Source organism: Sinohyriopsis cumingii, chromosome 10, assembly GCF_028554795.1.
Source record: "Sinohyriopsis cumingii isolate HCF-2022 chromosome 10, ASM2855479v2, whole genome shotgun sequence".
Lineage (NCBI taxonomy): Eukaryota > Metazoa > Mollusca > Bivalvia > Unionida > Unionidae > Sinohyriopsis > Sinohyriopsis cumingii.
Window position 1 is genome coordinate 47,639,190 of NC_142970.1, and position 72,089 is coordinate 47,711,278.

General features: G+C 35.1%; 1 protein-coding gene across 3 annotated transcripts; it reads left to right on the forward strand.

Moving 5' to 3' along the window:
• Window positions 1–3,814: 3,814 nt before the first annotated feature.
• Window positions 3,815–47,789, forward strand: LOC149790003 (uncharacterized). Of its 3 annotated transcripts, none has more exons than XM_089972086.1 (3): window positions 3,815–4,443; window positions 40,969–41,082; window positions 45,932–47,789. In XM_089972086.1, the coding sequence occupies exons 2-3, from the start codon at window positions 41,054–41,056 to the stop codon at window positions 47,100–47,102; spliced, it is 1,200 nt and encodes a 399-aa protein (XP_089828212.1). In that variant the 5' UTR covers window positions 3,815–4,443; window positions 40,969–41,053; the 3' UTR covers window positions 47,103–47,789. The 3 variants fall into 3 exon arrangements, with proteins under 3 accessions (XP_089828212.1, XP_089828211.1, XP_089828213.1); XM_089972087.1 differs by lacking the exons at window positions 40,969–41,082; window positions 45,932–47,789 and adding exons at window positions 8,039–8,271; window positions 11,225–13,297 and having other exon boundaries at window positions 3,888–4,443; XM_089972085.1 differs by lacking the exons at window positions 40,969–41,082; window positions 45,932–47,789 and adding an exon at window positions 11,225–13,297 and having other exon boundaries at window positions 3,887–4,443.
• The last annotated feature ends 24,300 nt before the right edge of the window (window positions 47,790–72,089 follow it).

The window sequence follows — 72,089 nt, forward strand, 5'->3', positions numbered from 1 at the left end:
CGTATCATCTATCCAAAGATCTGAATTAGCTTACAAATAGTACTGAAAGGAATTTCTTTTTAAATAATGTCTTTTCAATTGGCTGGTTATATTTGTCATTATCAGTTTCATTATCATTTATCATTCCACTGTTTCCTGATGCTGATTATTATAAATCTTATGCTCATGACCATAATGCTTATGCTTATGCGCAACACCCTACCATGAGTGGCATTTGATGCAAGTCGTACATGAAACTAGGTTAGAAACTACTTAAATACAGGAGGCCTCGAGTGGCCGAGTGGTCTAAAGCGCTCTCCGTTACGGATCACGACCATCTCACATCTGTCTGCGTGGGTTCGAGTCTCGGATCCGGCCAATGTGGGTATGTGAGAAAGCTTGCCAGTAGCTTTTCGTGGGTCGGTGGTTCTCTCCAGGGTTTTCCCGGGTTCTTCCTCCAATGTTAATACTGGCCGCCATATATAGCCTATCGTGTGCTAAAAATGGCGTTAACCCCCACTACAACAACAATAACAACAACTTAAATACAGACTCACGGAATAATTTGTTAGAATCATGCGTATAGCAAAGGCCAGAACGAGCAAAATAACACGTTACTATTAACAATGTTTCTTGTCCATATCAGTTACAATCTTATACACCCAGCATAATATACGTGTAATTGCCTTAGTTGAAGCAAAACCATGTCCATGTTTCAAGGATATGCCGTCTGTGAGGTTTAGAGAAGGCATATGCATGGTGCACGGATTGTATGATATCGGGTTGTTTGTAAAGGAATGGTCTATGATATGTATGCATTCATCTCCGACGACAAAATACCCCAACACATTACGAGTATTCCATACTGATGAGTAATGTGATTCAGTAGACGAACTCTATAAGAACATTGTCGAACACCTCGAAGTGTGTGAGTTAAATAAGAAGTCATTGTTCATGTTAAAAATGAAAGTATATGTCACCCCTACATGGAATAATTCATCGAATACAAGTATTTGTAAATCATCGTGCAGGTGTTTGAGCTCGAACATGTAGCTGTTGCATGTGCGCGATATAACAGCATTGTTTCTACACAAGGAAAAGACTATGGTATGGGTAAGCGAAAAAATGTTGGATATGATCTGAACATATAAAAAACATAAGGAATTATGATGATTAATGCTTCATAATCATTCCAGAAACGATATGTAATGTAAAGAATACCGTATACTCTTTTGATATTTGAAAAGTATTTGCCTATATGATTTCTACTTTTTACTCCATTGAGCAGCACTGGAGTGACCTTAATGGAAATAAGTAAAGAACTTCCATCAATGGGTTTAGGAAATGCATGCATAAAAAGAAGCAACAAACACAAACAGACAAACAAACAAAAGAATAAAACAAAAAATAAACAAATGCAAGACAATCCCCCTAACAAACATGCAATAAGAAAACAATTTTTTTAAAAACAAATTTATATATAAAAAACCCACAGGAAGGTAAACTAACATGAACACATACCTTAGCGAGATGATTTAAAGGAATGAAACTAACAGAGCAGGTTAATAGGTTCATGGTTCAAAAATATTTTATGTCATTGGAAAAAGTAACCACAATTTGAATCAACTGTTGCCGAAAACGCCACTTAGGCCGCAGAAGAAGTGACCAGTATGTTTAACTTCGCAATAATATTCGTTCATTACATAAAAAGGGTCTGCTTTTAAGTGAATGGGGTCAATCTTTCTAAAGGAAGAATATTACAAACAGTTGAATCGCTTCGCGCTCAGCATTAAGAGGTTAGTGTAAGGATTGGTCGTCCTGGTGTCATGATAATGTGACTGGGTGGGACATCATGCTACATCCCTGCAGCATGATGAACCCATGTTAGACATCACTATAAACTGTCCCCCTGCATGCATCGTATCAGTGTGACTGAAGAATTGTTAATGTTACGTTAAAAATTCAAATCACACACATTGGTCCTTTGTGAGGAATAGAAACGATCAAAGAGGGACAACTCCAGCTAATTTGTAACTCAGATTATATACGAGTTATCTAGCGAAACTTTAACACACTAGACAATCAAAAGAACATGTTTCACACACACACACACACACACACACACACGCACACACATATAAAGAGATAATGAGAGAGAGAGAGAATTACAAGTAAACACCAAACAGAACGGAGAGTTCTATCCCTTCATTCGACAGGAGAATGCTAAATAATACCAGGCAGATTAATGTTCAATACAAACAACACTATCATTCAAGTTAGAAAACTTTAGTAAGTACTCTACGGAAAAATTCGAAGGCAGATCCGCTGATAAATGACACCCATCACCTAACCTGCATTTTCCATTCTGATTTGGTGTATATTTGTGATTCTCTATAAATAATCATAGATACCTTGATTTCTTTCGTATGAATCCGGAATTAATGTGTAATAGTATTATTTACATAAGATTATAACATCTTATATACAAGAGTGAGATTAAATAACAATAAGAGATCTATAACAAGCAAGAATAAACATTAATAGATAAGGACAACTCGGCAAAACGTTCGTTTTCAATAGCACGTGTTAAGCATTCCTTGGCAGAATTCAGTAATTACACATAATTACATAAAGAATGTATCATATTTCGCTCCACCTTACAATGAATGAAACAATTTGACGGCACAGATGCATTAGTTAACACATGATTATCCAACTATGGCAGCATTATAAGAAATGCCAGAGTATGTTCAAAATCAAGCAGGCAATAAAGAGTATGAACTGATTTACAATTATGACAGGTGAATCAGGGTTGTATTAAAACTCACTGTACAACAAATGTACCTTTATCATAAATATAAATATTGGTTAATACAGCCAAAATAAGTATATTTAATAAAAAGACAGTATAGTGTAGAATGGGTGGGAATGTGGGGAAAACGAAAGTTTGTACGTCTTTAAAATTTGACTCTAATTGAAGCACAAATCTCAAAAGTTCTCAACTGAGCAATGTCGCACAATGTAATAACGAAAAGGCGGGAAAGAATGGTTAGTTAATTAGTGAATCAATTAAAGAATCTTACTTGAATGGTCAGAAATCAACTCCACTCTTAGTTCCCACCTTCCATTAAAATGCAGTTTAAAAAGAGTCAGATTACAACAAGCCAGAGTATATGACAAAAAGGTACATGGAGTAATAAGTAAGTAGTGGAGATTTTGGGCAGTTGAAATATTGCATGGATTAGATTTTTTAAATCACGTTTATTTATTTGATATTTTTTTTGATATTTTATTAAAATGTATAAATTGCGGCTAAACAGCGTGAATCTGCTACCAAAATGCGAATATTTACAAAATGAATTAACTGAAACAAGAATTCTTAGTTATATATTTGATCCCTTTCTATACCACTTAAGTTTGTAAATATGTGTCCTTAATTTTAATTAATTATGTCATTCAATACTTTTCTTGCGTGTTGGAACATATCAGTTTCATACTACTTGGGCATTTTGCTTCTTTCCATGATGCACCTCGACTGCAGTGTGCATACTACATTGATAAAAATTTAGAACTTTCATATCTTTCAGTTTTCAAGAACAATCCGAGTACACATATCACTTCATTTGATATTATTTCACCTATGCTCGGTTGTTATGTGTTACGTAACCGGATGTTTGATAGGTTAAGACTGATAAGTTAATCATATGTATAAATTTAAAGTGCTTTATACTTTTAATGTAAAATGAAAGTACGCATATTTTCCGTTGGAAACAACCGGAGCCTTTAACGTTCCAGGCACTGACGTAATGAAAGTGAAAGTAACCGATGGGATGATTACAATTTATGATTGGGTACCCTCGGTCTTCGGTTAACATACATTCAATATAGTGTTTTAACCAAAGACCCAGGCGACGCAGTTGTATAATTAGAATGTTATGAGGCATTCGAAACTTCGGGATCAATCCTACGGATCAAACCTCGAATGGTTGCCTATAGCTAACATGCCAACGACCTCGCCTATTTCTAAAAAAGCGATTGACCGAGAAGTTACGAATGCATAGGACTAGTTATTTATTAGTGGCTTTTCGCTGAGTCATATAGTCAGTAAAATCTTTGAAATGGCTGAGATGATCTTTTGTTGCAGTGATGTCCGGCAAACAAAATGTATGACGTTTCTGCAAAGTACTGTGACATCTTTTTGTATTGCAGAAATATCAGAGGTTGCTGCAAATCATGCTGAAGCGCAGATTCACGTTTCGAGTAACGTGAGTATTGTATTCGGAATAATTCTGATCCTTATTCGGGGAATCCCGTGACCTGAAATTATGACATTTTTCGGAAATCCCATGTAATTGAATAGACTTGCGAGAAAACAGTGTAAGCGTGTACATATATAGCATTCTGTCTCATTCTGTTGGAAATGGCTGGCTTAGAAGGAATGCAGTCCTTACAGTTAGGTTTCAGGTAAGTTAATTGTTGTTAAATATAAATCATTATTTGATAAACCGCAGAAATGTACTCTTTATGCAGGCTGAATCCATGTACTAGTTTTAATACTAATCATACCCTAAGTCTCCTTCTCCAGTCCTGACAGAGAGCAGGAGATAATGATGTACAAAAAGAAGAAAACAATATGTCAAATACACTTCTTCGTTGATTATATTTGAATATATTAGTAGAATGTATTTATAAATGTGATTGCTATTGTAAGTTTTCATATATTTGAACTTGAACCGCCCAGAGCCAGATCAGGTCAGGTGTTGGTTGGGAGAGTGTTATAAAATTTCAAAATGGCCCTGACTTTCATCGAAAAGGCAACAAAGCAAACGGGAGCCCCGAGTGGCCGAGTGGTCTAAAGCGTTATCCGTTACGGATCACTGCCATCTCACCTCTGTCTGCGCCGGTTCGAGTCTAGGATTCAGCCAAGGTGGGTATGTGAGAAAGCTTTCCAGCAGCTTCTCGTGGGTCGGTGGTTCTTTCTGGGGTTTCCCGGGTTCTTCCTCCACCATTAATACTGGCCGCCATGTATAGCCTATCGTGTTGAAAAATTGCGTTAAACCCTAAATCAACAACAATAACAACAAAGCAAACGTCTGTCTATTTACTCAAAGGGTGCATAAAACATAATAAATGTGAACACGATGGTCATATTTCAAGTGATAAGTGACAAGTACGTTTGTGTGTGTACTTTATTTGTTTATCCTTGGGGGATCCGTAAACCCCGGACCCCTCCCCCAAAGGCCGCCAATCCCTCGTCTACATACATACCTCAGGGACTGTACAGGTGGAGCTAAGGCGACACCCTTCTTGCAGTTGGTTAATACAGGAGGCACATTGCTACTATATTTCGTGAAATTCTTCATTGTTAAGGAATAGATGGACGTACAAGTGTAGATTATCAAGATGCTTTTTAAAAAAAAATTATGTGGGTAATAATATATAATAATAATTATAATAATAATATAAATTATTATTATAATTATTAGTATTAGAAGTAGTAGTAGTATTAGTAGTAGTAAGCAGAAGTAGTAGTAGAAGAAGGAAAATTAGTAGTAGTAGTAGTCATGCAACTATTTAAGAAGGTGGTTGAGATCCGAGGTTACATGTCATTTTTGTAACAATTAGAAATCATTATAACCAGCGAAGCTAGCCCAGTCTGCACACGTTCTCTTCAAGGTAAACGTTAGTACAGTTTAGACATGCCGGCATCGCCAACATATCAGAACCGCTATTCCAGGATCGCTCAGTTGTAGAATGCTGCGTACCACATCATATTACTTTCTCTGATTTAATTTTTTCTTTTAATACAAATTGTACAAAAGTACAGTTCGTGCGGCGTGCCTTTCCAAAGAGTCTGCTGTCCTATTTAAACGACAGTTTGTCATCACACGGTAGGTTATACATAGCGGCCAGTATGTTTTGTACAGTAAGAACCCGGTATAAGCTCTGGAATAACCACCAAACCACGGGAAGCTACTGGCAAACTTTATCACATACCAACGTTAGCGAAGCCTTATACTCGAACTCAAGTCGACAATATTTTATATTTTGAAATTTAGAAGATTTACAAAATAAAAGATTTTTAAGTCGGATATTGAAGTAAATCCACGAAGTATGCATATCACACAGGTAAACGCGGAAGTGAAAGTAATTATCGAAGATCAATGCAGTATATATACAGATTTCTGTACAGTTAGAGTTGAATAGGTATGAAGTTTAAAATATTATGTACTTATATTAATAAGTGGATTTAAATCCAAAACTAGTTCGTTTATTGCATTAAATCGAGCGTAATTAAATTATGTTAATATTTGATTTAATAAATTACCTATTCAGTTAACAGCCTCCTATAAGTTAAATACATTCATTTGAGAGAGAGAGAGGTTTTTTTTATTCATTCCAGTAGCACAAACGGACTGCGAGGATGCATTGTTTAATTGAATTTAATTAATTGGTGGATAGTACAATACACCTCAAAATGACATTATCTTTAACATACAATATACAAAAAAACTGAGTAAGAAAGTAAGTTGCATACGGACTCTAATGCAAATCAGTGAAAATGACAAAAGTAGGTTAGTTTACATAATAACTCCGTAAGGGTGTCATGTTTACCCCGACCCAGAGTAGCCCAGTTTGAAACATGTATAATCAAGGTAATTCTGACGGGTCATTGTTTGATGTCGAACATTGCCGAAGGCTAGCACTAATCCGTTACGTAAGACTGTTGTGGCTAGAATCGAAAAACCGGCCATCGGAGTTGCGAGGCGCCCGATAGCCAGTTATCACCTAGGTGTCGAAATGTTTCCAAGATCAAAAAAAATTGCTTGAAGAAGTGGGAGTGTCCTAACTTCTTTCCCCTGCAAACAGACAGACAGGTTGAACTGGCCGCTAAGACGATTGGACAGGGGCACAGCGCCACCCAATCAGAATCGAGATGGGGGGGGGAGACCTTGATATGGGTAGAATGATATCCCTGCGTTTTCCGGCAAAAGTTAGTTCGCTGAGAGAAATTACCCAGAGAAGAAGTTAGCGTAACTCCGAATAGCCATTCGTTATTGGCGGGAAAATCTTAGAGCGGGAAGGTCTAAGTACAGAAAGCTTCAAAAGGAAGCTTTGAGGGACAGACCAGTTAAAGTTTGGTCCCGTTGTCTCGGATAGAGAGACGGAGGGAAGGAGAAGAAGGTGGAGTTGAAGTCTGGGAACGGAACTGGAGGAGGTGATAATAGAGAGGGAAAGGAGAAGAAAGGAGAAGTTGAAGTCTGGAGCGAAGTTGGAGGAGGAGATAGTAGAGAGAGAAACAGAGACAAAGGAGGAGTTAGAGGAACGGAAAGAAGGAAGAATCAGCGGGAAGGAATAGATGAGTAGATGCAAGGACGGGGGAAAATCGAACTCACACTGTAAATCACGGGATGAATTAGGCTGTCACTTGGTCGAGGGAAAGACTAGTGATTGGAAGTTATCGTTTTAAATTATCACATTTATTAAATTGTTATTGATTGAATTTCATCTTCGTGTTCTCTATAATTTAACCGTCGGCATTGCTGACTGGGGGCTCAGAGCTGTAAATCTACATCATCACTAATTTAATTTTTTAACCTAAAGAGCCAGGGTGGAACTTTCATCATAATTTAATTAAATTATATTGGAAGTACCCCACCCCAATACGTGCGAACGTCACAAAGGGGTAGTTTGTTATTGTGGGGTTTAATGCCATTTTTCATCACAATATAGGCTGTACATGGCGGCTAACATGATTCTTGGAGGCAGAACCCAGTGGGGTCAATAAATATCGACAATACTAAAGATACTACTATGAAGATAAAATCAGAGGTTTGGTAATTCATATTCATATTGAAAGAGATATCAGTCAAAGTAGTTACAGTTTTTTTTAAATATACAATAGTATTTCTATGATTCAAAACATTATAAATCTATTTTGCCAAATTCTTAAAAATTCGGGTATTCTGGTATTCATACGAACCTTGAATGTATAATAGAGAAAAGTGTAAAGTCTCTTTCCCGCACCCTTCCTTATTTTCTGTGCTTTCCCTTTCAGGCACTCCAGATTAATTTCCACATGTTCAACCATAGTCTACGTTTAAATTGTATTGTCCTCTATTGTCCTGTAGTGACATTTGGTTATTTCTACGTGACGTGTCATTAGGTATTGTCCTGGTTACGGATGAATGCGTGCCACATTTGCTTTTTGATGTCGGCGATCTCAACCCATGATCATGATTAGTGCAATTTTGTTGAGTGACATGATCTTTTGTGAAGACCAGTTTTCAGGTATGATTATTGATAATCTTCTCGTTGAAATTCCTGGAATATTTATATGCTTTCGAGCGACACATGTAATGAATTCCTGGCGGAGATAATCTATTATTTAGATTGATCGGTTGGTTTAGAGTTTGTGTCAGATTGAGAGGAAACAGCCACTCGTTTATCGATAGTCATATTGGCAATATGTTCCAAGCTGGGACATACGGACTATGCGGTTGTATTATGTATTTAATCCAATGGATCCGATACAAACCAAATGCATCCTGACTGACAGGCCCGACGGCCATCCTCATACGGGATGAATTAAGCCAGATGGGCGTCATAATGTTGGGGGAACACTCCCCAATGAGTTTTAAAAATGTGCAAACGTAAGAGAGGGATATCGAGGTAATATCTGCCTTGAAGTCTGTAATTGCGTCATCGTTTTCTGGATCAGGCGACGCTTCTCTTCAAAGTCGGGCGGTTGTACCAGTTCCACATAATCATCTTGGTGTTACCGTGGCTGACACCGCAAACAACGAACATTTGGTGTGGGGTCCCCAGTTTCCCCAACAAGGCTAGCAGTGCAGGTTGACTTAGGACATATATTAAGGACTTCAGCGCTATAATTCCTTGTCTTATTCCGTCTTTCCTTCCCTTTAGCTGCCTTCTGGACTACTGTAGTCCAGGCTTCCTCTCACGACATATTACATTCGCTGTATGGCATCGACGATTTACATTTAATACACACAGTACAGGAACATGGTTGTTTTCCTTTGCTTTGAACGTTTTGCATTTTATGCATTTAGATGATATTATCACTGAAACAACACAAAAAGAGAAAAATAAAACATACATTAATAATTCAGTATATTACTAACTCGCTTATATCACTAACGTTACTAATGGAAAAGGTAAAATATTGACGCGTTTTAGATGCCCTCTAGACTGTAATCTGAGCTTACGCATATCTGCATCTGGTTACATTTTATAACAAGACGACACATAAGAATGGACAAAGTATGAATTAGCAATGTAGCATATCATTAACTGATAGATGGTATATTATGTACTTGCTTATATAAAATACGGATCCCTTTGATTTAACATAGGTGTTAATTCTTTTAGTCCATTGCTACCGTATAAAAAATATGAAGTCCATCCTCTTTGTTTTTTTATCAGGCTTGAAGATTGAATTTATTTTTGCAGCAGGAATTTTTCTCCATTATTCAACAGTTCCTGCCCAGTAATGATATTTACGTTTACGTTTGTAATCATTCAACAAATCTTCCGTTGTAGGTTCTTCAAATTCCATATGTACAACTCTGTTGTTAGGCCATTCGTCAGTGAAGTATGTATGTATGTATGTATGAAAAATAAGTATTGTCGATGATGAAAAGTCTTAAAAATCTATGGCATTGTTTGTCGGATTGACCATTGGTTCATCAGGTAATATTTTACATTTTGGCAATATTAAAAATCCACCTATACTGCCCAGTTTAATGGATTTTGTCAACACTTCATATCTTACTTTTCTGTATATCTGTAGATTACATTATAAAATGTAAATGGTATTTATCAAACAGTAGTTATTTTCTCTGTCGTATATTTTGATCTCGTTAAATTTGTGTAATATTTGAACTTTTGAGATAACTGGAATAAGCAAAGTGTTTATGTTAGGTTGTGCTGCTAGTCATTAATAATTTGTTTTCTTAACGTCTTACGTCCATTATTTATTTATCTAAATGTTTGAAATTATATTTCCATTTTGCAAATGTTATAAACTGGAAAATATAAAATAATATGTGGTAGTCATTCATCGTTTGATCCATAAATTCGGTCAATACACTAAATCTACTGAATTCTATAATAAAGTGTGACGGATGCCGGCTCGTTTCGCTCGCCTTTTTAAGGGTAAGAATAAAATGGTTCAAGTATTTAATGATTCCGGTCGTATTTTATTTAATCTAACTATTGGGTCAGAACCTCAGAGGTACCTGAATAAATAAATAGCCAGGGAATCCACTTCATTGGCTTCGCTCATGACACTAGAGTTGTGTCTGAACTTTGTTTAGAAGGAAAGACACACACACGCACACATACATAGCCAAAATGTTATTTTCATTGTGTTGTCGTTTGTCCTTTTAAGACAAAGTTTGTACTGACCTGTAAACATGGTATTAGTAACTAAATTTTGTTCAGTTGGGGGTGGGGGATTGAGGGTGTTGGTTTTTGAAAAATGAAAATAAGGTAATTCATTACTGTGCTAAATATAGGTTATATTTACTAATATATTAAGCAAACATTACTTTCTAAATGCTGTTGAAATCCTTTTGCACAAATGAATATTGCCTGACATGTAATAAGTGTTCACATAATAGAAAGTTTAAGGAAAAGAAGACATACAATTATTTTAGAATCATAGAAGCAAAACGTTATAGTTAAATTTGCATTGATTTAATATTGTTATACGTTCCAGGAGTTTCTGGTTTAACCCCTGTTTATTTATTCTACGATTCTAATTGTTTTTTCAAGAAAGATCTCAAGGAGGTCAAATTTAATTGGAGGATTGTATCTGAATGTCCTTCTTGCTACTATTATTATTGATATGGTTATTATTATTATCGATATGCCTATTATTATTATTATTATTATTATTTATATGTTTATTATTATTATTGATATGCTTATCATTAGTATTGATATGCCTATTATATTATTATTATTGATATGCTTATTATTATTATTGATATGCTTATTATTATTAATGATATGCTTATTATTATTATTGATATTATTGATATGCTTATTATTATTATTATTATTATTATTATTATTATTATTATTTTATTTTTATTTTACTTATAAACTCACAGTATATTATGTAATGCTCCGAGTCTCCGACAATATTTTGGTCCACTAATATATTTTCAATATGTTTGCTCACAAATGTCTATTTCAAATTTGTGTCATTCTGCAGAACGTTCAAAAACAGAATAGAGGAAGAGATGAAGGAAATTAATACTGTGTTACTATCAGCAAAGACAGGCAAGTGGAATGATGTCTGGTGCATTTTTGGCACTCCAGATGAGCCTAAACGGGCGTACCTGATAAATTCTATTCCAGAGAATCGTCGATGGGGAGTCTTGCACCAGGCTGTCTACTGGAAGGATCCTAATATTCTACAGTATCTACTCAAGTTTCGTGCATGCGATTCTCGGATAAAGGCAAAAGAGTGCACATCGGAAGTTGGTAAGACAAGTGGTATGACTGCGCTTGCTATAGCACAAGCATATGCCTGTAAGGAGGTGGAGAAGTTACTATTAAAGCACGAGTGCAATTTTAACGAAGTGGATGAAGAGATTGACACCTTCCAACCTTGGCATACAGACATTGAACTGAAGGGACTTGGTCTGATACCTATCACTCTTGCTGCATACAAGAACACATTTCATCCCCACAAAATTGACCCACAGAAGTCTATTTTATCGGTACTTGGAGATGTTTTCAACGATTTGAACACCTCAGAAAATAGATGGAAAGAGGTTCGCGAAAAAATGTGCGACTCACTCTACGTTGTCAGTGAAGCATCGGTCGCACAACTCAAGCAATGTACGTCCAGACAGAACTTTTACGAGACAATCATAAAAGTTTACACTGAGGAATCAACATACCTTTATACATATGTGAACACAGCCCTACGAAAACAACAGGAGTCTGACTACAAACCATCAGCAGCGGATCTTGCAATGGGTCCATATGTGGTTATGTACCAGATACTTCTCGTTTTCTGGGAACAGCTGAAGCGAGAAAATGCCAAGACCTACCGAAAAATGTTGCTGACTGCAAAAGATATGGAAAAATACCAGGTAGGGGTCAAATTTACATGGCTATCCTTCGTTTCGTCCTCAGTGGAGGCTAAAAAGGCCATGCCTTTCCCTACATGCGCCGGTGTATCAGGTGAATGCAGCATAACCTTTATTATCGACAACACAACCGGTTCAATGTACCAACCAAGAGATATTGAAAAGTATGCAATGTATAGTGAAAGAGAAAGAGTGTATCCTGCCGGTGCAAAATTCGAGGTAACCAATAGGCGGATCCTAAATGAGAAGACTTACGTGACACTAAAACTTTTGAGCAGCTGAGTATAACGCAGCTTGATCGTGATGGTAAGACATGACCATCTGCGCATGCTCCTACCTGTGCAATATATATATATTTCTTTTTCTTTCCACTGTTATTTGATGATGAGAAGGCCCTGTTAGGACAAAATAATTGTCTCTTTTTAAAGTTAAAACTAAGAGATTAATAATGCTAGTTTTTAAAAACTGCATATATATTTGGTTCTTTTTAGCCAAACAACGGTTTGCACAGTAAACTAACTTAGTTCTATTACTGCCTCCTACATGTGTGATTTTCGGGACCAATATGGCAGCATTGCTTATGTTGCAGCCATATTTGTAACAAGCGAAAAGCTATAAACGACTTGTATTCCTGATATAGGAGCTTTTCTTACTTATTTATTTGCCATTTCATTCAGAATTAATAAACTATGTTCATATTGCTGTGAAAAACACTGACGAGAAAAACTGAGATATTCCGTTATGTACTTAACATGTTTTCGTTCAGTGTTATTGCAATATAACTGAGAGAGAGAGAGAGAGGGAGAGAGTAATTTTGATCAATTGAGGTAAAACTCACATGCTGAGATTATAAACTTTAAAAACGACCCATTTTAGAACGTTCTTATTGGTTGAAAAAATAATTTAAAAAATAAGAAAAATAAAAAAATAAAAATAAAGCATCAAATATAATTGTTTTTTCTAATTTCATCGTGTTTGTTTTTGTAATAATATCATTATATGTTTTTATGTTATAGTGTTGTCTAATGTTGTAAAGCGCTTAGAGCTTCTAAAGATTAGGTGCTATGCAAAGTCCTCATTATTATTGTTTTATTATTATCATTATTATTATTATTATTATTATACTCGGTATCTATGAAAAAATACAAATTTTGTCAGTGATAACAATACAGTATCTAGACCTTTAACAGTACTATGAGTTGAACATCAAGGCAGTATTTTAGGACCTATTTTTTCTGAGTTATGTGAACGATATGGTAAAGAACAAAGACGCTGATTGTAAAGCTTTATGATAGGTACGTGCCAGTGATTTCATGTTTACACATCATTATCCTTGTACATTTCGAAAAGCATGGGAAAAGTGTACAATCCTGCAACAATTGGCTGACGGCTAAACACTCTAGCATTCCATTCATGTGAGAGAGAATTCATCCTTTTTGTCTCGTAGCACAAATTAAAATAAAAAATCTAAAAATTCTAGAAAAAAATGAACTGGTCACATAATTCATTCCGAAGAGTGTATTAAACATGTATGTTTCCATATAAATAGCTTAGATTTGAGCAAAGGCATAGTCTGTGGTATAATTAAAACAGTAAATGCTAGGTTAAGTGTCTCCTTAGTCAATATTTATCATTCAAAGCCAGCAAAAACATTATGCGACATTGTACCTTCGACCACTCCTCTTCTTTATTGTATGTCTTCAAACATGTTCCAAATACCTCAGAATAAAACTGAGATTTATAAATAAGATTGAAACGAGATCAAGCATCAAACACCAAGGTCTTGAAAGAGTGGGATAAAAATATATAGTGTACAATAGAATTAAAAAGTGTTAGATTAAATCATACATTTTGTTACGAGAAATGTCTCTCTTATATGAGCTAAAGATTTGAAAAAATAGGTATCATCACCATTTTGCTACAACGAATGTTAAACTTAATTTTGTTAAACCTGACTAGCAATAATATGGAAAAATACTTGCAATTATACCTTTTTTAATGTCTAAAACGAAAATTTATTTGAAGTGCATGTACACATTATATTTACTATTTTGCCTAGATTTATTTAAAAAATGTATGGTATCAACGCAATTAAAACTTCACTGTTGAATACACGATAAGACACGTGAAATGCCAATGTATTCACATGTCGGACGCGAAGTTTTAACGGGTATGTTAACATCATGGGGGAGAAAAACTGCCAAAATTCTGATCCAGGTAGCGGAGTGAACATACATCAGTTGGATGTCACGGTAACTGTTATTACTTACGTTGATAAATACTTTTTGAAACTCAGGAGATGGTGATGATAAAGGGTGTAAGCATTGGCCTTGGTCCAGAAAAATGACGGTATCATGGATAGCAACTGGCTCGTACTTGAATAGAGTGTCAAAATACATGTCAAATTATACCACGACGAACAATGCCACATCGGAGTACATGCCCTATATAGTTTACACAACGATAACCGATTTAGCCAAGGGTCAGATCTGACGCCTCAAGTTCATAATGCCTCGGTCAATTAGTACTGACTATATCAGTACGATTAGTCCTAAGATTGGTATAGCTCATGTGATGTGATGTGATGTGATTTGGATTTTTAACGTAGCTTTAACAATTGTTCAGTCATATCGCTACGATGTCAGCAGTGTGACAATTTATAGTGATGTCTAGCAGTGGGGTATCATACCGCAGACATGTAGCATGATCTCCCACTCAGTCACATTATCCTGACACCAGTCCGACCAGTCCTAACGCTAACCTCATAATGCTGAACGTCAAGCGAGACAGCTGTTAGTACCATTTTGTAAGTCTTTGGTTTGACTCGGCCGGGGATCGAACCGACGACCTTGCGTATCCAAGGCGGACGCTCTAACAACTATGCCACCGGAGCGGTAGTTTAGCCTATGTAAGGTATATGCAGTGGTTTACAATCATACTACAATGCAATAAACTAAAGTGAAGAAAAAGCTTCTGAGCAATCTTAAGCACGCTATGATGTAATGGGTTTCTTAACGCTGCACCAGCTTTTAAAATATATACTTGTTTTCTCACAAATAACAAAGATTACCAAAAATGTGCCATAGTCAAGCGATAATTCAGTTTAGACTAATCAGAATTAGATATACAGAATATTTATTTATAAATCAATTTTTCATCTGACACCACAATGGCATCCTTCTGATGGATGCTCTGTTGATTACGGCAAAATGGAATTCGAAACGGTTTCCCAACGTTTAGGACTAAACAGGTCTTTGTCTTCGGAAAAACAACTTGCATATACAAAAGAAACACTTAGCACAAAATCCACACACAAAAAATATACAAAACTCAGACGTTCTAGAATCATTAGGGACAATTCACAACCACACAAATACACACAGGTGTGTGTGTATATATATATATATATATATATATATATATATATAAACCTGTCTGTATTTGTGTGGTTGTGTGTATGTAGGCATGTATGTATGTATATATGTGTCTGGCACTGTTTTATCCTATTGTTTGGTGGTCATCAGTGATATCTAGCAGAGAGGGCAAGTTTGTTTTGAGCTGTTTGGTGCTCATTGTGCATATTAATTGATTTTTTTGTGTGTGCAAGGTCTCCAGTAGTGAAGGAAAAATCAAGATAACGTATATCTGTAAATATCGATGCCGCACAACGTGTATAATGTTTTTATTTCCTTGCACCGGTTTATAATTTCTCATGCCTTGACCTCCTAAATTCGGATGTTATCGTTCCTCGAGGGAATATGACCTAAGCGTATCTCTGAGTATAAATAACACATTTCAGTTGTTCAGTAGTATCGCAAAAGAGATTTAAGATTCGGGTAGTGACGATGGGACAACGTCTTATATACCTAACGATTTTACTACTTTTTACTCCGATCGTCACACGCTATGCAACAGCCAAAATAGTTGTAACTCTAACGTGAGAGATGTTTGCATAACACTCATCAGCTAAGTTAAACCTATATAGGTGTTTTTAGTTTTTAGCATTGTCACATAACATTAGCATAAACGCTCACCGACCTCGAGCAAAATATGTCTTCGAAAATGTAAACTCTGCGGCAGAATATGCCAATACAAATGATATAAATCGACTTAAGTGTTGGTCTAGCTGCTCGACGAGGCCTTAAATGTGGTATCGGAGTAAATTTGCATAATCAGTTGTGCCAGCCATGCGGATCTCGTCGCGAGAATTATCGTGCCAACCGGCATGAAGTTACCGAAATATGATTGGAAAAGCATCCGAAAACGTCATCTGTGTTGTGGAAGTGATGCAGAAGATGGCCACTATCGCTTAACCGGCGTGAAGCAGCTGTTTTGTTTTTATTTTGTGTGCCGTTTTGATAACATATGTGCTTGTTACCTGTCTTCGTCTACGTTATTGCGTTCATCATGCATTGAATGTTCAGTTCTTATGTGTTTCTTCATCTCCTTGTTTTGTAAACGAGAATAATTAGACTTTTTCTCAGCCTTCTTGCTCCACTGCTACAACTTCCTTTATTGCTGAACAAACCGCCATCACGTGATACTCGCCAGTACATTGTGCTCTAGACTAAATGAACTCGAACTACATTCATCATTACTTAAATGTAAACAGAAGCGAAACAAGAAACGTTGTTTCAAAGCTGGCTGGCTTCTAACAGGACAATGAATTCCAGTTATGTCCCTTATGCTCTTTCCGGCTCAACAATTTAAAGATTCGACCGTTCATTAAGATAACCTAATTCAAATCCCTATTAAATCGTCAACCTTTGGTGTCAACTTTCCACTAGATACCTCTGCGTACTGCATTATTCAATGCCCAATCAAAAATAGTTAATTTTATCAACAATCAGAATATCGACGTCTTTTAAAACATCAGGCGATGGGCCCAAGTGCGAGGATCTAACACCCACCGGTTACTCCTTGAAGTCGTTTCCCTGCCACTCTCTCAGAGGTGGAATTGGTGGCATCACAAAAAAAATCCATGATCAAACGTTTTAACCACACCAGAACTTTCAATTTCAGTCCAAATTACAATTACATTGGCTCAAAGGTCAGTCCATTTGACTGACTCGACTCCCCTCCTCCTAGTAGAAAACAACAAGCTGACTGAATCTCTCTTTTTGGAGCAAATTCCGAATCTCCTGGAGAATGGAAATTCGATAGGTGGCATCCTGATTATTCTTGGAGATTTCAACTTTCACTTTGACTGTACGGGAAACCCAAACACATCAAATCCCGTAGATTCCATTAATGTTTTCAACCTCAAACAGTCAGTTAACCAACACGCCCATGCACATGGTCCCATTTTAGACTGGATTCTTCATATACCTGATGATAATATACTAAGTTTTCCTCCCTGGTATCGCACGAACTTTCATTATAAACCATTTTGACGTATCAGTCCCTAACCCTTCACCTTATTTGCTACCAAGTGAAAGCTCTGTATGGTAAATAGAACCAAACTAATGCATGACATCCAAGCAAATCTAACAACTTGCAGAACAACTCGATAACTGGCTGAATTCATTGCTCGACAAATATGCCCCAGCCATCAAGTGCAGAGTATCAATTTAAAAGTGTTCTTCATGGTATAGCAGTGTTAGGGACCAGCTTCGCACTGCTAAAAGAGACATCCGTATAGCTGAGAGGCTTTCACTATTCATAAGCAACTCTATGAAGCCGCTAAGAAGCACATCACAAACATAGTCCATGGAGCGAAATCGGCCCATTACAGTACTACGATCATGGAAAGCTTCAGCTGCAAAGAGCTCTTCGAGATTACTAAAAAGCTAATGTTAAGGAACAAATTTACACCACTTCCAAGTACTTTCTCTCTAGTCGACCATCCGGACCTGTTTGCAGATTTCTTCCATGACAAAGTACAAACCATTAGAGATAAGCTTGACAAAATAATTTCAATTGACTCGTCGTCACCATACATTTGGGATACAGAATTTGAGCGGCAAGCAGTAGCAGCATTTGAATCTGGATTTAGTACGTACAGACGCGATGAAGAGTGCACCAAAGTCACGTGAACTTGTTCCAATGCCAACGTCGCTGCTGCTTGAGTGCTTAGATCCAGTATTGCCTTCACTAACTGATGTTATCAATACCTCTCTCTCATCCGGGGAATTCCCATAATTTTTAAAACTACGAATGTAAAGCCACTGCTGAAGAAACCAATATTCGACCATAATGATTTAAAGATTTACCGCCCAGTTTCTAATCTCTCATTCATATAAAAAAAATCTTAGAAAAGGTTGTTCTATTCCAGCTTGTATCTCATCTGAATTCAAACAGTATTTTTAGCCATGTACAATCTGCATGTCGCCCTTCAAACAGTACTGAAACTACTCTTTTGAAAGTAGTTAAAGGCATTCTCTCTGCTTTGGATAGGAGAACGATTACAGTACTCATCGTCCTTGATTTGTCTGCAGCATTTGACACAATAGACCATGATATATTACTTCACCGTCTCCAGCATGTATTTGGCATTCATGATACATCCTTATTGTGTTTAAAGTCCTACTTGGTCAGCAGGACACACATTGTGTCTGCGAACTGAATACACTCCAGCCCAGTTAATCTATGTTGTGGTGTTCCACAGGGGTCTGTTGTTGGACCTGTTCTTCTCATCCTAGACACTCGCCCGCTCTCACTTGTTATAGATCATCATCCAGTATCTTACTAAGTGTACGCTAACGATGAATGATAATAAAACTGAGGTCATTCTGATCATAACAGAAAGACTTTCTCAGTCACATCCTTTACCTCAAACAATAAATATGAGCACCACCAACATTAAATTCACACAGTCAGTACAAGACCAAGTTGTCACTCTGAACAGTACTCTCACGCTGCACCATGTCATGAACATATGAAAAGCTGCGTATCTTGAGCTGAGACGCATCAGCTCCATTCGCATATATCTTTCAGTTGATGCCACTAAAACACTTGTGTGTTCATTAGCACTTTCAATACTGGACTAGTGTAACTAAATTATGTCTATTTCATCTTAATATCTTCCTCTGAAACTTCAAAAAGTACCATGATCAGAGCACACTTCCCCGCTGCTCTGTACCCTACACTGACTATCCATTCGATCCAGAATCAAACACAAAATGTGTTCACTGTGCTACGTTTCACTGACGGTCTCCAGTCCAACATGCGTATCCGACCTCACCCATGTGCACTCATCAGCAAGATACGTGCGCTCTTATTCTGACAACCGTATACTCATTATTCCCACTCCGCAAACGAAGTTATATGGACGACGTTCTTTTGCATACCAGGCCAACAACATAGAATGAATTGCCAACTGAGCTTAGACACAAAAACACAGTGATCCCATTCAGGAGTGCTCTTAACACTCACTTATTTTCGACTGCAAGAACATCCTTAAAGACCAAATAATGTTCCCTACCTTAAACAGTTTCAACGTGTTGCTTATGTTTTTTTTAAAGTTCATGCTGTTTGTTTTTTGTAATAATATCATTAGATGCTTTTTATGTTATAGGTGTTGTCTAATGTTATAAAGCGCTTAGACCTTCTAAGATTAGGCGCTATACAACGTCATTATTGTTATTATTATTATTATTATTATTACTATTATTATTATTATTATTATTATTATTATTATTAAGTCAATCTTATAATAGTCAGTATTCAAACTAGTGCAGTCTCTGATCCTGGTAAACTATAAACTACTTAAAGCATGTATTGACAGATTTTTCTTATATGCCAGTATGCCTACCTTTCATCAGCTGAGTGGTATACAAAAATACCAAACGTTATGCGAAAAGCCAGAATAGTTGATTTATTAAGACTTGCAAATGAATCACAACCAGTTGTCCCGGGTAAACCACAACCGGTTGTAACGGAAACATTAACAGTACAGCAACAGAAAGAATCCTCGCACGGGTGTAATATACAAATGCAAATGCAAAGAGACATAAAAAGCTGACCCAATTACCTTATTAGGACTCGTGGTTGAAGCATGCCTGGCTGTGAGGGTGCTTCATGGACCGGCAGTGCAATTAAATATCAAAATCGCTCCTCACAAGTTAGGCGGGAGGAAATAGTTGTATAATTGAGGATGACCAAAATGCCGACGCATCCGTATCCTTACAGAAGTAGTCGATTATGTTCATTAATGAGCTGAGTTACATAAATGTCAAGACGAATATCTAGATGATCATGTAGATATTCCGAACGCGCACATGCCAAGCAAAGACGCTATTCAAATTTGTCCATGTTTGCGAAGAGTATCTTTTAAAAATTTTAACGGTGAGAACACTGACACTATATATACAAAATGAGAATTTTTTTGCAGGTTGAGTGGCATTTTTTTACGGTGTTGCCGTTGTTGAAGTTATTGTAATTTTTAAATTTAATAATTATATTTAAAGAAAAATTAATAACATTAACATGGTTTTGCTCCGATTTCTCCTAGCTAGCGTTAGAACTGTTCTGGCTTCCCCAAAGCGCATACTGTCACTTATGACAATAGGGGTAAAGGGAGTGAAATCCTGGGGTAATGATATTGTCGATATCTAACCTAAAAGCTCCATTTTAATACTACTTAACGAATCAAGTAACTTTGTACCCTTAGACGTAACACGATACACGTGACTCTGAATGATAACTCTCCTCTCAATGTTTGCAAGTAAGGACAGACTCGTAACTGCAAGCAGTAAAGGACTGTATATTCTTCGGTTGCTGAGCTTTTCGTAAGGTAAGATTGGAATTGTTGTCAATAGCCTTTATTTTAAATATGGTAATACAAATGCATCAGACGTTTCTCGTCATTTTTGCACATATTTTACCAGAAAGATTGAAACTGTGGAACTGAGTGGAGTAAGTAGTTCCAGCCTATCATCATCCGATATAATTATAGAAAATGACTTGGTACATGTGCTTGACCATCTTCACCCTCCCCTCCATACATGATAGAAAAATATATGGAGGTTGTGCTCCACTCTCCCGTCCCCTCTATTTACAACAAAGCAGAATTTTGTGAGATAAATGTTAGCATATTACAACAAAAACAACTATTGAACAATGGATAAATGTACAACATAGACATCGTTATATCTAGATGTAGCGTTCCGGAATGAATTCGTAGCTGTGCCTTAGATCAACCAACCCCTTGAGATCCGCCTTTTTATCGCTATTCTTTGTTTTTGAAATAACACATTTTCTTCCCAATCATCTTCAATAATTGGGCGACATGTGTTCATGCTGGTGATGATTATACCTAATGTCCTGATAGCTACACCTGTCTTTGCTCTCCCGTCTAATAACCACAAGCTATAACATCGCTTCTTCAGAATATGCAACTTCTGGAATGTTTATGTAAACGAAACACAAAATATTACTTCATTGTAATATTACTGTAGCCAATATGCTTACATAAACGATGCAACTAAATGCAAAACACATTCAAATTCTTCCTCAAAATATTTTCCCAACATCGACTCCCATAATCAAGAAATAATCGAGAAAATCTAATAAAAACTATCAACAAAGCCGTAAACATAAATACCAACCAACAAAAGCACCCAATGATATTAAAGAACGTAAAGTTGCATGGGATCTATAAACAGACGCAGAGTTAGATTTGGCCCCATTACCACTGCACAGTTTATTTAGATGGTATCGTAGGAGAATTAAGTTAATTTCCACTGGATTGGTTTCATCACATGAATAATTATTTTGAAATATTAGATGGAACAGTAAGTTCTCTCACGCGGGGTGTATTGCGACATATAGTCGCAATTATCTCTTAAATGTGTATATAAAGAGGCAAGTGAGCAGTCAGATTCATTTCTATGTTCGAGTCCTTTTTATTTCTTGTGTTCTTATTGTAACATCAAGTCTGAAAACGTGTTTGATATTGTATTTATAAATTATCTGAAAGGAATAAAAAAGATTATTGATGGAAATAAAATATACTTATTAGATTATACTACTGTTTTAGTATTGTGAACTATTCAAAGGAGTTCTGAACAACATCATTTGCACAACGTCACGACACCTGACGGACCAATACCTTTCCGGTAATGAAATTTATATAGAACGTTTAATTCTTTTGGACGATAGTAGACTTTTTCAGGAATATTTTGGATTTATTCTTAATACTGTAATTTCTCTCACATTTACAACTTTGAAAATTAACTTATTTGTTAAGTGTTACGTGTTGAGATTGCTTTTTTTTTCTATTACTTAGATTATGATCAAAGAGCCGAAACATGACTGTTAAACTCACCAACCGCGCGTGTGTGTGAGTCTGTGCGTGTGTGTGTGTGTGTGTGTGTGTGTGTGTGTGTGTGTGTTAGAGAGAGAGAGAGAGAGAGAGAGGTAGACGGTGTGAATGTGCGCTTGGTGAGGTATAGTGCATGATGTAAAACTCACCCCCACCCTGGGTTCGTGCATCCTTACGTTATCATATGCCTAATATGGAGCGATGTAGAAATAATGGTACGCGATCAATATATCAAATTAGTGTACAATATTTTATACTATTATTAATGAATTATTCATGGGCTTATTGATGGTTACGGAAACAATTTGTAAAAAGACACCTAAATTATTTATTTAAACATAAGGAAAAGCTCTCTTACGCTAACACACACAGCATTTAAGGAATCTATATTACTATCTCAAAGTCCAGTCACATAGACAAATACATAGCAATTGGGGGCATACATTTTATGCGCCAATATTAAAATTAGCGAAGAGGAAAAATCATGTTTTGAAGTTAAATAATGCCATCTATATACACACAAGACAAGCAGTCTTGAAAAAGATTTTTCCAATAGACAATTGTCGAGATTTTGTATTCATAAAAGATTCCAAGTTCAGCTGTCCAGGTTTTTTTAAATATAAATTTGAAGACCAGTGCTAAAGATAACTTATTTTATTTAATACAGCTCTTTTGGAAGGTCAGTGGCGCAGGTCTGTGTTGTATTTAGCAACTATTTTGAGGACTAGTGGCTACGGGGTTCCATACAAATTAGGATGATAAGAAATGGGTTGACTTATCGCAAACTGTTTAGAGTGGATAACAATTGGTTCACACATTTAAAACGGAGTAAGACATAAAAAGTTGCCCATGACCCTGGTTTTATAAATTACTCAGGTTTGATATTTCCATGCAAGCTGCATTAAGTGCCGCGAAGCTGGAAAGGTTAACATTTACATACAGGCTGTGTTACATGCCGTAAAGCGGCAAAGGTTGACATTTACATAGATTAGATTCCACTTGGCAGCATTGTTTCTCATTTCAAAACAATCTGCATTTAGTAAAGCGTAGCAGTAAGTTTTGACTTGTAGGGGCAACAGTTCAGAGATAAAGGAACACTTGAAAAACAATGTAAGGTGAATAGAAAGTAAACATTATCCAGCAATGTAATACACTACAACACAGAAATATGGGAAAAGAGATAACATTTAAAATAAGCTGATTCAAACAAAATGGAAAGGGAGGAGGAAACACACACACGAAATACTAACGACAAGCGAATAGTAATACAAACCGAAGAAAACCGCAATTAGAGTAATTATGCACTGGCGTTGACTAATCAGAACAAATAACTCTATATATGAGATGATACGAATGCAAATACAATGAATCTGAAAGCATCGATTATACAAATGATAAGAATATTATTTGAATGAGCTTCGATTATTTAATATAAAATAGCAAAGAGGCAATATTAGTATGGACCTAAATTTTTTAATATATTATTAGCAAACGCATCCATATTTTGCAATGTGATCTAAAACGAAATAATTTTCATTAATACAAGTTATTTTACATTTGTATCATTCATTTGACATGATCAATTTCTACTGTAATTTTTTTCCACTGATGGCCTGGGTCTTTGATATATTTGAATATGTTATATCATAAACATTCATTACAAGACAAATACGTTTCATCCAGTTATCGTCTGGGGTTCAAATGAAGCAACACAAATAAAAGGAAAAAGATCATTAGCTCATATTTACCCTTAGAGTAACTTTGATCTTCAGACAAGACAATCGGCTATTCATGACGGATGCACCAGTAGCCACACATGGGATGCAGGTAAGGGACTTCAAATTGGAATAGTCACTGTTAGTTATAAATTTGAATTAGAATGAATTGTCATTTGCATGCAGACGTTTTCAGAGAATAACATACTTTTGGAGAAAGAAAAAAAAAACAACAAGCACAGAAAGACCTCCTTCCATATGTTTCATGCATAATACGGTTTAAATGGAACAGACTTATTGGTTAAAGCTCCATCTATATTTCATAAATGGTCAAAATGTGTTATCAAATGCATGGATTCATGTTATTGACTTAATTTTTGTCACCTTGATCGAGTGGTGTTGTATAATAGGTGAATTTAATATGCCGCATAGCACAAACACATGCATACCGACATACCTACCTACATATCTACCTACCTACCTACATACATACATACATACATACGTACGTACGTACGTACCTATGCGTGTGTGTGTGCGTGCTTGAATTATAGGCCGGTGACATTTTCATTTGTGATGAGTCCATTTTGAAACAATTAATTAGAATAACTTAAGTGGGAAAACTTACAATTCATACTATAACATCAAGGGTTTAGGAAGTTTGATTCGTAAATCCAACCCTTTTTTACAGTTAGTCAACATATATTGAAGTGCCTAAATTAGGCCAAATTGATACGGTTGTGACGGGTGGAGTCAAGTGCCCAAATTAGGCCAAAGTGGAACAGTTGTGATGGGTTGAGTCAAGTGCCCAAATTACGACAAAAGTGATACAGTTGTGACAGGTTAGTCAAGTGCCAAATTAGGCCAAAGTGATACACTTGTGATAGGTTGAGTCAAGTGCCCAAATTAGGCCAAAGTGATACACTTGTGATAGGTTGAGTCAAGTGCCCAAATTAGGCCAAAGTGATACAGTTGTGATAGGTTGAGTCAAGTGTCCAAATTAGGCCAAAGTGATACAGTTGTGATAGGTTGAGTCATGTGCCCAAATTAGGCCAAATTGATACGGTTGTGATAGCTTGAGTCAAGTGACCAAATTAGGACAAAGCGATACAGTTGTGATAGACTGAGTCAAGTGCCCAAATTAGGCCCAAATGAAACAGTATTGATAAGTTGAGTGAAGTGCCCAAAGTAGGCCAAAGTGACACAGTTGTGATAGGTTGAGTCAAGTGCCCACATTAGGCCAAAGTGATTCAGTTCTGATAGGTTGAGTCAAGTGTCCAAATTAGGCCAAAGTGATACAGTTGTGGTGTGGTTTTATTACTCTTGTCCAGATATATGTGCTTCCCAAACACATTTGTGAAGAAAAGATTGAAAATTCTTGTGGTGGCCTGAAAGTTTAATCAAACCATGCATATAACCTTACTAAAAACTTTGCAAACTTTTATACTTATATGTTGAACGGATTTTGTGTGATTAAGGTAGGGGCATACACGCATATAAACTAGCTGGATTGAAGTTTGTGTTGGCACCGATACATGTGACATGTATTCTTCTATTCTTAAGTTCTAAGTCAGATTAAATATTATGTGCAAAAAGATGAAATAAGATGACCAGATTGTTGATTTTAACTTTCTATTACATAATATACTAACTCATCTTATAAAAGGTATTGTGTTACATTTGTTTTGGAGGTGCCCAAGAAAGAAATAAAGATGTACATCTGGTACAACTTTAATCTTTCCCCGTGGTATACTGCCAAATACTTTAAAACCCAATGTCATAAACTTTACTAACCACATTCTCTATTCATTCGATTCAAAATGTAACAGGTAGCTTTTCAGACTATCCTGTCATAATTAGTTTCTGTGTCACGGTGACTTTATTGTACATCAATCAATGTTTCTGTGAACTCCAGCACCAACATCCCGATGGCGACTAATCTCAGATATATTTATCAGTTGGTAAAATAAGAGTATTTATAGAGTGATTAAAAAGATCTATTTTTTGTGGTACTTGCTACCAGTATTCATACATTGCCTGGAAATTCAAGAAAAGAAGAATGTATATTAATCGTTTCTCTTTCAACCGTGACAATAAAATGCTGATTACTGCTCGATGTCAAATGATCAGTGCACTGGAATGTGCTATTGAATGCCTTATTTCATGTAACTTTCAATCTCAGGCTCTACACATCGAATCAAAGTAAACAGGGAATGACAGTATATCAAGAAAATATTCTTGTCTGTCAACACTGTCCATAATTTAGTAAGTAGCAGAGACAAAGACTATAGCCATTAAAAACTCCTTTAAGTCTCAATTCATCCCTCAAATGTAGTCGCACATTTAAATACCGAAGTGCTTAATTAAATTTGCTCATGGTAATTACACACATGAAAATATATCCTGATTAGGCATAAGCTTTAACAATGAAATACAATAATTTATGTTTTGTAAATTTGCAATGCACAAGAAAAGTGTTATTGGGATACGCGATCACATTTTATGCTTTTTTTGTTAACTAAAAAACGCAGTTGTTTGCATTTTTGTGAACAGGGACCATTTGATACTTAAGTACAAATATTAAACCAGAGTTTAGGAACTTGAAAATTCTGAGATTTAAGCTACACACGTAATTTGGACGAAGTCGAATAAAATCTGAGACAGTTATTGTGACGATGCTATACATTGCTCGCAAACAAATTCAGACGATTACATGTGCATATACTTGTTTGAAATCCAGCAAGGGAGCTATTATGTGGAAACAAAAATGTGGGATGGATGAATGTAATGAAAGAGGCTAAGATTGTATTTAGTGTCCACCCCTCCCATTTTATGTCAATAAAGGAACAAAGAGTACTGACATACAAGGAAGAGTAAGCATGTCAAGAATTTTATCACGACAGCAAGTGTCATTACGGTGCAGATAAGCAAGAAAAAGTTTTCATAGGGCAAAATATATAATTGTACTGATGTGCAATGCAAATTATGATATCTGCACTTTAAGTGTTTGTGTAGATATTATGATACAGGCTCCAAACGATATGTTCCTTAAATGCAAATATAATATTGGACATTCTAAAGATGTTATGAAAAGACACCCATTAAACATTTAAATCTGTTATTCCCAATTGAATATGTTTTATTTCCTTTTTGATAGCCAACATTTACCCTTTATAGTTAATCCAGTGCATAAACAAACTTAATGTTCCGCTATTTATTCTTATGAACATGCACATCTTTGATTTTATTATGAACACAATTGAACTACAACACTCATCATAAGCAGATTATATCATGATAAATGACGTTTAAACAGACAACCTTTTTTTCGCCCTTACCTTTCATTTCATTTATCATCCTGAGGTAACATCAGCTATTATGATATTTTTGGATTATGAACTTTAAAGTCATTAATGCAAAGCTCAGTAACCTCTAGGTTTGAGGTAATGGGCATGCAACATTTTTTTACTGGCCGCGTAGACACGTTTTACAACAAGGTACTTTTTAATGATGGTCTACAGCACACCTATTAAAAATTAAAATGCATGGAAAAACATAACATCATGTCAGAGAAAAATATAAACACCTTTTATTGTACTCAACTTTAATAATAATACATAACTATTTTAAGTTTCGTTGTCACTCTTACGAGCAGCATATATGGATGAAAATAAACCTAAAAATGCATGTAGATAATAAGTAGAAAACAAACAATTAGTTATAAAAATAATAAATATAGATTTCATTACAATATAAAAAATTCTATGTAAAAAGTATGATACTTGCTCTATAAATTCACTTAATTTAGAAACATTTGCAAAATTATGAAAAGCATCCGTCACTTCGGTAATATATGTTGGAAATATTCACGGAGAACTGTATAAAAATATTTATCTTATTAATTATCTGACATACTCTCGTAGCATTGCATACTCTCGTATCTTGACATACTCTCGTAGCCCGAAACACAGAAACGTGCGCTCATGGTAGCATTGAAAGAAAATCAAGACCAAAATAAAAACAATATCTTAATCATGTGTTTATCCTTCATTGCAAAAGCGTTCTTTTAACATTTCGAAATGGTGTTATGTCGCCTTTTACGAAGTTGTTTAAAAGGCCAACATGTCTTGTTTATTTTTTTTTATATCGTTTCTCACACTGGGAGAGAGCCATGAACATGAATACTTGCGCATCACTTCTGTTCTTGTTCTTTTCTTGCAAGGACACGAGGAGTTTGACATTTGAGCTTAGTGATTCTAAGTTAAAATTATGGAATAACAGATACACAAATTCAGCCAACGTTTTACACCTTTATGACATCTGTAGCTGTATGATAATTAAAATGAAGTATGTGTGTGGTCTATATTTAGAGAATCAGAATTTACCGCTAAGATGAAACTATGAAATATAATAATCAGTAAAACGTTATTATCAATCAAAAGAAGTAAAAATGAAAAATTAAGGAATATAGAAATTTTCTAAATTTTCAATTCACCGACATATATTTCAATAAGAAGCAGAAGGCTGTATCTGTAAGGACTTCGTTTTCGAGGTCGTTTTCAACGACATAAATCATTATCAGTTATTAAACGGGACAATATATCATTCACAACAATATTAGGACTAATTATCAACGTTCAAGATTTGTGCTAGTAATTAATGATGAGATATACAATTATAAAAATCATATTAGTCACGGAGAAAATGAAAAAATGAGCGAGAGGGAGGAAATTTCTAATAAATAGGATTCCATGTTATTTGTTCAGCCAGTTTTAAAGCATGTATCTTGATACTTCTTTTATAATACCAGAGCTTATGACTCAAATTATTATGACTCTATGGTCTTAAACTAAGTAGTATAAAAGAGTTAAAACCACCAAGTTTTGTAAACTCAACAAAACATTTGTTACCTTAGAGTACAAAATAAACACACACTCCCGTAAAAACAACAAAAAGTTACTAATTTTCGAGTGAAATTACAGCTAGCCCTAAAAGTTCTAACACGTCCTAATGAACAATGCTCTGTATAATCTTAAGTGGCATTTCAAATAAAATCCAACGCCGAAGGTGTTGATGTGCCTGACGTGGCCAGAAGTCTTTATTGTACAAATGTACCAATGACTTGAATCGTGATGATGTGTCACAGTATTTTGTTGAACCACACTATAATTCCCAATGAACGTCTCCGTACAATAATGTTGTACTGTGCTTCGTATCTCCAGAAAAGAATAATTTGAATTAAATAATTTCAGCCCAAATCAAACACTGAACACAACAAAGAATACGCTATACGAGGGCCAAAATTCTAGATTAATTTAATTTGTTACACTCACAGATAAATGTTAACTTTGTTTGTAGTTGTTTACATATTAAAAAGTAAATGATCCTTGTATTACGTGTTTGGGATCAAATAAACAGCAACACAAGAAAGAGTGAAAACAACAAGCTTTGAAAAATATAATTTATTTCCCTGGAAAATTCTGTAAAAAATAAAAATATGAACTTACGGTTTTATAGAGTCAAATCCAAAATAATCCAAGAATAATCCACGAATAAAATTTTATAAGTCCTAACAAAAAAAATGGTTTAATGATTTCAAGTTTGAGTACCGACGAAGAATCCAAGATGGAAAACGATGACGTATAATGCAATCTGCAGCGTTGAAGGCTGCAGTTCCTTTTAGAAACAAGAGTTATCGCTCCGGTTTTGGAAATCCAATAAATGTTTATAAGATTTGTCTTTCTTCAGGAATTTATATGACACACGTATTTTCCAGGAACAAAGAATTAATCCATTTGAATCCAAATAATTTGAAATAACTCTAAACAGCACAACGTACATCTTCCAACGTAAAGAAAAAGCCCAACTACTACTGAGAATATCTCTCCAAAACAAAGATTATTTCGTATTCTAAAACACAAAAGATGGTCACGTGATCATGTTCCAGAACTTCGTCGAAATTATGTACTTGTTAAAGATTAGGCACACCCAGTGTGACCCTGACGAAATCCAATCATTTTACCCCAAGAAACAAATTTAGAAAAAATTGTTTACATCTTAAACACGTATCCCCATCATGACCTCTAAACAACCAATCATTTTAAAATATAAATATAGCTTATTTACGTGGATCTACTAATTTGAAATCATGGTCAGGATCTAGAATAACACATGGTGTTTACAAAACGAATAGTCAAGGTCAAACTATTCTCTTAAAAAAGGTATCATCTCTAGTGAATAAATTTACATTACAATATCACGTAATTAAAAAAATAAAACTAGCAAACAAACAATTTAATTGAAATAAATATATATCAGATCAAGTATAATTGAGTCAAATATACATAACACTTGTGAGGTAGACAATGAACTTGATTTCGGAAAGGTCTGCTACTAGATACAGTTTTACTAAACCCAGATCATATAATGAATTATAAAACCTACCAATAATGTTAATTACATATACATAACAATATTTATTTCACATATGTACGAACTACAATCAAGTACACTCCAGGCTGATTATCAAAATCAATGTGCAAATGATATGCCTTCTATTACATTTAGCCAGTCTCATATATCTAGTGCACATGTACTTAGGCTATCAGACCACAGCAAGTTTACCCCACCCCCATTACCACAATATGAATAATCTTTCGAGATGTGGCTACCATGTACACACAAATACGTAGAATAAGATCAGATTATAATGAGGGACGTCTGTCAGTTGTCTTTGAAAAGTATACTTTTAGATGTAGCTGGAAGAGAATAGGTCCCTTTAATTATACTTGTTTTAATGATAAGATATTTTTTATCGCGGTATTTGTATTCTAACAATACAAGAATTATCATCATAACAGATGCGCCGGAACAATAACAACAACACAACAACAACAAAAACAACAGCATCAATACTACTACTACTACTACTACTACTACTAATAATAATATAATTGCACTTGTTGTAAATTTCAATATCACTGTATGTTTACATATACATGGTACAAAACAATAGAAGAATGCATTTACAAATACCCTTATCAATATCTATAATTTAAAATGAATTTCTTTTGTATGATGCAGATATCCGTAAATCATACTAGAGACAGGGATATAAATCGAGAATTCTGTTCTTTAGGACACGTAAGAGCAATGCCATTCCAACATAAAAAATACACGATAGAATAAATTTTATTAAATGATAGTAGTCTAGAACCCCTCCCCCCCAAAAAAACCTCTAACTTTTGACAAGTTATTTTAAAGACGTACAAGGTCATTTGAACAAATTTAAACACAACATTCACACTGTGACTGATCAATTTGGCCATCCCTTTTAAAGGAAATTCTATAATATAGGCAATGAGCTTCTTCACTGATTGACATCAAGCACGTTGAAAGTAACGAGTACTGGTTGTACATAGACAAAGCAAACCTTAATTGCAAGGTACATACTTGAATAAAGTGCCGCATTCAATATTAGGAAGAAGTAACTGACCTATGCCCTCCCATTACATCTGTGTTTGTAAGACATATATGCTCCCAGTGCAGATGATATAGTAGCGGTTTAGAAAGCTATTTAAATTACTAAAAAATTTGAACAAGAGTCCCGTGAACATAAAATTGTACGCCGACCGTATTTTATTTACCTATCGATACACCCTAATAAGGCATGGTTTACCCTCTCAATTGCTGACCAGAGGGTTTCACTGGCGTCAACCTTTGGTGAGGGCATGTGATCTTGACGACATCCACACCGTTTTGCCATGGACCTTCCTCTTGAAGAAAGTTATTATGCAAAACCAATCTTTACCTGACCTGAAGACATCAATATGACCTACTTCAATATCTTTAATTTTATACAGGAAATAATCTGCATTTTAAGCAAACAAGACACGCCCTTACTTCTAACTTTTTTTTTGGGGGGGGGGGCACCAGACAGATCCCCCCCATTCATAGCCAAAGCTTAAAAGGGTTTATATGTATTTGTCACCCCCGTAGGTGTGTTGTTTGTATTATTATAGGAAAATTTTGATTAAACAAATTATAAATTTTGAGTAGGGTATTTCTAAGTTCCCTAATGTATCTATAGGGTTGTTCATCCAAGAGTGATTTCTATTATCCTCTCGGAATTCCTTCCCTAGTATTTTTTTCGACCTTGCTAGGGTCGCCTACATCCCGTGTTTGTTATGTGTGTATGCTATATGTTTGTGATTGCTATATTGTGTGTTCGTGTAGGGACAGCAGCTATATGAAATTCAATTTTCCCCAGTTATCTCCTATTCTCCCTTGTTTCTATAACCGGGAGTACTGGATTAATTTCGAATTTTGTCGACGAGTGTTATAATTTATTTATTTGAAACCCTAGTGGTTTATGTGTATGCATTTATCACTCTCTCAGATAGAGAAGGATGAGGTATGCTCGAGGTGGGGTCTCTACTTCTTTATTTTTGTATGTCTCCCATCTCGAGCATTTCACTCCTTTAATTTATATTTTGCCAAAGAGTCTTAAGTTTTCTGCTTGAAGTGCCTTCCCTTTCGGGGTAGTTGCACAGTACAGAAACTGTACTAATTGTTAGTAAAAAGATAGTTTTGACAAAAAAAAAAAAAAAAAAAAAATAAAGACCTATAAAGTGGGTTGGGGGTTAAAGTTGGTAGATAAAGTCTCAAGATGTTGCGCTGTTTTATATTTTATATTTATATTATATGTCCATATCATAATGGTTCGTTTTCCAGACTCTTCCATGGGCCTGTTCACTTCGCGTAGCGCCATGCGACATAGCCCCATGACGTCCTTATCCGTACTTTCCCTCATGATAGGCTTTATTACTTTTTGTCTATAACTATTACTTGTCCACACAATTTCATTGTTGTAACTATGTATTCAGTTTTGTATGTTGTGTTTTATTAAAGTTTCCGTCAAGATATAATATATTTTGTGGTCTGTATGTATCGTTTTTCTGTATTTCTGCCATTACTTTTTCCTTATTTTCTTTTGTTTTTGTGCACTGTATTATTGTATGTGTTTTCGTATAGGGACTTTTTTTGCACAGCAGACATTTTGGCGGTACTCTGACCATATGCCGTCTCGCTGCTGCCTCTCCCGTCAACCATGCATCATGCATGTATTTGAAGCAGAGGCTTTGTATTTTTAGGGAGCCTAGTTTGGACCAGTGCCCTCATGCTCTTTCCCAATTTACATACATTTTTTCTTTTTCTATTTTGCATGGCATTTTACTTGTTATTTCCTCCCTTACACACCCATTTATAAGTTTTTCTTCAATTTCCCATAATCCTTTGTTATACCTATTTTTAAATAATAAATCTTTAATGCTTCTAAACTTCCTAGGGCTCTCAAGCAATTTGGTTAAATTATTGTTTTTATATATTTCCCTCCTATTTCTTAAAGTAAAACCAAACCAGTATATATAAAACCTCCCATGGTAGTTTGGGGTCTGCACCTATTTTTTTAAATCTATTAAGAATATTAGTAATCTTTAAAAGTATCGGGGTGGGTATCCCTATCCCCCCTTTCGTTAGCTCTATACAAGGTTTCTTTATTGATATAATGCATTTTAAATCCCCAAATATATTTTATAATTTGATTATCTACATTATTTAGAGTTTGGTTACTTATGTCAACAGACTATAATGTAATTTATATTAGTATACATATACGTTTTTGCCACTTGGGCATGTTCCATTATACATAATGGTGTTAATGCCCAGATATCAACATTTTTTTCTTATTTCATTTTATGTTTTTACAGTTTTCTTTCCTTCATTTAGGCCAAAATATACACCTAGTGTTTTAACCGTTTTTTTCTTCAGAAAGTGTGCTGGTACACCTGAGTGTTTACCTCGCCAGTTTCCTATTTCCAGAATTTCTGTTTTTTCCTGATTTGTTTGTGATCCTGAAGCTTTTCCAAATTTTTCAAATTCCTTTGTTAAATGTTTAAAGGAATTAGGATCTTCTATAAAGTTTGTGCAATCGTCTGCATGCTGCATCATTTTTACTTCATCTTTTATATTTGGAACCTTTATACCAACTATTTCTTTATTCAGTTTTATGCTAATAGCTAGCATTTCAAATGCTATTACGTATAATAGCATAAATAGTGGGCATCCCTGCCTCACTGATCTTTGTATTTCAAATTTATCTGTCATCGCTCCGTTGACCTGCACTGTTGAGTTTATGTTGTTGTACAGTATTTTTGTCAATTTTCGGCAGTTTTCTCCGAAACCAAATTTTTTAAAAACCTTTTGTATATAGTTATGTTCTAATCTATCAAAAGCTTTTTCTTGATCAAAGAGTACCATGGCAGCTCTTTTTCCACTTTTTTCTATATAATCTATAATAGACTTTATACTGAGTATATTATTTTGTATGTCTCTTTTTTTGGCCCGCATGTATGGTTTATGCTAATCATTTTGTCCATTTCTTTTTTAATTCTATTAGCTAAAATTTTACGTAGTATTTTATAATCCATATTGAGGAGGGAGATGGGTCTCCAGTCTTTGAGTTCTTCTCTTTTCTCTTTCCCTTTGTATATTAAAATGATTATCCCCTCCCTCATGCGTTCTGACATTTCATTATTTCTTAGTAATATATTATTGTATAACCATTCAAGGATGGGCGACAACTCCCCACATAATTTCATATAGAAATCTGCGGAGAGTCCATCTCCACATGGTGCTTTCCCTTTATTGGATGTTTGAATGATTTCTATTATTTCCTCTTGCGAGATGAAATCATCACATAAGTTTTTATTTTCTAATGATATCATCTCGCATGGGATGTTACACAAGTATTCATCAATATTTTTATCTGAAATATGTTGTGTTTTATATAGTGTTGAGTAGAAGTCTTTGATGTAATTCATGATTTCTATTTTATCTGTAATTACTTTATCATTTGTTTTTAAACTATCTAGTACTTTCTCTCCCCCCTTCTTAGCCCTTCCCTTTTGTATAGCCCCTCAGCCTTTTTATATATATTTGAGAATTTTCCTGCCCGAATTTCTTTTCCCCTCATTTCTTCTTTTACTATTGCCTCCAATCTCTTTTTTAGTTTTAGTTCAAAATCTGTTCTGTTTTCCTCTTGTAGTTGGAATTTTATAGCTTCTTTTTCCATTTTTAATTTTGTGCTTCTTATTCGTGAGTGATTAATTGCTATTTCTTTAAAACTTTTGTTTTTAAAACTTCACACTCTTTAATAATGTCCATGTTTCCTTTTTCTTAAATTCCTTTATTTCCTTTTAATCTCATTTATAAAGTTTTCATCCTTTAAAAGTGCATTATTTATCATCCATTTTCCTGTTCCCCATTTTTTAAAATTTTTGAAAACCATTTTCATATAAATTAATTTATGGTCTGATATTTTTAGGTCTGTTATTCCTTCTTTTCTATATGTTTTGTAATCATAGTTGGTACAAAGAAATGTATCCAATCTTCTCCCCTTATTAAATAAACAAAAGTATATTCCTTCCTAAGCATATTCAATCTTCTGTATATGTCTACAAATTTATGTTTTGATATGAAGTTTTCCATTTCTGGTTTGATTCTTAAGTCGTTCGCTGTCAATTCACCCTCCCTGTCTATGTTTTCGCCTAACCAGTTAAAATCCCCCCACCCCATAACATCTTGTATAGTATACCTTTCCATACATTTTGTAAGTTTTTCTAAGAACACTTTTTTATGCTCTCTATTTGCCGGGATGTACAGATTTATAAAATGGGTTTTTCTATAGTTATATGTAGTAATCTCCCTTTAAAAAACTTTGCTTCATCAATTTTTTCCCATTTAATACCTCTTTTATTTTTTATTAGAGTGGCCCCCCATTTAATATCATTTCCTTTGTAGTTATTTGTCAAAATTATTCAATCTAAGTGGTTTTCACATAAAACCTTTATTTCATCACTAAAACCATTGTGAGTTTCTTGAAAAAATAGTATGTCGTACATTATATCTTTAGGAAATTTTAAAATTTTATCCTTGTTTATCCCATTTACATTAACAGATAGAATCTGAAAGTTCATTCCTTCCATTTCTATCTCTTCCCAGGTTGTCGCACTATATGATTATACTTTTCTATCTACTGTTCTCTTTATTTCGTTTTATATTTGATATACTTTTATTTAGATTATATGGCGGCACTGGTTTCTCCCCCACCCCCTTCAGAAATGTTGGGCTTAGTGTTATTTTCTGATAGTTGTGTGTAATCTGTTTCCTGCATAGTACTGCTTGTTTCGATTGTTGTTTCCATTTCTCAAGTAACTCTTGTATCTTCGGTGTTTTCATCCGTTCCTGTCTCAGTCCCTGTCTCATCTTCCTCATCCTCTGTCTCCTTTTCTATTATTTCACTTTCCATGTCCGTTTCTGTTTCACTTCCCTCTATTTCTTCTATTTCTTTTTTTTTCTTCTTATGTTGACTACTCTTTTTCTTTATTTCTTCCATCTCATTATTGCTCTTAGTCGGTGTACTCGTTTCGTGCGACGATTCCGAGTCTGCCTTCCTCGTTTTCCTATTTCTTCTTAGGAGTGGGGTCGAAGTCAACGGTGTAAAGTCCGTGACGTCACTTCCCGTTCTTTCAACTTCTTGTCTTGATTCGTCTTCTAATCCTTCAAATCTTTTTTTTAGTGGTATTTGCCTTTCTCTCGCCGGCGTGGTTAACTTCCCTGATTTATTGGGGCTTAGAATTTGCACCCATTCAGGGGTTTTCTGTTCATCCGTTATCCTTGTGATGTCTATCTCCGTGAGTGCTTGAGTTTCATCTGTTTCTTTATCTTCTGCTTGTTTTCCTTCTCTAATATCCTTTTTTAGATTTAGGATTTGTTCCTCATGCGTCTGTTGTTGTTGTTATTGTTGATGTTGTGATTCCATCCTCTATGGACCTGCTTTGCTGGCATAAGTTGTTTTTGTTGCCCCGTTTGTTGTCCCTGTCTGTGGGCAGTCTCTTGGACCGTGGCCAGTTTGCAAGCACATTGGGCAAGCTCTATCCTTTTCCGATCCTTTATACCAACTCTGTAGACGGAAGCCCATCACGTAAAAAAATATGGGGATTTTCTTGGCATCTTCCTTGCTCATGTACATTAATCGTACTGCTGACTTCATTGGGGCAAAACACCATACTGTCACCCACTTGTGTGGTATGATCTTGGCTCGAAACTTCTTTTCTATTTTTGACACAAGTTCTTCATTTCCAACTTCGTAAGGCAATCCCATTATATGAACCTCTGTTGCCCTTGGCTCAATGTCCCTTACAAAGGGTGGTGTTTTGTTTACAGATACCTTTATTCCCTTGATCTGCACCGTATCTGGCTCTATAAGGTGTTCTCTCTGTTTAGGATATTTCACCAGCTTGTTTATTCCTCCGTTTTGCAGAGCATCGACTTTTCCGATGTCTAGTCCAAGAGTATGCAAAGCTATTAAGACTTCACCCTGCCTTGGCATGGACGTTGTATTGCCAAAATCTAAAGTTTGGCATCCTTCTGGATGGTCAGCATATATTCTTGAGCCTACGACTCTTGTGTGGAAGTAGTTGCTAAGCTTAGTGCCCTGCGGCACCAATCTTGCAGCCATTGTGTCTGTGTCTGTGTCCATTGCTTTGGATTAGGTTCTTGAGCGAAACTCAGTACTGCAGGTTCCACACCACTGTTTTGTTTACACTACTTTAAAGGGCACCTATATGAAATTTAAAGGCGGACACTCCACTAATATTTCACAAGTAACCCCTTTACACACTAAATTAGAAGCAGAATTGTTTTCCCCTTGGGGTAGGTGTGTATTTAGTCAGTTAAAGACTAAATACAGGTATATATTTCTCAATCTTGTAGATTGCCTGCTAATCCCAGCCAGGATAAGCGCACACAAAATACAGAATTGGAATGTATGATTAAATAAAAAGGTATTATAGATGTTAGTACAATTACTCTTCTCACCAATAAATACCCTTACTTCTAACGTGCTATTTAAAATCAAATGGTATTCTCTTTCCAGGGACGACCATGATTCTTTCAAAACTGCATTTGCTTGTTTAAAGTTATGTTAATAATTTCTATGACATTATCTAAAATATACATGATTTGAATGGGCTAAGAAACATTGAAATAACTTAATAATATGAAATCTCACCAGGTTTGCTAAGTATGAAGAGAAACAAACTTATTTAAAAGTTAGCTTCATATATCTCTTTTATCATAACTTGTGCAAGTCCAAACAGTGAAACAGACTTTCAAAGTATGAAGTGGGCAGCAGTCTTTTCAATAAACTCTCTAATGTTGATTTCACTCAGATTACAGACAACTGTTAAACATACAATTTAAAAATATTCTCCTGTTTCTGACTATTCTCAATGCTTTTAAATCAAGCTTCTTTATAGGCCCTATCATAAAACAAGCATGTTTTTCCATTAAAAATAAGCTCTTATTTAACTTCACTGAGGCCTTTTCTCCTACTAGACACTTTCTTTTACCAGCAATGCCCGTTTTCTTTGGCAGAGGCATCCACCTCTTGCATCCAAGCACCGAATCCATGTCACGTGCATTTTGGTTCCAGTCGTAACTTAATTATATTGATGCAACCAACAAGCCATGTACACTTTTAAGTATGTATGAAGAGCTGAAATCTCTTTTTCACACATAAGAACACAGCTCGAATTCATCTCTAATTTTACAAGGTTTAAGACATTGAGTTCGTGCTGCATCACTGACGTTGAAGTGTACAACATGATTTTGCTGCCAGTCATATCACTCCGATCAAATTTTAATCGTAGATGACATTAGGTTCCCCTTACTTCTGATCGTTCGAAATTGTCATTCTTAGTCTGCATCTGTATTTATAATAAACGTTATATACCGGAGATCAGTGCTTCAGTAGATTAACGTGTTTTGGCCGGAAAAATGCACTCGTATTTTCCCAAGAGTCGACAGACTATTTGTTATTTTGCAAACCTACAATTTTGTGAACACCTAAGGCTTCTATGCGACAGTTTAGATCATTACCTCATTTAAAATCCTCTTTTTAGCACGCCAAGTCTGACCTCCTGTCTAGGGCTTTCATTGTCAAAGTAAAGAATTAGATTTCCTAAAGGTTACAAAAGAGAAAACAATTGTTAATAAGCGTTGACTGTCAGGCAGGCTGCAATGATGACCTTTCCCAGCTCGTCGTAATGGATTTTCCTTTGTCGTCGGCGAGTTGAATATACTGACTTCGATCTGGGAAGCTTTCATTCTTTAGTAATATCTGACGTTTAGGTAGTTTCACCCACACAAAATTCAGCATAACGTTTGCAAGAAATCTTCGTCCTTTGCTCTTTTGGACGTGTTCCAAAGTGATATCTTCTAGGGAACTGAACCGTTTCGTGAACTCCTCTTTCTCTTCTGCAATCATACACAAAAAGGGATTACACATAGCCTTCTGACTTAGTTCGAGAAGTTAGCGAACAATGCCTGAAATAAATGGTTTTTCTTTGTCTTTGTCGAGTTGGTATTGCTCTTTGGGATGAACGCTTTAATCTTATTAAACAGTTCGACATTGAATTCATCATCACGTTCGTTGACATATCTTTGAACTTAACACTGATGATTAAAAAGGTATTTGTCTTCCTGGACAAACGTGCTATTTATGTTAATTCATTCGCATAAAATGACAAGAGGAGCACAGTCTCAAGCACTGTCCGGTCGTTTTAATTGTTTCATGCGATGTTGTAAGTTGCAGGTTATACTGACAAATGTTCTCTTGAAAGTAGAACAAAGACGTCTTCCTTTTCCAATTTGCATACGACAGATCCGTTTTGAAATTACCCTGCATATTTGTAATAAAGATCCTAAAGATATTTGATTAAAATGATACAAGTAACATAACTATGCTATTTATTTTAATCGACAGAGTCTTATGCAAGAAATCAATACTCGACATGAACAGGGCTACACTGTTTTGATTTATAAGACATTCTTTACGTTTCGACACTGCAGTGCAATTACTCCAAATTTCAGCATGCATCAAAATGATTATTTATATGTGTTTAGAAGTATTATATTATTATTACCATTCAATGAAAATACTAATATCATTTTGCACTGTCATTTTGTCTAATACCTAAATCATATTGAATACATGAATACAAATTGAAAGTACTCATATTTGTTGTCCAGTGTTATAAATCAATCATAATAAATACATGAATACAAATTGGAATGACTGCTTTCTTTTTTTCAGCGTATAATAACTATTTCTGAGAAAACTCAATATTCATATTGGATTTCAATTTTATTTTACTTGAAACAACTTTTTGGTTTTTGTTTTCGCAGAATCAAAAATAATGAAACAATTTGTGATCTGTAATGTTTATGCCAAGGACAAAAAGACAAACACGTCATTATGAATAACTATATTTGGTACCATATTGAATTGTCATGCAATCTATTGAATTTTTGTACGGCTATATGTTCTATTGGCTTCAGATCTTATAGAAGTAATTGCAATAATCGGAGCATTTATTTTGCATATGCAACTGAATGATCACAAACTTTTTAATGATTCCGTTTTTCAAATACGTTCACATCATGCTCAAGTAAAAAAGATCGAAAGCAATTGTAAAATAGTGAAGACGAAGACTTAACTCATTCAATGCACTTGCTAGGTCATGGCGGTCTTTTGAAACTATTTGTATTGGAGGAAAAAGAATTTTCATTTTTTCGTTTCTATGTTACTTGAAACGTAATGGTGCCTTGTCGTTAAAAATAACGAAGGATTGAAATCATAATTTTGTGAGAGCCCTTAAAGTGAAATATACGGGCAATATTAACAGCATGTCATGTTACATCATAGATCCACCAGTGAAATAGAAGATAAACACTATAATTGATACTCTATTTACAGAAATCTCGTTCCCTAGGCGATACAGGAAACTGATGAGAACATAGAAGCATCAACTAAAGACACGGAAGATCTCATTTTATTAGAAATGCAAAACTTAGTAGGCCAGAGTAACGGGTAAGCTTATTTCCATTATAAACGTTTGTAAAAATGCACACAAACTCACACATATATTATACATATACAGATGTCTAACACATTACCTATATCAAAATAGTAGTTTTAAAAACTGTAATTTTGTTGCTTTTATTCCTTTGTTTGTTTGTATTGGTTCTTTCTCAAAAACGAGTAAGTATTATGCTCTTACAAACATGGTATATGCACGCATGTTGATAATGCATATATAATATCCTTCCATGACAACCCCTATCTCTTAGGGAGCAGTCTATGTTTAATATGAACTAGCGTTTAAACTACGATAGCAGACGTATCATCTCTTTTGAATTTAATATAGTATATTTTTATTATGAACAAATGTCGCAAAATAAATAAACACAGCCAAGATGAAAACATGTAATAAATAAGTAATGAATTTTAATTTTTCACCTCAAGTATTTGACAAATTTGAATCCTATACTATAATTGAAATGCCACGAGATGCTTACATTTTTCATTAATAGGAAACAAGGTTTTACGATTTTCCTGTTAATCAAACGATTGGTCGATCAAAGATACAGATACTTTACAATACATATATTTTATTTATATCACATACATTGCACATACTTCCATTTCCAACGCAGTTAAAGTAGACTACATGCGACTGAATATTGACAGAATGAATGAACTCTGCACAGCCTTGTCCGGTGCATCCATTACGAAATGTATTTCCTAACCATTTGCGAATAATTGCAATCCACTTTGCCAAATGATAGGTTGCTTCGTTTAGTTTTATACTTTTATGTACACTCATATTGATTGCACGAATGTAAAACACACTTATAATTCAATCACTTAAGATGGTTTAAATGAAGAAAGTAAACCACGTCAAACAAAGCATGGATACCTAATGGAACATTGAATGCACTGGCTTTTACATAGCGGCTGGAGTATTTAATCTAAAATAAGCTAAATGTAGAATTGGCAAGAGGTAATATAAACATCTAATTGTATTTATAGTTCATCTAAATCATTATTTTGATATAATTAACATTGTTACTAACCATATAATTGTTTTATCCCTTATTTCAAACTTTCCACTTTCCATTGCACCGTGTAGCTACATGTGGTGGTGGGGTTGGATAGACTTGCCATAAAGGCTGTTTTATTAATTACCCATCCTTATGTTATTTTATCGGTCGATTTGTCTGCTGCCTAACCAAACCACACAATGATAGGGATCGGTTACGTGAGGGTATGTTGAGAGGCATTCTGATATTTCAATATTATATAATGTTTTAGATCCTTATTATACGTTTTATAAAACACGAAGAAATACAACAAATAAACAAAGCTTTACATAGATTACACTATGTGTATTCTTCCTTGCATATACAATATATGTATCATTGGTACTGTGGACATTCTATTAAAACGTTTCGAATGTGTACACCCAGAGGTTACGAAGTTTCAGGTTCTTGTAGGTTACTTAGTTCATGTTCAGTTTTCATGTTCAGTTTTCTTGTTTCTCGCACCCAGCATCCCCGTATTATCTCCCTTATGCATCAGAGATGCTTCAGAGAGAGAGAGAGAGAGAGAGAGGACTCTCGACGTAATTCAGTGGACATTCACGACAGTTTTAAAAAAACATAGAAGCAATTGCCTACTGTTGAAATATAACCTAATGTTGGAACAATATTTATATATGCGTAATAAAATACGCCTTTAGTGGATCACAATCTGATATACCAATAATATAACTAAATCCGAAATCCTACCCGGTTATCTTGTCTCAAAAAGAATTAACTATCTTGAGGTATTAGAAAAAGAAATATTTCTTGTTTGAAAATAAATCGATGGATCACACTCCTCCCAGCCAAATGAACTGCTTTGTTCTTTAACTGACAATTGTGTTTTCTCCAATCATACAACAGTGGTAGAAAACATATGTAAAATATGTTTAATTTATTTCTAATGTTTGACAATAATTGCCATTACAGATTTTAAAAATAATAAAACATGTTTCTCCCTGGCTAGTGAACAAAGAGGCTTGGTTGCGGTGGAGGCATAAAAAATGAAATTAACTAAATTATGTTATATTTGAACATTTCCTGAAAGCTTGAAGCTTGATATTAAAAATGATATGGTTTTGAAGATGTCAAAATTATGTTTCTTACCTGTGTGTTATAGAATCTAAGATTCAGCATTTATTTGTAGGTAATGAAATCAAAATATTTCATCCAATAATTTAATGAAAATGTTACCAGTGCATTTTGGAGAATGTGACAGTTGTCGAAAACATGCATTTTTCTTCTTATTATTATTATCATATTATTATTATTATTATTATTATTATTCCTCTAGTGTTATGATCGCAACAAGAAAAATCTTTGTAGCTTATGGCTTTTGTATGAAAATGTATCAGAGTGATTTCATAGTATTTGTGATAGCCGCATTCTTGGATTACCGTGTGTTCAAAATCTGCAAAATGTTGGCAAAAAAGAAAATTTTACATTCGTCCCTTCAGAAGATATTATTATGATACTGAATTATAACCTATATTATGGTACTGGACAGAAACACTGTTTCACATTCAAATATATTTTTTACAAACCATTAATTTCCTCCTTTGAAGAACACAAATTTAAATGCAGTTTGTGAACATAATTAGACACATTCTTCGGAAACACTGTAGATGACATATAGATCTGATCTAGGTATAATTTTACATAGAATGTTTCGCCAAAATAGTTACACCGATATCAGTGCAAGCTATATTCATTTGGCCTATTCAGACAAAATGGTTTTCGATACGATAGGAGATTCACTGCTACGCCCTGCTACACTGGGTTTACCAATAATAGGCATTTGAACTTAGCATTATTAATAACATAACATCCGTTTCTGGTGAGAGTATGCACTGCAGTCATGCACCCAGTTAAAGGTAAAATGAACGAAAGTATATAACTACACATTCATTCTCCAAGTTTATTTTCTATACTTGAATTCATTACATTGAATGCACATCCAATCTTCCATCATTAATGTACGATATCGTTGTGATTTAAATTTGGTGCAATCATCGACTGAAAATTATAGTACCATCTAGATTTAAAGTATTAATAATCCAGTATTTTGATAATGGTTGAAATTAAAACATTTTTCATATAGTTCCATTCTATTTTTTCTACTGTCTTGGTTTTCTTCCTTCTCTATTATCTTGATCAATACAATATCGTATGTACAGTCACATTTGCCACTCAACATATTTCTTCCTCTGGGATGTGCGTCTTCGACCATTCGAAAATCATGATTTTCTACGGTAACATCTACAGTTGCTCGAATATGTAAACATTATTACTGTGGGTTATTGTTTATTTTACAAAACAGATGACGCCTTTAATGAGGTCTGGAAAGTTGACTTAAACTATGTATGCCTGTCCAAATGTCTGACACGTACTTTATTGGGCAGAAAGTTGTGTCTTCACAAGTGCAACCCACCTGTTGAGTTGCTTGCATTTTTTTATTTCTTCATATTATGCAGTACTGAGTCTTTAAAAAGTAAACTGTATTCTTTTAGACTTGGCATAGATGAACAGTGATTATGCAAGGGCAATAATTATTAACAAAGGAATATGAGAATAATATTTATTTATGCAAATTATAAATCGCCTATTTAAGCAGCAGCCATTCAAACGAATACTATCTTACCATCTGCATTAGATATATTCGTCAATTATAGCTACGAGGTTTATAGCGTCAGAATGTACTACGCAACCTACGTTAATTCCGTTGATATATAACGTTCTTTAACATCGATTTATGTTTTATTTTCTTTCATGTGCATTTAAAAAAGTTTCCTTTCAATCTTATGTCATTCTGTGTAACCAGGGACATTCCCATTTTGAAACTTATATCTTTGTATGTATGTTGTCGTCTTAACTATCATGTTTTTATAATCGCTCATTACCTTACTCGTAATATCATCACTACTCCTAATCTTTCTAAAGCAGAATATTAAAGTTCACCATGCTTTAAAACTTTAAGAGCTTGTTTTTAAAATATTTAGTAAGACATCAAATATACTTGCAACAAACGGATTAAAATTATATATATATATATATATATATATATATATATATATATATATATATATATATATATATATATATATATATATATATAACTAATCGTCCTTTTATTCCTTCGACTTTTAAATAAGCAATTATTAAACCCACGAAGCTTTGTATGATCCTTAATATAAGGATACTGTCTGATGCGATCGAAATTCAATGTTGTCCCCTGTAGAAAAACTTTTCAGCTGTTTTCTTATTCCTTTGACACATATGTAAAGTCCAAAATTATTTTTTGGGCTAAAGGCAGCGATCTTAGATATATTGGTGGTAGATTTGGAAATGTGTTTATGCATTTAATGGTATGAAAAGGACAGATTCAACTTAGAAATAGATCAAATATATTGGACCTTTTGCTTGCTTCTGCATTATTTTCACGTACGTAATGGAGAAGCAAGCAAAAAGTCTCATATATTTGATCTATTTCTAAGTTAAATCTGCATTGTTCATACCATTAAATGCATATATCGTTTCAATAGTACTCACGTTTGATTTTCGAATTGCTTCGCTATCACACTAATTGTTTGACCCATTTATTGGTTTTGATATTAACCATTGTGGCATAAAATAATCAAATGTAGACTGAAAGTAAACTCAAAATTCACAAAAAATCTACTATTCAACAACACTATATTATGTGATGGTATAATTTGCATAGTCTTACTTTTAACCAGCTAATATTTTTTCAAGATTTTTGTCAATAATATCTACTGCAACTTGGTGTCATTTTACAGATTATTCAAAAACAGAATTGAGAAAGAGAAGGAGGAAATTAGTACCCTGTTACTATCATCAAAACACGGTAAGTGGGATGATGTCTGGCACATAATCGGCACTCCAGAAAAGCCTAAGAAGGCATACCTGTTAAACTGTATCCCAGAGAATCGTCGATGGGCAGTTCTGCACCAGGCTGTCTACTGGAAAGATCCGAGAATTGTACGGAAGCTACTCATGTTTGATGCATGTGATCCTTTCTTAAGGGCGAAAGAGTGTACATCGGAAGTAGGTCTCACAAGTGGTATGACAGCGGAAACAATAGCAGGTGAATATGGCTATACCGAAGTGAAAAAAGTACTCAAAGAGCACATGAAGAATTTTGAAATACGTGTAGTTGACAAAGAGATTGAGACCTTCCTACCTTGGCATACAGACATCGAACGGAAGGGACTTGGCCTGATACCTATCACTCTTGCTGCGTACAAGAACACATTTCATCCCAAAACGATTGACCCTCGGAAGTCTGTTTTTTTGGTACTTCGAGATATTTTCAACGATTTGAACACCTCGCGTAGATGGAGAGAAGTACGCGACAAAATAAGCGACTCCCTCTACGTTGTCTGTCACGACTCGGCAGCAGCAGTTAAGAAATGTTCTGTCAGAGAGAGATTTTACAGACAAATCATCAGGGCTTACACTGAGGAAGCAACATACCTTTATACATATATGAACACAGCCTTAAGAAGACAACGGGAGTGCGACTACAAGCCATCAGCCATTGATCTCGCGATGGGTCCATATGTGGTCATGTACCAGATGCTTCTCCTTTTCTGGGGTGAGCTAAAGAGCGACAATACCAAGACCTACCGACGAATGTTGCTGACTAAAACAGATATGGACAAATATCAGGTAGGGGTCCAATTTACATGGTTAGCCTTCGTCTCATCCTCTGTGGTCCTTGCAAAAGCCACTTCATTCCCTACGTACACGGGTGCAACAGGCGACACTAAGGTAACCTTTAGCATTGACAATTCAGCGAATTCATCGCATCAACCAAGAAATATTGAACATTACGCCAAGTTTCAGGAAAATGAGAGAGTGTATCCAGCTGGTGCAAAATTTGAGGTAACGAAAAGGTCTTGCACAGGAGAGGAGATTTCCGTGGAACTAAAACTTCTCAGCAGTTAATTTAGCATTTTTTAGCATGATCGTGATGGTTACACCTACCTATCTGCATATGAACCTACCTGTGCAACAACAAAAAAAACATCATGAAATCCAAATGGACATAATAACACAAGGTACATGATTTCTTTGCAAAGTTACTTGTACATAATTGTAAACGTTTTGCAGAGCAATGACGTGTGTGCGATTTAATTTTTGTCAGTGATTGAGGTAATTTTTGAATGATTTAATGAAGTAAACAAGGAGTTCACTTGTATATGAATTCGGAACCTATGATTTTATCTAGGTAAGTCAATTGTGTCTGAGGTGAAGTAAAATTAGTATATTTAGGAATCTGAAAACAATTATTCCTGTTTTAACGTCAGTTTTTGAAACATTTATAGATGATAAAAGTTTAAAGGAATTATTTATTTAAATAATTCATGAATTACAAAGTGTTCTCTGTCTTGTTTTGGATTAAATACTTCTTTGGGATTATACATGACTCATTCAAAGACATTCTGGAATATATATCATTGTCATACATCTAAACATTAAAAATTATTGTACTTCATTCGGAACATTAAATCGTTTTTCTACTTGTATTAAAATATGTATGATTTATTTGGATATAATTCACAATACTGGAAGTTATTCTTTAATACTCATTTTAAAATTAGAGAAATAAAGTGTTTATTAAACTTAATATAAGTGTTGGTTTCACTGACGTTCTGTTACATAGCTGAAGATCTCAAACACACACACACACACTCTCTCTCTCTCTCTCTCTCTCTCTCTCTCTCTCACACACACACACACACACACACACACACAGAGACATATATATATATATATATATATATATATATATATATATATATATATATATATATATATATATATATATATATATATATATATATCACCAGGGCACTCAATTAGCCATACATAGGAGTCAATTATCGGGCATGGTCGCTGTTTGTTTCAAGTTTGTCAGCTGCATATGTTTTCTAAACCTTTTGAGATATTAATAATTCTAGGAGCAGCAGAGAGGATGGACAGACCACTTTTTAGAAGGTATATTTTGGAAAACGAAGGCTTTTACGGAAACGAAATAAATACGAATAACCGATGCTTTTAACTTTCCTGAGTCTCTCCGATGTGTATCCAAAAGTCTCTCTTTCGGGTTAGGTTCGTTGTTACTTTTTTCCCGTTAGTGTTTTTTTTCAAGTAGAGACGGCGTTTACTGCTGTCACTCATCCAAACGTTTATCAAAGCTTATACGGTATCGTAATCGGGGGTCACGTAAGTTTATTGTTATAAATCCATGCGAGGTTGATTGTGCCCGTGAAAAGGAATTTTTAAAAAGATTATATTCCATACCACCGCTACACCAAGTCTGATGAATATTTCTTAGCGTATCTGTATCAACTCCATTAAATACAGCAAGAATATTGTGTGTATCGTTGAGTAACATAGATCACATTTGCGTTTTTATGTCTTCCGCACGAGAATATTCGAGCTGAATTTTTATAGCATTGCATCGTCGTATACAACTAAATTATTAATGAATCCATGAAGGTCATCTACTGACTATGCTTCATTAATATCAGTAATAAATTCAATAACATCTTCGTTTGACAACTTTGCATTTTGATTAAAATCCTTAAGTACATCATAGCACCACTGATCATATAAAGATGGTGGAACTAAATACAACTTGTTCCATTGATCCATCTCATTATCAAATTAAGTAACAGGTGTCCTTTTCCAGACCCGGACGGCCCAATTATAATCATTTGGGTATAATCTGGTAACGCTGGATGATGTTTAATCGATTCCCGTGCTTTTGTTGCCGAACAATCAATTACATCCATATTGTTATAATATGGTTTTATTTTGTGTTAAAAGCAGGGCTAGTACCCCCACAAGTGGAGTAACAACTACAACTACGAAAAAGAAACGGCAATCACTTACGGGTAAGAATGAACGGTGTGGTACAAAACAATTAAAATTTATTTCCAATGACAAATCAACAGGTAAAGTTAAAAAAGAAGTTGATATTGCCACGTAGTTAACACAGTTATCAGGAACACCATGGGCTAAGTACCCAGGAGAAAACACCTTCCATGATATAATTACTGTGGTCCTGGTACCCGACGTGATATCCGCTATATAACCAAGATCAAGCGAAATCTGGTGAGTATCTAGTAAACTTTATTGATAAAGCATGTCACGCTCATGATATAGCTTATAAAGTAAAAACGTATAAGATAGACATATTGCAGATTTGAAATTAATTCACGCGTTAAATTCCATAAAAAATAAATCTTTGAAAGAATCGTTAGGTAATTGGTTGGTGAGATCTGCGATGAAAGGTAAGCTAGTAATAGGAGCCGGTAATTAATCAACCGATTATTATTATAATGGAATCAATTTATTATAGCCCAAGAGGATTTGGAAAGGTAGGGCAGCGATTCTTATGCTCGCTGAAGCAGCAAATGTTACACATAATGCTGCTGAAAACTGGTTAGCACGACAAGCAATATGGCAAAATTTACCTACCACCACCTTAAATTATTCAGCATGCACATATTGATGGCAGCTTTCATTATGAAGTTCATCAAGCAGATACGTTTTTTTTACCACATTAAAATTTGAAGACGTCAATTAACATACAAATACGCGTTAACTGTCGTTGACGTTGCAAGTAGGTACAAAGAAGCATAGCCGCTATTAACAAAAATAGCAACTTTAGTAGCTTCAGCGTTTGAACCAATTTGTCAACGAGGATCTGGACCACAAGGTGGTCTACCATGGCCACATTTCTTACATGTTGATCCTGCAAAAAGATTTCAGGGTACAGCATCATCGCTCATGAAGCAATATAACTTCAAAATCAAACGAGGACACACTCCAATTCGTCGCGATCAGCAACTGTTGTACGATTTAATCGAACACTTGCTGAGCGGTTTTTTGGATATCAATATGAAAAGGAAATAATTCAACATACGAGATCTCGCGAATGGGTTGCAAGATTACCAAGTGTGATAGCTGCATTACATAATGAAATTACTCGAACAACTTCTATGAAAGCCATTAATGCAATTACAAAAAGCATATACCTGTACAACGACATGATTTTTAATAACAATCAGTATTGGGTAATGTTACTGTAAAATATTTATATGAACCCTGTGAACTTGAAGGTGGTAAAAAAGTGCAATTGATCCTATCTGGAGTATTACAACGCATACAATTTCTAGCGTGGTAAGATCCAAGGGTAGACCCGCAATCTGCAGTATAGATTCATCTGCTCCTCGACGTGGATTTACACGTGAACAATTACAAGCAATGCCTGAAGACACACTTTTACCACTGCGATCACTTTTGTAGGCTCGCACCTCTAAGCCGATTACACTCAAGACAGATCAGCATCACATTTTCGCCTGTATGACCAAGACTATCTTTTCTGTCTACGGTAAATTGTCTTGGATTATTATTTTAATATCGCCACAACAGTACGGAGTTGCAGCTCGCACAATGATTGTTTTGCTGATGTTTTATTTTCATGATAAATTCAACATCGACATCAAAGTCGCGTTTGTTTTATGTCACATTGTTTATAACCAATTAACCTTTTGCTTAATATATCATCGCTAACAACTTCTTAATTGGTGCTAGTAGTTTCTGTAACGTCTATGATATATTCTTCTGACTTGAGACACTGCGAGATAAATTAAGTTTGACGATTATCGATGATCCAAACATCTGAGATGAATTGCCATTGCGTATTCCAGCGTCCATGGAGTCTTATCCGCTCAGCACATTATCAACAACACTAACATCAACTGGGATAACATCATTTAATACGAGATTCTGTTTTTCTGACGATCCTGGAATATCAACGTCGATGTTTTGCCGTCGTGTATCAACTGGTTTATAACACAATGGTACACGTAGACTTGAAAACTTTTGTTTATGCAACTGAAATAAACGCTGTTGAAGTTTATGACGAGCTATTTTCTTCTTGCCACTATTAAATCATTTGGTCTCCACACTTGCAGAAAATCGTTTATCGAAGTTTCCGAAATTATTTTACGCATTATTTCACACTGAATTTGTAATCTGATTAATTTCTTAAACTCCACTAATTCTGGATCAAGAGATCTATAATCATCAGTTACTTCTTCATAACAATCTACAAAATTCTTTAGCCAATTGTATGGAGTTAACCTAACAAACGGCGGTGGTTGAAAATGATGACCGCACATGATCACATCTGTATTTTCTAATAACAGCCAATCAAGAAAACATTTTTATGTATCTTTATATATCTTTATATACTGTGCATTCTTCATCCCAAATGATGATCCTTGGAATGTTTTTTCTCGCCCATTTGGTCAGGAGTCCATGCGTCTCCCTTCCATCGGAAAAGGCTATGATAATACAAGATTTTTCTTCTCGTTCTCTCATTTCTCTTCCGAGTCTCTGTGTAGGTGTTAAAACAACCATATCATCTGAGCTCTCTCTAAATAATTCGATCACTCTAGTTGTTTTAGCAGAACACCCCGTTCCGTTTAGATCAACAGTCTTGTATCTGGATACTGGATCATGCGCAGATGGCGCATTCGACATTTGTCCCGATCATATTGATATACATAAATATCTTTGATTTCAACGTCTGGGGATTCAGAATAATTATGTAACATTTCTTGTTTTATACTCCGTTCGCCCCATGATACATCGTAAGTAGTTCTTGTAAATTGAGTCAGCATTTCTAAATATTTTCTGTCGATATAGAATGAATCCGAAGCAACTCTGACCGCTGTGTCAGGAAATCGATTTATCATCGATAATAAATTTATCGAAACATACGCGATCATTGAGGATCTTAAATGAGTGAACTGAGGCAACTCGCCATCAATATAACCAACAATTGTTTCTAATCGAGTTCCTTTAGAAAAGTAAGCGTTTTCTCGACTTACAAATATATTTCTCTTTGTTGCATCAGCAATCATAAAATCGAGTTCAACATTGTCTATAATTAATCGTGTATAATGTCGGTTATAATCATATGCTCCGCCTTGGGTGAATTTACTGATTATTCTTCTGCCATGATCCTTTGCGGTTTTATTTTCATCAGGTGGTGGTAACCAAACTTTTTTCTGAAGACTGTATGGTATAATTGCCTCACTTACAATCGACGATATCAGTATTTTGGCATAGAACAGACATTGTAATAAAACTATTGGTGCCCAACGTTTATCTGAAAAGTGCCTACCAAACCAAATATAACAAATCGGATGAAGACTTTTAGCAAACTCGAATGACTCAATACGAGCGAATCCAGTTAGATCAAAATCAGGTAGGGGTCCATTTATCGATATTTTAGTCATCTCGTATGTTGAGTGTCCAAATCTTTTAAAATATCCAGAACACTCTCCCATACAACGTTAAGACGCGACCATGTCAACCGAAATAATCTCGTTGTGGTCATACTCGGTATTCCACAATCCACCGTGTCCGTATTCACAGCAGCTAAGGTGCACGCTTTCAAGAAATTCTAATCGTGTTGGCTTTCACGAATTTTTCTCTCTTGCAAAGTGAGCAGAACGGTGAAACAATTGTTTAATAATTGTACAGTATTCTCTGTTGAAAATATCTGCTCAAGAGATTCTTTACGATATATCGCCGTTAGGACGTATAAATTGATCATATTTTTTATCAACGGAACTCTGAAATAGCCATACTGATACAGGATCGTTTTCACTTATTTTGTGAATAAAATCAAACATGTTTCCTCCAGAATCCTAAGGTTCGATTTCGTGGAAATATTGTTACTGCGCTAGTCCACGCGTGCGCATTATGATCAATAATTTCAAATGTTGCTCCCCTCGACTTATTCTTTGAATCTTGTAAAATCTCTCCTGTAATCGTTTTTATTTTTATTGGGAATTTTAATTTCTATCCTAATTCAGCGACATCATTTATTGTAGCTCCGGCATCCTTGAATAATTTTGCCCATCGTTTATTTTTTTTACGTCGTTTATCCGCTAACCCATTTCCACGTATCCCGTTTGTTAAAATGTTTGATTACTCGTACGGCTACACAATTTAGTCTTGACAATCTCATTGGCGAAAGATCATCGACATTGGGTTTATCATTTCTCTACTAAATTCCATAAATAAGCGCTGTTATATGATACTCTCGTTCGTGATATGTTTTATCAATACCAGTCAACATTCCTGCTTTGGAATTTTTATTTAGCACAGCGGTTTTCCCATTAGCAAGGAAAGGGTAAATTTGTCACGGATAATAAACCTAGCTCAAGAATTGTTTGTTTCTGATAATAAAACAAATTTCATTCAGATTATGCATCGGATCAGCCAGAGTTCGCCTTCACAGGTCAGGAGTTTTTCTGTCAAGTTCGAATCTGGATTAAGGAAACGAAGTTTTCCAAGGCTGGATTGTATATAGTCTCTCAAACTCTTCCATATTATACCTTATTTAAATTAAAAATATGATATATACAATGATCCGAACAAGAAGCAATGCAAGTGGCTGATGATAGAGTCTGCAACTCATTGTAACAAATCTTATGTAAATGAATTCTGCGGACAACATGTGTAAAGTGTACGGGGAGGGAGTCTAGGCTCACAACCCTGCTTACGGTGTGGTGTTGGGGTTAGAGGTACAACGCAGTTGTATGTGCAAATTGGTGGTAAAAGTTATAGAGAACTAAAACGATATTATGATACAAAAAAATAATGTTGGCTCTGTCAAGGATCTTGATGAAAATCTACACGATAAGGTTATAAGAAACCCTGAAGACTATATAGCAAGGTTCTGTACAATAATAATTTAAACAAATGATAATTTATACAAATAATATTAAATATAAAATGGAGTTAAAAGAATTCGTCAGATATCCTATCATTAAGAATTATGAATTATCATTAAGAATTATGAAGCATCTCGGGATGGTGTGGTCTGAAACTGTCGACTAAAAAAATAAGTTGGTGTTCTTGACAATGCTGGTTATCTTAGATTTACTGTTGGAAAGAAAGGTTATTGCAATCATAGGTTTCAAAATGAGACTTTTCACGGGGGTATCAAAGACGGTCTTGTGATCGATCATATTGACTGACTGAAACGCAATAACTATTTGGATAACCTGCAAGGTATCACACAGAGCGAAACTTCAGCACTTGGGAATACTGGGAGATGTAAAACAGTTTCAAGGAAGGCAATTAAATCTGTAAATACTAAGACCGGTGAAGAAATATTATTTTAGTCAATGACCGGGGCTGGCAATTATTTCGTTATTAATCCGCGGCGGATACCGCGTGTTGCAGAGAATATAACCAAATCAGGGTTTTCGCAGAAGTATGGACAATGGACTTTATTTTGCTATGTTCCAATAGTGTTCGATACGGACAATGAAGAGAGATAACTCCGTCAAGGTAAGTTTTCTCCAGTTGATTAATTAAGTAGTGATCTCGTTTGTTACTGAGTAATTATTGTTGTGTCATTATAGTCGCCGCGATCATACAATTTAAATGTCTACGTGATAATTGATATAACACATTGAGGAAAATGTTTTACTTTACTGTTTTGCACTTCAGTATAACTAGGACAGAAAAAAATTCCGTCTTTTTCAGTTATACACAGATGGTTACAGTGAATCATGTGAATTCCCAAAATGACTCATCACGTGAATTCCCAAAATAACTAATTTCACATAGTTCATTGGAAACATCTGTGTATAACTATAAAATATGGAGAATTGTTCTGTCCCAGTCAGACTGAAGTGCAAAACAGCGGAGGTAAGTGAAATATTTTCTTCAGTAATCTAGAGGTTGCGTTTGTACAAATGTTTTATTTCACATGGTTGAGAAATATAATTTAAATATATGTGTTATATGCTGTATAATGAACTATGAAGATATCAGTGCTATTTTTCTGGTATTAAAAAATTAAAACATGACGGCATGCATATATCTAATGAACTAAATCCTGAAAAAAAAATATTTCCGATTTTGAAACATTACAAGAACGTAAATTCGTAGGGGGATACACGTTACCATCAGAGTATAAGTTTGTAAAGCGAATTCAAGGGGCTATGTTTCAATCGTTGGCTATAGTAAAAGAAACTGAAGTTGGGGAATTCGTATCTCTCTCGCGAATATAAAAAAAATTAGATTAGAACTGTCTCGTGAATACGAAGCAAAAAAGACAATCAACACTCTCATAAGACAATTAAGAAGGATTATGTCAGAAACTGTCAGTGTTTATAGTAATGAAAATAAAATTTAGAGTCATTTCGTGAAAACGAAAGTGAAGGTATGTCGGATTTTAGTTTTGTTCACTGATTTAAGTCGGTGTGTCAGTAGAAAATTGTCCCCCCATGACTCTGTCAAGGATACAAATCAAGGAGGGAGATTATTATGCTTTTATTCTCTCCCGTTCTCCAAGCATGTGTTGACCTTGACACTCTACAATTAAAATCCTTTAAGACCTCACATATAAATTTAATCTCAAAACCCCTCCACGAAGGTCAAGCAAGTGGCCGGTCTGGTCAGTTAGTTTGAAATTTATTCTTGATAATAGCGGATTATGACATCGTAAGTAAACCGGATTAAACAGTTTTTGTACAATCAGATATCCGGGCGGAACTTGCGGCATAAAACTATAAAGAATATATGCCTGCTCAGCTGATTTGGTATATCAGCGTCCGTCTGATAATTTCCATCAATTCCATCACAAACAAGATTGACTGCGATCGTTGAGATTATATTTACAACTCCCGGTGACAGATTACGGTCCTCACCGTGTTGATTATTGTTATATCGAAGAATACTTGGTGGCGGCGATTTTTCTCCAGGACTCGAGTATTTTATGAAAGTTTTCGTTGATTAGATCGCTGAGTGATTTCTTTAGTTCGTCGGTTGCAAGTGATGGCATCACAAATGTTGGCAGTTGGTTTATAGTTCCTTTATAATGTTCAAGAAACATTTGGTGGGGTGCTGGACGTATAAGAGGTGCCAGATACATCATAATAACACGAAATTGTCGATTAATATATTCAAAATCGCCTATGATCTGATTTAAATGTCGTATTGTTTCAATAATTTTTTGTTTTAAGTCATAAGAATAATATTTCGCAGCATTAATAAATACATTTTGTAATTTACTAAATTCTACTGTGAACTCGGGTTTAATTTTTTTGGGGAAAGCTGTCATTATATTCCACGTCTACAAATGGGCCTTGACTGGCCATCACCGAGAAATCTAAATAACCAAAAGAGAACTCTTCCAAACTCAAGACAAGTCAGATAAAGATTCCAACATTATTTTCTGTACTCTGGTTCCTTTATAAATTTCATTTCGCCTGTGATAAAATCAGACTGTTCAGGTTCGGGTGACCCTTGGTATTCAGGTGCAACTTCGACCCATCCTAGCACGGATCTGATCGACGACTGATATATATATTATACATCATCCGGTGAATGTATCTCTATCGCCGACAATGGCGTTGGTTCATGAACTGTTGTAGCTATCCTGGATTCCCGTCCAATTACCGATTTTATTCTACGCTGGAATTCATCATTAATTTGTTAGATTATTATAACGTTTACCGTGGGTATTCCTACAAACTGCCAATCAGGAGCGCCATCGGGTTTATTTTTTTTGCAAATACCAACGAATTATTTGCTGGTAATCCACCAAATGATCTTAACAGGATATTTGGCCAACTGTAGTATACTCGCTACTGCGCAAGAGCTATTTCCTTTACGCTGATAATACTTCACCAGTACCAGCAGTGATAGCAGACACCAAGTATACAATAACATAAATAACAACCACGCGTCTTCGATAATTATTCACTTTCGTATTATACTTTCAAGCGTTGGTTTGTAGCGCTGTTTGCCATTCACTTACTTGGTCATATCTAAATTTTGAATGTTTAACTCTGTTAAGGCCATTATTATATTTTACACAGTAACCAACTGAGGCGTTTTAGCAACAAATTCCAGACACTACCAGTAAGATGTTGCTGATAATTTATTATCAGCTGATTCTAGCATAAGTGTTTCTTCATCCCCGCTATTTAACACAATTGACACAAACCCAGAAAACTGATCGGCTGAATGATGCCAGGGATACGTATTGTATATACTAAATTTTTCAGCGCTGAACACAGACAACCTGTTTTCACTTGTGACTTGTTTGATAGTATTATTTTGCTGTTACCATGTTGAGAATACCTATGACACCGTATATCCCACGTTGATGATCTGTTCCGGAGTTACTTCGGGGGAATTATAATCAGAATAATTTTTTAACGATATCAGCAATTCCAATTATGACAATGTCTAGTGTTTGTTTTAATCGTTTCAATGCTCGTCTTGATATCAGAGAGTTTCACGTCAGCAGTCAACGGCTTGCCAAAGAAATCGTCAGCGATTTTATTCAGTTTTTGAAAATTTCTACGTGTGTTCAGAAACATATCTACATGAACATCATACTCGGCTGTTTGCGTTGATAACTTAGTGTCTACGGCATTGTAGTTAACGTCTACATATTTGATTGCTGTGGCATCTTGGTCGGGTGTTGAATCTCTTAACAGGACTATTTTATTTCCTTTCGTGCTGAGTTCACCTGCCATTGTGTCGCCGGTATTCCTGAAACGGTTAGCAACGCTTCTTGCAATTTCATATTTGATAGTTGTGATTGATATATTAGAGTCTCTGATTTTTCCACTGTCAGTAAACACAGGTATGTTATCCGTAATATCACCAAGAACTCTACGAATTATGTCATTCCACTTGATGTTACTCGTTTTTGAAACGCAGTTTTTATCCTGAAAAACAACAACTTCATGTCAGTCAACTCTAGAGAGGTTCATAAAATCAGCGAGTTCATACTTTGTCGCGTTATTTGACAATACTATTTCGTCGAATTGTTTTTACGCTTCGTAGCATCGCCGCGGGATCTTCTGTAAACATCTAACATTATTCGTTATAACATCCACTTGAATAATTGTGCACGACATTGTGAGGTGATCATTTTAATTTTGAAATAGCATCGATTACAGCTATTGCTTCACGACCACGTATCCGTGGATCGGTTAGTGTTTGTGTTGGTAATGTTGATACAAACGGTTTCTTTTGTGGTGTGACATGGTTGATAAATTTTTGCGCTGGAGCCAACCCTTACAAATCTAAATACACTATTCCACGTGAATAAATCGTATATACAACCAAATGAGTTTGACATAGGTGTTAACGAAGTATCCGTGGAAGTCTTAGACCTTATCCGTATCGATAGGGAGTTCCTGGAAGTTTCATACCTTTTGCTGTTGATTTTTTAATTTCGTTGCAGCAGCGGTTCCAACAGCACCTAGCGCTGTCGGGTTTGCGATGGCTGGAGCTGTAGCAGCTATCAATGCTGGTATCGCCTCGAGAAGTGGAAATATACCGCCGGTCTTAGAAGTATCTTTGATGGCTCCGGCGGAAAGTTCAAATCGTATTCCAGTTTTGGATTGTTTGGCTTTATTAATGTGTCTAAGCTGACGTTCTGACAACGTCAATTTATTTTGACCACCTGTAATCTGACTGTTTTTAGCGTCATTGTGGTTCCGAATTTTTTTTACTGATGCTGACTGTAGGATTTTAATATTACCAGGAGTGGGACTGACGCTAACATGACGATATGATGACATTAATGATTATACTCACATTTTTAAATCACCGCACGATTACATATTTTCTACTGGTGCATCAATGATTCTCATTCGGCCACCAACACCTTCAAGCGACCTTCTTTGTAGCTGAGTATAACCGTAATTGCTCTGTAATTAGAACCACCTGGATTCACATTAGCTCTAAAGTGTATATCAACGACCGATTACCTAAATAAATCTAAATGTTCCAATGAAAAATAAAAGATCGGATACAGTGTTGTACAATCCAGCTGAGATATCTGCAACCCAGTGTCTACATTTTGATCACGTACCATATACGACAAAAAAATCGATGATACGCACAGTTATGTTCAAAATTTAAGATTTTATCTTAAGATGGTTTTTGATGTTAGTTTGTTGGTAAAGAAACCTCGCTGACTCCAAGGTAGTCAAATATCATGTGACTAAGTTTTTGATTATCCTGCCGATTAACATTTTTCAGCGCAGTAACAATATGTCCCGGTGCAGAAACACCTTGCTGAGGCGCTATTGTCCATGTAAATAACCCGGCAACATTGCTCTGAATGATATCTGACAATCTGATATGACAATAACGACTTATCACCTGTGTTCATAAAAGAGAATTATTTCTGTTCGTCAGCAATTGATGGAGTCATTACTGGCATTCATAGTAAAAGTTTAAACAGTATTACTTTACCAGCAACAGCTGCGGCTGATAGCCAAATTGCAACATCATTACTACCCTTTCTCACAAGTACAACTGAGTGCTTCGCTCCAAAGATACATTTTCTGACATTTCTGCAAAATCCAAAGATATGCGACAGTGGAATCGCACATGAAAATCTTCTACATCCATCTTTCAGCATTAATTTACGTACAGCAAATACATTATTATAATTGTTGTTGGTACTCTGTAACATCGAAAATTCAGCGAAGGGTCTATCTATCGCTCCAGCTGGTTGTGGGTCAGTCGCAGCATTTCACTGTACTTGTACATGAAAAAATTGCCTGTGATCAGGATGATTATTGTTATCTTTGGTAAACATTATTGACGGGCAAATTAATCTTGTATAATCGTCGGAGTATCTTGCTAACCCTACAACTGTTGTGGCAACGTCAAGGTCCTTTTGAATTGTCTCGATGATTTTTCCATCAATCATATATGTGGCGATGTCAAATAACGCCATAATACTATAATAACAAAACCAACTATAGCCTCAGCCCCGTATGCTGTATTGAGAGGAACATCTGTTACAAGCTCACCTTCTACTTCAAGAAATGCTTCGGCGGGAGGAAACTATCTATTTATATCATTGACTTGCAACTCAATTCTTCCTCATGCATTGGGTACGAGCGCGTTGTAAGAATACTAATGATAATAATAATCGCGTACGGATTCATCTTTCTTAATTGGTTCATCCATGTCGAATGCTGTGTTGGATATATGTTTGAACATCTTATTATATTGCCCACTTTTCCAGATGGTTATCGCCTTGACTTACCAAGGACACGAGGACCACTTCCTGAAATAAAACTTGTGTTTATTTTTTCCTCTTTAGGTAAAATTCTCCTTGATTTATCAAGGCTGCTAGTTTTTGATTTGCGGCTTGATTTATTATTTTACTGACATCAAAGGGCGTAACTTCGGTTCTTGGTAATTTTACAGGTTGTTGTGGTCGAACCGCCTGAGGTCTGCATATTAATCGCGATAGTCTTCTTTAATTGCCGAGAATGATTTACCAGCAACGTTGCCGATTACACCAGGAGCTTTTTCAGGAATAATGTCAATAACTTTTATTCATAGTTGTTTTATGATCGGTGCTTCTTTGGGGCAATCCTTCTGAATAACCCCTGAATGACATTACCAAGTCAATCTCCGTAAAACGCTTTATAAACGGGTAATCGTGAATATACTACTCTGACCATTACGGGTCTACGCTGAGATCTGCGTATGATCATCTTATTTATTATTCATTTATCTGATCACTGTGATAGTCATGGTAAATAGAAATATCCATGATACCGCCTGTAAACAATCGTTGATGAATATCAGCTGCTTCATTAATAATTTCCGGAGAATTATTTCCAGCACGTTTCCTTCCTATGAGAACTTCTAATCGTAGCACGTGATCGAGAATTTTATTAGGACGAGCAATAAGACCGCTTTTTTGAGTAAAAGAACCACTTCCTGAAGGTGCACCTTAAAATTGGTATGGAGATTGTGGTCAAGTAGTTTTTTGTTGCTTTATATTTTTCTAATACACAATAGACCCTGTTTAAATTCTATATATCCGGGATTTTTTCAATATCAACCCGTGATTTTCTGGCGGCAAAATATAATGCAAAAATGCAAGCTGCAGGTTTGACTGCTTCAACAAATTCAGGTTTTAAATAATTTTGTCTAGAATTATATTCACGCGCAGTAACATTGATTAGTTCATCCGGAATTTCGGCAAAGTATCTAAGACCTTCATTGGTAAACATTGTTGTATGTAATAACGATAACCCTAGACACTTAGATTTAGGATGTGGTTCGGGTTGACGTTTTTGTTGTTCTATTTTTTGCAGTGGTAGAGGAAGTTGATAGGAAAGCTCTTGCTCAAGAGGTTATGGGGGTGGCGAATAGGGAAGTGGTGACTCTTGAGGTTGTGGTTCATACTGTTTTGCTTCTTTATCATTAATATTTATGTCTTGTCTTTTGTTGAAATATATACGATATATTCATCTGATAAAAATATCGTTGTTTATGGTAGAAATCTTTGGTTTTAAAATTCTGTCTCTTTGATTCATAATTTCCAATGTACCATCAGGTAAATTGTTTCTGCAATTTCTCTTAATTATTTAATAACACTTTCGTTAAATTTTGCAATCTGTTCAATATTTTCTGTTTTTGTTTTATGTTTAAGTGTAAGTATTTGTTTTACACCGGCGATTTCAGTACGAATCTTTGCAAGTATTTCTTCACCTACAGGCGGTTGAGCTGCAGCTATATCAGTTGGAAATTTTCGTAAATCCTTTTTGTTTTGTTTAGTTCTTTCTATATTTTTTCAGTTTGTTCAGCGTTGTTTTTACTGCCGGAAGAAGACGTTCAGTAGCAGTTGCCACTCTTTCAGTAGCCGCTGTGACAGGCTTAAATAACTGTTATATACGTTCTACAAAATCAACTTGTGACTCCTGACGAGCTTGTAGCTTTTCTCTGACAGATACATGGACTGGAAGATATTTTTTAATTGCTTTTGTCGCTCTCGAGCTAATCTAGCTGTACGAGATTCCAGCGCTGGTGCCATTATTCGATATAATTTTATTTAATTATAGCAGCAGAATGGGTGCGACCTCAATAAGACGTCAAAGCAGTAAACGCTGTGTCTACTTGATAAAACACTAACGCAAAAAGGTAACATAAAACTAAACAGTAAGAGAGACTCTTGGAGACACTCCGGAGAGACTATCGGAAGTTAAAAGCTTCGGTGTCGCGTTATCGACGTAATTTTTCGTTTTCGTAATAGCCTTAGTTTTCCAAAATGGACATTCTAAAATGTGGTCTGCTCACCTGCTGCTCTAGGACTATATATTGTGGGACATGTTTCAGTTAATAACTCTTCGGATGAGTCAGATTAGTTTTGCTAGAATAAGAATGTATTAATTGCATTGAAATAATATGTAATTTTCATTTCTTCCTTTGTTTTGACTGTTCTATTCTAATGTTTATGCCGACCATGTTTAGGATTCAGGAACAAATGATTGTATCACCGGACTTGAATAAGTGCAAATAGTGCACCCGTTGATCGTGTGGGAATATTAAAGGAGGAATAGGGAGTTAAACAGTTAAAACTGAATCAAATATTTATGAAGTTGTTATTATTATAGTATCATGTGTATACTTGACTAATATGTAAGGAGCATTTATTGTATAAATATTTCTCTTGCATGATGAGGGGTTCTTGTATTGGCTCCTGTTGTTAATTATATGTTATATATATTTTAAATGTATTGTGTCATTGATCGTTATTCACAATTTAGATTAGGATTTTGTGCATACATGCCTATTGCCATGCAGCTAAACATGTATACTCGGTTTGAATTCTAGATTCAGCCTTCATTCTGACCTTTGATTGTTCTGTACACGAAATTTGTTTACAGACTGATTGAAATTTCCATGAAGATGACCCTCAAACTGGTCCTCATATTGTGTATATGGTTTTTATATTAAGGTTGGTTAGATTAGACGTACTCATACCATATCTTAACACGAGTCGCAGAGGAGTCTCTTTAAACTATTTGCTGACTTTAACTAAATACGTTTTGCTGATAAGAGATATCTGTCACTTAAAAAACATTGAGTCGTAAGACAAAATTGGGGTTCTATCCGGGATACGAATTTCTTAATAAATACTTCAGAAAATCTCAACGTTTTTCAAATTTGAAAGCAATTTATTTAGGAATTTAAGTGTTCTTCTAGTGCGTTTTTATTCAGAGAGTAGAGTGTTTTTTTTTTTGTTAATGTTCCTCTCAAATCTGCCTAACATTGTCATCCGACTTGCTCCTGAGACTTACGAAAAGTGTCGTCTTTTGGCATCGAAGGTCTTCGATTATTACTAGGCTATTCCCTAGTCGAAGTTAAAGCTATCGTTAATCCATTTATAACAGACACGCCTTCTTTAGATCAGAAAGTAGATCCCAAAGAAAATGAAATCACTGATTTATATCAAGCTTGTGCTGTTACTAGAGTTATGGTAAAAGGATCTCTTAAGAATGATGTTGATGAGAAGAGTGTTCCTTTAGCAGATATACTTATATGCCAGTCTTTTGATTAGGTCTCTAGTTTTGAACAATCAAAAGGTATTGATCATAGTGTGCCTCTTTTAACTAATCATTCTGTTATTTATAATCATGGTGACAAACGATAAGCACTCATTTTCGAACAGGAACCAGATCATGAGATCTCCTCTTAGTATCAGAGAGCTTGTAGAGAAACTGAAACCACACAAGTTTATTATTTTGTGATAAATGGGGTCCTTATGAGAAAATATACATCCTTATCTCTCAATTTAATCATCTTGTTAGTACAGATCAGATTACATCTATTTGATAGATATTAGATAAAATATTAGATAAGTTTTGTTGTATGGAAGCTGGACAATTTAATAAACATTGAATAGCTGGATTTCAGACTGTCAACTGTTCTCCCTCGATGAGCAGAGTTTAAAGTATAACTCTACTTTTTCCCTATAGGTTTACATTTACTATTTACTGGTTCTTGTTGAGGAATTTATGTTAGTGTTTGATACTTACATGAAATATATATTAGCTGAAGTAAAATGTTTACAGAGCGGGATCTAGTAAAGGGCTTTAGTGTCTAATTATAAATCAGGTAAAACGTTTTTATTTTATTTAAAAAAAAATTAAAAAAAAGAAAAATAAAATAACAAGGAAAGTTTAGTTTTACAAATAGTTTAGTATTCACCGTTTTGCGAAACTTTAAGCTTATCCTACAATCAACCATAGTGGCCTAAAAACGTAAAAATCATTTACCACAGTGGTCTAATATGGCCAAGATTGGCTGGATTATAACATCTTTTTTAAATAAAGAAAACTCTATTTGTATCCTGTTTGGTTTAGGTGTGTTAGATTTATAAACATAGGATACCCCTAAGTAGAAACAATTGTATGTTCCGTGGCACGTTTCAACGGACAATCTTGTCGTACGTACGAAAAGAACACATCACTAAGACAATTATTTGTAAGCACTTAAAATGGATTCATACAAAACAGTAACCAGTTAGAATATAATTCGCAAAATGTTAATTGTTGATATTCAACATGTCAACTATATATAGACATAAACTGCCTCCCTCAGTAAAACAGATGTATTGTCAAAGATACTGTGGGGTAGAAACCGGCTATTTATAGACAAAGAAGGTAGTAATTTGGCAACCGGCTATGGCCACAAACATGTTCTTATTACTGAACACATCTCACTTTCTCCGCTTAAAGACCAGCTTTCATAGTCGCGACATCCACACATCAGGAAACACATTTCGTGTGCATAACATGTTCTTGGCAAAAGGATTGCCCTAACGATTTTATACTAAAAAGATACTAGGTACACACGAGTTACCTCCCTTGCTCACATTCTATTCTATTCTATTCTATTCTATTCTATTCTATTCAATGCAACACGAGTCACCTCCCTTGCCTCCAGTCTATTTTAAGGGAACAGTAGTTACCCCCATTGCAACTATTCCGTAACCGCAAATACGTTCTCATCATGCTCAAGTAAAAAAGGGCAAAAGCAAATGTAAAATAGTGAAGACAAAGACTTAAATAATTCATCTCACTTGCTAGGTCATGGCGGTCTTTTGAAAATATTTGTATTAGACGAAAATACATTTTCATTTTTCCGTTTCTATGTTATTTGAAATGCCATTCATTGTGCCTTGTTGTTAAAAATAACGAAGGATTGAAATTAAAAATTTTTGTGAGAGGCCTCAAAGTGAAATAAATGGGCAATATAAATAGCATGTCATGTTACATCATAGATCCTCTAGTGAAATAGAAGACATGGACTATATTTGATACTCTATTTACCGATATCATGTTCCCTAGGTGAGACGGGAAACTGATGAGAACGGATAAGTATCAATTGAAGTCACTGAAGATCTCATTTGATTAGAAATGTACAAATTCAAAGTCCAGAGTAACGGGTAAGCTTACTTCCTTTCTATAATTTTGGAGAACACACACAAACTTAAAAACGAGTAAAGTATTATGCCCTTACAAACACGGTTTATGCACGAATGCTGATAATACAGATATAATATTCTTCCGTGATGATTCGCGGCTACTCCTATCTCTTAGGGATCAGTCTATGTTTAATATGAACTAGCTTTTAAACTACGATACCACACATAACCTCTCTTTTCGAATTTAATATAATATAATTTTATTATGAATAAATGTCGCAAAATAAATAAAAACCGCCAACATGAAAACATGTAATGAATAAGTCAAGGATTTGAATTTTTCACCTCTAGTATTTGACAAATTTGAATTCTCTACTATAATTGGCATGCCACGAGATGCCTACATTTTTCAATAATATGAAACGAGGCTTGACGATTTTCCTTTTAATCAAACGATTTACCTAACGATTGATTGATTAAAGATACAGAGACATTACAATATATATTTTTGATTTATATCATATATATTGCACATGCTTCCATTTCCAACGCAGTTAAAATGGACTACTAGCAACTGTATTGACGGAATGAATGAACTCTGCACAGCCTCGTCCGGTGCGTCCGCTACAAAATGTTTTTCTTAACCATCTGCGAATAATCGCAATCTAATTTGCAAATTGATAGGCTGCTTCGTTTAGTTTTAAATTTTTATGTTCATTCATATTGATAGCACAAAATAAAATACACTTATAGTTCAATTACTAATGATGGTTAGATGAAGAAAGTAAACCACTTCAAACAAAGCATGGATACCTAATAGAACATTGAATGCACTGACTTTCACATAGCGGCTGGAGTATTTAATCTGAAATAAGCTAAATCTAGAATTGGCAAGAGGTAATATAAACATCTAAATGTAATTACAGCTCATCTAAATCATTATGGATTTAATTAACATTGCTACGAACTATACAATTGTTTATATCCTTCATCTCAAACTTTCCCCTTTCCATTGCATCGTGTGGCTACATTGTTTCTTCATACATCGGTCCAGAGACATCGTCGCATGACAGAGACAAAAAGCCGCCACACTCATGTTTTAACTGATTTTCCTTGGTACATTTCTACGCAAGTCCAGAGAGAGAGAGAGAGAGAGAGAGAGAGAGAGAGACGTGGTGGTGGGGTTGGACAGACTTACCATAAAGGTTTTTGTATTAATTACCCATCCTTATGTTATTTTATTGGCCAATTAGACTGCTGCCATATCTAACCACACGATGATAGAGAACGGTTACGTGAGGATATGTTGAGCTGCACAAATAAACATAAAGCAAATCTTTGAACTTGTATGCCACACATGCAAGTGAATTGGTGGTTTTCATATGTAACTTGTGTACTCTTATGGCTTTTGTCTATATTACTTTTAGCCATTTCTATTCACACACCAGAACACAACCTTTTTTGTCTGATTCAGGTACTAATGCAAAAATATAATATTTCAGCATTTTATAATATGTTTTTAGACCCTTTTTATAAGTTTTATAGAACGTGAAGAAAGACAATAAATAAACAAAGCATTAAATAGATTACACTATGTGTATTCCTTTTTGCATATACAATATATATATATATATATATATATATATATATATATATATATATATATATATATATATATATATATATATATATATATATATCATTGGTACTGTAGACATTCTATTAAATCTTTTCGGACGTGTGCACTCAAAAGTTACGAAGTTCCAAGTTTTTGAAGGTTACTTAGTGCAAGTTCAGTTTTCTTGTTTCTCGCATCCCACATCCCAGTATTATCTCATTTATGCTTCAGAGAGAGAGAGAGAGAGAGAGAGAGGGGGGGGGGGATTTTCGATGTAATTCAGTGGCCATTCGTGACAGTTGTAGAGAACACAGAAGCAATTGCCTATTGTTGAAATATAACCTAATGTTGAAACAATATTTATATATGCGTATTAAAATACGCCTTTAGTTGATCAGAATTTGATATTTCAATAGCATTGGTATATCAAACTGCTTTATGCCAACAGGTTAAAAGCCATTTTATTATATATATATATATATATATATATATATATATATATATATATATATATATATATATATATAACACCTGTCAAGACGAAAACAAGGGATAAAAAGAGCTAGGTGTTAGTAAAATGGACTGTTGAGACCGCAATGAAATTGTTAGGTACATAAAATAAAATATGTAAACCGCAAACTTCAAAGAACCAAACAAAACAAGCTTGTTAAGTGTTGTCCATTGTGATATATGTACGGCAATGTAATTCCATTTAAACAATTTCAAAATGTATGCAGAAGCTGTGAGAATGAGTTAGATAATAACGAAAATTTACGCATTCGCTACAAATAATATTTCATAATGTCGTTCAGAACTTTGCAGTAAATAAGGAAAACATGCTAAAATCATTAAGAATATTTTGCAATTAAAGTAAATTTAGATGAGAAAAACCGATATTCATCAAGCGCACATATGTCTCACCGTAGGACGAAATCTGTACATCTTGTGAGTGATCACTCTCCTTAAGGACTTGCAAATCTTCAGCTGTAGAGGTACGTGATTTATTTATTAATATGTTATGTATTTGATAGGTTATAACTATTGTACTACCACTTTTATTTTTGTATATTGTATATGTGGCTCCGGCTTGCGTAGTATAGTGCAAATATGTTATATTCTAGTATGTGATTTAACAGAAGATCTATATTATCAACAAAGTTGCATTTTATTAAGAAACGTTTAGTACCATAGGATTCTTATAGGACACGGGTAGGTTCGCTTCTGAACCTGTTTATTGCTTTGTAATGTTGCGTCGACAATGTAAGTTGTATAACTTACCGTATATAACGTCATTACGTGTTATCTTATATGTCCGTGTCATTCTTAGTACACGACGTTAGATTTATTTTCAGCTGATCAGAGCTGACCGTGAAAGTTGTGGAGCTGATCTATGGTGATCAGAGCTGACCGTGGAAGCTGTGGACCTGACTGTGGTGGTCAGGGCTGACGTGGTACCAACTGTAGAGCTGACCATAGAAGTTGACCATGCCGGCTGTGGTGCTTACCATAGCGGCTGTGGATCTGACGATGGAGCTTCGACGGAGCTGACGAACAGTGTGTTGCTGGTTGAGTAGTAGATGATCGGGCACTGCTGACCGATTTTTGGATTGCTTGACTGACCAAGGAATTGTACGGTGGTCGGTGACTACCTGTAATGCTGACTGCTTGATTGACCACTGTAACCAGTAGCCATTTATGCTGGTCACAGAGTGCTTTGTGTAACTCCATACGTGTAATCTTTTAGCCAATGGCTAATTTTGGGGTTTGTTATACACAGTGTTTTGGAACATTAAAGATATTACGTATGATATCTGTCCCATCGTTTCATCATTTTAATATTTGAGTAAAGTATCTCATTTTTCACTATTTGCGTGAATACATCATTTTACTATATGCCATTTGAGGATGAACTAGGACATACAGAATGTATACTAATATTTAAACTGATGTTGATGTTTTGTTTTTAAATTGAAAGTTTTTTGAAGTGATGAATGTTCATATTATAGCAAATTTACTGGACGAAGCAATTGTTTTAGACACACACACACACACACACACACACACACACACACGGTGACGCAGTTGGTGTTGATTGTGTCCTGCAAATGTTTCATAAGATTCTTTAAAGTGCTTTACTGTTGTATGTCTTTTGCAAGCATAGTTTATGGTACGCTTAGAGTCTTAAAAAGTTTAAAATATAATATTGTGAAATCAGCACAAAGGAGTCGAGCTAGTTTCTAAGACATTATTCAAGGAAGTCAAATCATATTGTAGTGTTGTTTCTGATTTATTATTATTTCTTCTGATTTATTATTATTATTATTATTATTATTATTATTAATGTACTTCTTTGACTCCAGATAGGTCCTAACGACTTTAATGCTGACAAAGCAATCTAAATAAATTCAACCACTCAAGCTTCAGGATTCACAAATATAAGAACCTACCATTCATCACACAATATATTAAGTGATTCTCTTGTTTTCTCAATAGTATGTTTTCCACTAATATAGTTTGAAAGTTTTTCCCAATAAATATCTACTACACTTTTGTGCCATTCTGCAGATCATTCGGAAACAGAATCGAGGTAGAGATGGAGGACATTAGTACCCTGTCACTATCAGCAAAAAACGGCAAGTGGAATTACGTCTGGCGAATAATCTAGACTCCAGAAAAGCCTAAAATAGCATACTTGATAAATTGTACACCAGAAAGTAGTCGATGGGCTGTTTTGCACCAGGCTGTCTACTGGAAAGATCCAAATAATGTACGGAAACTACTCCAGTTTCATGCATGTGATCCTGTCTTGAAGGCGAAAGAGTGTACATCGGAAGTAGGTCCCACGAGTGGTATGACCGCGCAACAAATGCCTTTGCATATGGCTATAATGAAGTGGAGAAGGTACTCTCAGAGCATATTGCTAATTATAAAGAAGTGAAGGAAGAAACTAACACTTTTCAACCATGGCATACTGACATTGAACAGAAGGGATGTGGCCTGATAGCTATAACTCTTGCTGCGTACAAGAACACAGTTCTTCCCAACAAGATTGACCCTGGTAAGTCTATCTTATCGGTACTTGAAGATATTTTCAACGATCTGAACACCTCTGATAATAGATGGACAGAAGTACTCGATACAATATGCGACTCCCTCTATGTTGTCAATGACTCAGCGGCAAGATACCTCAGGAGTTGTTCGTCCAGAGAGGACTTTTACAAGAAAATCGTCAATCTGTACACTGAGGAAACAACATATCTCTATGCATATATGAATACGGCCTTACGAAGGCAACACGAGTATGATTACAAGCCTACAGCCAACGATCTCGCATGGTCCATATGCGTTTATGTACCAGATACTTTTCCTTTTCTGGGAAGAGCTGAATCGTGAAAATGCCATGACATATCGATAAATGCTTCTGACTAGCAACGATTTGGGAAAATATCAGGTAGGGGTCAAATTTACATGGATAGACTTCGTTTCATCATCTATGGACCCTGCAAAAACCACACCGTTTCCGACATTCAGCAGTGCAAAAGGTGAACTTATGGTAACCTTTCACATTGTCAACACAACGGTGCACTGTATCAACCAAGACATATTGAAAAATATGCCAAGTTCGAGAAAAATGAAAGAGTGCATCCCGCAGGTGCAAAATTTGAGGTAACAGAGAGGTGCCAAATGAAAAAGATGACTCGCGTGAAACTTAAACTATTCTCTCATCAGTTAAATGAACCTTGATTACGATGGTTATATAATATATATCGTGCGCATAATATTTTTGTATAATTGAGCGTAATGCCTACTTGATGTTTGCATGATTCTAAGAAGCAAAGAAATTTTTTACTCGGACATGAGTTCAAAATATGAATTTGTCCCTAGGACATACTATTTTCTTAGGTCAAGTGAAACTTCATATATGGGAAGTGGTAAACAATTATTCCTGTTTTAATATCAGTTGTTGAAATTGTTTGGAGTTGTGAGCAGATATAATTTGAGAGGAACTAGTTAATTAAAGTATGCATTGGAATTAAAATATTTTTGGGACTAAAATACAACTTGAAGATTATACAAAGATTCTTCAAAGACATTCAGAATTACATTACTGTAATACCTTAAGACGTTCAAGATTAATTGGAATTCATTCTGAACTTTTCTATCTGTTTAGACATGTGATGTAACACTTAGGATTATTTGTGATTTAATTCACAATACAGTAGGGTATCTTATAGTTTCACTTTGTAACTCAGAGAAATAAAGTGTTTGTGAAACTTTACTTAAATTATTGGGTTCACTTTCTGTATGTCTAAAATTTGTAATGTTCCTTATGGATATAATCCAAAAATATCCGTAACTGATGATATGCCTTAGCGATACCATCAGATGATATAAGAATACTTAATATTTCTTAAGGATAAAATCCGAGGATATCCGAACTGAATATCATGCAATCGAGGATCTCCATAATGTATATTACATTACGATAACATTTGTGGTTATCCATTATATGATATAAACAGAGGATATTCCAAAGGTCTCATGATGGAAAATCCAACATGGCGGTCTCCACTGGAACCGATTTTCTGGATAAATATCATCTCCAGCGAATAAATGTACATTATAATAGTACATAACAGAACAAAACTGTAGAACTGACAAACAATTAGTTTAAGATAAATATGAATTAAATCAGATATACGTAACAATATATATATATATATATATATATATATATATATATATATATATATATATATATATATATATAGTTGCTGTGGGTTTAATGCCATTTTTCAGCACACGATATGCTATACAAGGCGGCCAGTATTAATGGTGGAGGAAGAACCCGGGACAACCCCGGAAAGAACCACCGACCCACGTGAACCTACTGGCAAGCTTTCTCACATACCCACATTGGCTGAAAACGAGAATCGAACCGGCGCAGACAGAGGTGAGATGTCAGTGATCCGTAACGGAGAGCGCTTTAAACCACTCG

Excerpts from the sequence above, each read along its gene's own strand:
- LOC149790003 (XM_089972085.1), top strand. The coding sequence starts at position 4,400 with ATGGCTGGCTTAGAAGGAATGCAGTCCTTACAGTTAGGTTTCAG. Across the intron at positions 4,444-11,224 it reads TCCTTACAGTTAGGTTTCAG|AACGTTCAAAAACAGAATAG; the intron begins GTAAGTTAATTG and ends GTCATTCTGCAG.